This window comes from Hipposideros armiger, unplaced genomic scaffold (assembly GCF_001890085.2).
Source record: "Hipposideros armiger isolate ML-2016 unplaced genomic scaffold, ASM189008v1 scaffold_101, whole genome shotgun sequence".
Taxonomy (NCBI): domain Eukaryota; kingdom Metazoa; phylum Chordata; class Mammalia; order Chiroptera; family Hipposideridae; genus Hipposideros; species Hipposideros armiger.
In genome coordinates this window covers 655,241-727,329 of record NW_017731451.1, presented here as the reverse complement: position 1 = coordinate 727,329, position 72,089 = coordinate 655,241, and the positions used below count along the sequence as shown (strand labels likewise).

Here is a 72,089-nt window from a genome sequence, read left to right as displayed (position 1 = left end):
AATTAACCCCTAGCTGTTTTATGACCCTCAGTATTCTAGCTGTATAATAGATATCATAGAACTGTTAAGTGTAAAAGTCATGGGAATTTAGCCCATGTTGTTTAGTTGTCCCAATTTAGGCATCCTCATAAATATTTTCTAGCAAATGGGATTCCTGGTCATTCTTTGAATAACTCCCTTCTAGGCCATGGTCTCACTTGTAGGGTCTTCTCCTCTTTAACCTGCTATCCTTTCTGCTGCGAGTTGGGTTTTTCTAACATGTACACTTGACCATGTCATTCCTTGGCTTGAAAGAGCCCCAGTGATTCTCCAGTTCTTACTGAGTTAAATCGAAACCTCAGTGGTACATACACTCACTCTGCTTTAATCTCCCTGCTTTCCCAGTTTCATCTACTTGTTTTGCCCCTTGTGCCTTCATACTGCAGTCGATACAATTCTCCAAGTGTGCCTTCCCAGGGCCAAGGAATTGATTCTCTGGAAGAAACCACCAGCTGCTTAAAGGCATGTTTGTGAGCCAAACTGCTGTCAGTAAGGTAAACACCCAAATAAACACCCTTCTGAGAAGTCTTTTATATAAGCTACACATAACTTAAACATGGTCTTTAGATATCAGCAAAATGTTTTATTCACCACAACTTTCTGCTAACTTTTACTTCTCAAAATGTTGTTACATGTCACATTCTACACCCAGAGATCATTCTTTTTTACTGCAACAAAGTCCCTCTTTCTTTGCACTTCCTCCATTGTCATCAATGGCATTACTTTCCTCCCATTTTCCTGATTTGTTAATTTTGGGTTTCCCTTCAACCAAAGCATTTCTTTGCCTAATCTGTAGTTGCTCTCTCATACTATACTTTCAACCCTGCCCTTGCTACTGACCTGACTCCAGTCATGGCCCTTTGGCCTCCATTGTAGGTCCCTCAACCTGTGAGGCTGAATATCACAGATATTAAGGGCATACTAGGTTACAAAACATCTTTTATACTTAACACATTGAGCACGGGGCATTTAAATATATAGATGCAAATCTGCATCACTGGTCCACAATGTGTTAATAGTTTTATACTTTAGCTATGAAGGTCAGTTACCAGAGCCAAACTTGTTCTTAACAAGTAGAAGAAGTTTTATGTCCATTCAATCAGAGTCTCTTACATCTTTCTGGGCCTATTCATGTGCAGAGTAGAAACTGTAAACAGGTTCTTCATATTATGCATTTACATGTGATGTCCAATCTTTATATGCTGTCCAATTTCTTTCTTTCTTTTTTTTTTTTAAGATTTAATTGGGGGATTGGGGGAGGGGAACAGCATTGGGGAATCGGGGAAGGGGAACAGACAAGTTGCTGTCCTTTTTGTACTTCAATCTAGTTGTGGAGGACGTCGCTTCACTGGCCCGTGTTGGTATTATGATCATTGTGCTCTTTCCAGCTGAGGCAGTCAGTTGCTGGCCATTGGACAGCGGCTCACGGCGGCTCACAGCAGCTCAGGGCAGTTCTCGGTGGCTGCCAACCACTCACACTGGCTGCCAGCCACTCACGGTAGCTCATGGCAGCCTATGCCGTCGCCGGCGACGCATGGCAGCCTAGTTCCAGGTTGAGCTGTTGTTCATTATCTTAACTGTAGAAGACGCAGCATCACTGGCCCTCATGTGGGAACTGAACCGGCAGCCCTGCTGCTCAGAGTTTACGCTCCCAAGCCAACTGTTAACCAACTGAGCCACTCGGCCAGCCCTGTCCAATTTCTTTAAGATAAAAGGAGTGACTCGTAGCAGGGCCATGTAGATGAGGAAGTTCCATATGGAGAAGATCACATTTGCACATCTTCCATTTTATCTTATGGGGTCCAGCTTTCATGCAAGGCCCTTGATATGAAACATTGTGGTCTGCCTCACTAGGGTCAGCTGTTGTGCTTTGCTCTTCTCGGTTTCCAGATTCTCTTATAGAGACTAAAAATCCTCTTTCTCATGTCTTTTTTAAAAACATAATTCCTCCCTCAGAAACTTACCACCAGCTACCACTCAATCACTCCCCAAATTCAAATTGCTAATTTTCTACTGCTTTAAATTAGAGCTCCTAATCATGAGTTAAGGCGAGTTACCAACTGACCCTTCCATGGCATCCCTTCACCTAACTATATAGACTAGGCTCTCTGTTCTAGACATTAAATTCCACTTACTCCTCCTCGTCGCTTGACACCTATTCTTGCAATGTCAAGCCCTCTACTCCTCTCCAAACTCCCCCACCCTCTACCTCTCCTTTCCACCTGTCTGTCCTTCTGCTTCATCAAACTCTTCTCGTAAATCGCCTTTCTCATAAAGCTTTCCCAGGGTACAATCATTTCAGCAATCTTCTCAGCCCTTGTGTAAATACGAACCATTTGCAGACATCAGAAATCAGGCCTGCTCAATTTTAGAAAATGATGTACAACCAGTGTGAATTTAGTGGGAAATGAGCCAGAATTTCAATTCCCAAACACCTTTTATAGAATCGAACATGCAGGCCAGTATGACATTCCAGAACCTCATTTATAAGATTCAGGTACCAGTATACTAGATACAGGTCAAATTGAGTATTTATATCAAATAATAAAAACGTTTGTTTTTGTGCACTTTATATCTCCCTATAGAAAATAAGGAATCTATACACTTTCCTTTAGTCAGTTTTCAACTCCCTCCTGTTTTTGGCCTGAGATAAGGCCTGCTGATGATGATTTTACTTTAATTATGGGCTCAGGAGGGTATACCTGGAGAGAGGAAGAAGAGGGAGAGATGGTAGGTTCCAGACTTATCAATAAATGAGATCAGATAGCTAAGAGGAAATCCCACCAATTGCTTCTCCCAGCTCCTGGGTCTCCAGGTTTAAAACACTGGGGACCACTGCTCTCTCTGATATACAGGACACCATAGCTACTGCAAGGGTTAAAGTGAAGCTGACCAGAATGTTTGCTCCAAGGAAGATTTTCATTTTCTTGCATTTCAGGCTTTTGTTGTTATTCAAATCTGCCTAGAAATGATAGAGTCATAGTTACCTCTCTGCACAGCTGTTCTTTATATTTTTTTATTACCACCATAGATTCAATCACAAGGAAGAAGGAAGTTTACTATTTCAAATAGTTTCTTTCAAGCTGAAAAACCAGGAAATAAGCCTGCAGTCATACAAACATATAAATTCAATCGTAGCACCTCGATCAGGAAAAACATCAGGCCTCACAAGTCAGGCAAGCTTAGCCCCATTCCTGGCTCAAACATACCCGACCCCCTCTCCCAGCTGAAGGGCTGATAGTATCTACAATTTAAAACCAAGCTGAGCTGAGTCACTCACGTAGCTCTCGGAGAACAGGAATCAAGAGGAATTAGTAGTGGGCTGTGGAGAGTTTCAATGGAGAGGCAGGCTCCTTCTCAGATAGAAATCCCAGCAAGATGGCTGCAGAGGACCCTAGTTTTCAGACAAATATTCTATTTGAAATAAAAGAGCAAAAAGGCATTTTGGTTTCCAATACAACTGATTGATTTTAATAATAAAACTCTGTGTTTACATGCTTTTACAATAATATGAAATTCTCAGTGTAACTGACTTCAATTTCCTTCATATTAATGCTCTTAAGTGTAATTTTCTGGGTCATAGCCTCAGGAATAAGACAACACAGAGGTGCATATAATGGTGACAGCCACCTGTGGTTTTCCATCTCCATCAATCCTTTCTAGATCCCAATGCCATAGCACCCTTCTTGGCCTCTGGTCCACTGGCCAGGTCCCAGCATGGCACACCCATTCTCCTTGAGGCCTCCTGACACTAGCTGCGGTTGTTGCTGCTGCCGTGCCATTGTCAGTCCTTGTCCCCTGCTTGGCTGCCTTGTGGCCATCGTTGATATGGTCACAAGTTTGCCCTTAACCACCTGGGCTGTCCTTTACCTGCCTTGGGATTTTTCACCATACTGATATCACTTCCCAAGGATCTTTTTTGATGAACTCATAGATTTAAATATAGTTGATGTGCTTGAATTTCTTGCAGTTACTATTTTTATCAATCATCACATGGAAGCCCCTGCAAGTCGGTTCCTGACTCCTTTTGGGCACAATCATCGTGATTGTCAATAGTGCTCTTGTTTTCAGGTCTGACCGGGTGTTAAAGGTTTAGCTTGAGCATTTCTTTTTTTTTTTTTTTTAAGATTTTTTATTGGGGAATTGGGGGATGGGAACAGTGCTGGTGAATTGGGGAAAGGGGAACAGACAAGTTGCTATCCTTTTGTTCTTCAGTCTAGTTGTGGAGGACGTCGCTTCACTGACCCAAGTTGGCACCATCATTGTGATCTTCCTGGGTGAGGCAAATCAGTCACTGGCTTCTGGACGGCCACTCACACTGGCTGCTGGCTGCTGGCTACACACAGTAGCCCATGGCAACCCACTGCCACAGGGGCTGCAGCCTACGCTGTTGCCGGCAACTCACGACAGCCCAGCTCCAGGTTGAGAGCTGTTGTTCAGCATCTTAGCTGTGGAGGGCAGTGTCACTGCCCCTCATACATGGGATCCGAACTGGGGCCCTCTGGTGTCCCAAGCCAGCTCTCAACCAACGCGCCACTCAGCCGGCCCTAGCTTGAGCATTTCTTGATGCAGACCTGGATTCAGGTATTTTTCTCAGGAGCCCTGGTTCTTAGAAGATGGTAATCTGTCTGTTAGGAATATTCACCCCCAGTGGGTTGCTCATTGCTTCTAGGCCTCTTCAGGAACAAAGCAAGGAAATTAGAGATAGATGGATAGATACATAGATAGACAGGTGGATAGATAGATAGATAGATAGATAGATGATATAGATAAAGCACCACAAGTTTATACCAAGGTTTCCAATGCAAATTCTAGCTCAGGACTATAGGGCTTTTCTTTGATCTTGTCTGTCCTACATCTGCATCTCCTTTCATACCCCAAATCCTGATTCCCAACAACAGCTACATAGTTACTCATTTGTTTTATCCCACAAAACATATACAAAGTCTCAGAATAATGATATCTACATAATTGCTGAAAACATTTGAAGATTTTATTTTCAACAGTTCCTTTTGGTCTAAGGATATATCCCACTTGGGATCTATAGTCAATTCCCATGTTTTAAAGTCACTTGAAATATTTTCTCCCTGAGGAAGTGTGCCATCAGCTCACTATATAGTTAGGTTCACTTTTTCATTTTGTTTGTTTTAGTGACGATGTCTTAAAATTGAATTCATTAACAATATATCCTGGAGATCTTCTCGTAGGCGTATGTACGGATATTATTCTTCACTTCTTTTCATAGCTGTATAATATTCCATTGTGTGGATGTCACCATAGTTGATGGTCCCCTTTTGATTGATATTTGAGTTGTTTCTAATAAGTGAATGGTGCTCCAATGAATAGCCTTGTGCATACATCTTTTCATATTTGCCAGTGCATATTTGGGATAGATTATGTGGATGTAAAAAAAAAAAGGGTTCTGTGGAAAGTAACCTAACAAAGTGATCTGATCATAAATCCCTAACTGGGCAGGTCATGGTGGGTAATCATGCCCCAGGCTTATAACTTTTTTACTAAAAGTCTTAGCTTTGTGTTAAGCAAGCCCCATCCCTTGTTTCTGTGCATCTAGATTAACACACCTTTGAAATAAGCCAGAAGAAACGCATATTCTGGTTAACTATCCTGTAATCCAATCTCACCTTACTTTTTCCCACCTCCATGTAATCTTTCTTATGTTCCCTCCTTAATTTTAAATGCATAATAAGAACTGAAAAACTGTTAATCTTGGGAACATCTGAGATCTTGTTCCCCAACATATGTTGTCAGTTTGGCTCAAATATACTCATAAAAATTCTCTACAGGTTTGGATGTTTCTTACACCAACAATTAGAAACTGTAATATTAAGCCAAAAACAATCAATAGAATATTCTTTGACCTGCATAATCACAGAAGTACTCCTGAGCTTTATGGGTAGAACGATATGATTTTGTCCCCAAGCTCAGGAAGATGAGCCTTTGGCTCCCAATATAAGTCAACAATGGTCTCTCCCAGGATTCATTAAGCCCTCATGTTAGTGGAATTTCTGGAAGGACACACAAACCTGTCCTGCTGGAATGACATTCCTGTTACTAGCACTCAGAACAGGCCTGGGACATCACCATGCATCCAGGTGGAAACACATCCTACTCATGTATAATAGCAATTATAAACAGTCAAAGTTGATCATAAAATTCCTTTCAGAAGGCTGTATTGAAGACTACCATGCAATCTCTAAGTAAGTCAAATGAAGCTCTGTTTTCCTCTAGCATTAGAACATGTCACTGTGGGTTACGCACGAGGTGAGGAGTCAGTCACCTGTCCAAAGCTCAGTCCAGATCATGTGCCATTCAGAGGACTAGAAGGCACAAGTATCAGCCCTAACCTCTCTAATGGTTGAATTTGGATAGCTTAAATGCACATATTGTAAGATTTCAATGAAGTCAAATACAGTACAACCTTGGATTGCGAGTAACTTGGTTTGCGAGTGTTCTGCAAGATGAGCAAGCATTTCTAATACATTTTAACTTGGTAAACGAGCCATATCTTGCAATGCAAGTAGTTTGTTTCTGGAACAAATTATGCTCGCAAACCAAGGTATTACTGTATAGTCATTTGTTCTGTTGCGATGGTTATACTTAAATAATTACAACAGTAAATTCTTCACTTTTCAGTGTTTTGTGAGCCAGTCCCTGGGCAATAGTTACAACCTTCCTTCCTAGACTACTTTACGGTTCAAGTGCACAATCAAAATAGGAAGGTTGCGGGAGAGTAAAAGAAGTCTTTTATTATTACATTGGAGAGAGAAATGCAGCCACATTTGACACATTAAAACTGCAACCCTCTTATGCAGCTGTCTTAAACAGTTATGTAATATATATGTACTTAGATTTTATAAATAATAGATCTTAAATTGTCTTAAATTCCAACTGTAACTTCTAACACTTTGAAAAAATACTGCCTTGACCAACAGCTATGCAACGAAGTCTTCTACCACAAATAGTTCACTGAATCCCCCATGAATCATTTCAGGACACTCTAACAGACACATTTCTACCAGTGTAAGAATCCAGCTGTGTCTAGTGGCTCCCTAGTGATATCTGGACTAATCCTTGCCAGGTGATTGTTTCCAGAAAAGAAATTCAAGTTAGAGTATCAAGTGGAAAAAAAAAAAAAGTGTGAAGGAAAATGTTAAGACAGGCTGGCCCAAGCCTGGCCTCTCTGTGGAATGTGTAGGGAGCCTGCAGAGAAGTCATTGTGTCGCATCTTATTTAGACCCAGAAGCAGCCGTAAATTCCTTGGGATACAAAATTCCCTGTTTAACTTGGCCAGCTGCCCATTCCCTTTGCACTCCCTGTCCCAGGCCCATTGTTGTATAAAGGTGCTCCCACCATCCCTTCTAGGGCCACATGAGCGACACTTGAGCTGAATTGGGCTGGTGTGACTTGTCATGGCCCATGGAACAGAAAGTACCAGAGAAGGGAGTAGTTATCAGATGAGAGCATCTGAGTCCACTTAACAAGTCCTTAGAACAAGCTTAAAAAAAATAAAAATAAAAATCAGTGCATCTGACATCCCCCACACATACGCTTTTTGGTTAATGAATTCTGCTTACATTGGGGCTCTGGAAACCATGAACAGAATGAGTTAAGTCAAAAGAAATGTACCACCCAGGAGTCCCCATTTCTTGAAAGACTGTGAGCTGTGTACCTTTTTGGATTCTTGATCCATGCTATTGTTTCTTCTTTCTAATACCTAAACTCGATCTTTTGGTACTGAATAGCGTATGATAAGGCCAAGCTGATATTCTTCCACACCCTAAAGCACCTAAAATTGTCTCTAGAAAAGCCAGATGTTGAGCAAAACAGTCCATGAGAAAGTTCTGTTATCCGTATTTCAGCCAAAATAGTAACATGCAGACAGATAACTATTAAAGTTCATATAGTATATACAATGGAATATTACTCAGCAATAAAAACAGAATGAAATCTTGTCATTTGCAACAACATAGGTGGACCTAGAGAATATTAATGCTGAGTGAAATAAGTCAAACAGAGAAAGACAAATAAAGCATAATTTCACTTACGTGTGCAATTAATACAAATCAAAACAAATGAACAAACAAAACAGAAACAGACTCATAGAAACAAAGAACAAACTGATGGTTGCCAAATGGAACAGGGGTGGGGGGGATGGATGAAAAAGATGAAGGGGAATATAGTCAATAATATTGTGATAAGTTTGCACGGCGACAGATGGTTACTAGGCTTGGATGGCGATTACATCGTAGTTTATATAGATGCCTGTCGAGTCACTATCTTGTACACCTGAAATTAATATAACATTGTATGCCAACTATACTTTAATACAAAAATGAAAATAAAATAAAGTTCATAAAGTAGAAGTGGACTGAAGAAGTGACTTCAAAAACTCAGTAGAGTCTGTTCAGGGGATGGCATTTTCATAAAAGGGAAACTTCCTGAATACATCTAAGAATTTGCAAAGCTATTCTGAGCAGATGACAAAAGTTCTCTCTGGAACTGTCACCCCCCCACCCCCCCACCCCCGAGGCAGCTCCCCAGGAAGATACCTCGATGTTGACCTTGTGATAGGAGGGAGATTAATATTTAAGCTACCTGGACAGAATGCAATAAGGGCTGTGCCAGCCAGCCAAGGGCTCAGCGAGCTGGGAGAGTTCGCTTTGCAGCACACCGCAGGCAGGACGTCCCAGGGTCCTGGAAGGCTCTGACATAACCACATTCACACTGCTGCCCCTCCCTCCTCCTCCCTCTCTCTTCTCCAAAACAAACGACCTCGCTCAGATCCTGTTTGCATTTTACTTCCTGCTCTGAAGCAGTTTGCCCGTGAGCTTAGCTGCTGATCCCATTGGAGCCTCCTAGCTGGCGTTTCCTCCTCTTGCCCTTTTCTCTTGTGCATTTGTTTTCTCAGAGTGAGCCCTCCCTGGGGCCCTGGCTCTACTGACTGAATTACAGGAAACTGGCGAAGGCATTCTCTCTCTCTCTCTCTTTCTCTCTCTCTCTGTTCCTAGAGAGTCTGAAAGCCTGAGAATGGGCTTGGCATAAAGGTCTCTAGTACCCTCCACCTCGAAAACCTGCATCCGTTGCTCTCTGGGCACTTCAGATTCACCCGTGTCCCCCAGGCCAGAGGGCATCCTTGCCAGCTTTGTTTCAGAAAGAGGGACTAAAGGTTGTTGGAGAAGAGAATCAGGGGTCCCCGGCTCAGGTTTTCTCTTCCGCCTGCCCCTGCTTTGGCTCTGGCCTGCCAGCCCGCTCCACGGATTTTTTAGCTCTCCTTCCTGCCAGCGTCTTTGTTTATCTGAGGCGCCAAGTTCCCACTGGGAAGTCTGAAAGAGTGACCGGTGGCGGTGGCTGTCTCTGTTTTTCTCTAAGTGTCCTGTCTCTCAATGTCGTCTTCCTTCCTTCTCAAAGGCAACTGGATGTTGTTACTGATTTTCCTGGAATGAGGTCAGTGGATGTTGTTTACCCTAAGAATGTTCTGCTGTGCTACAGTCAGGGGCAGAAGGACAAAAAAAAATGAGTGCAGGTCCCATGTTGCTGTGTCCCTCCAAACTAGCTTTACCCAAACTTGCCACTACCATTTCCTTCCAGGCTTTTCACACTTAGGTGGCACATCTCAAGTCTAACCTTTAAGTGAGCTTTAAAGAACAAAAAACGTTTTAAAGGCAAACTAAAGGAAAGAACAGGGCACTGAGCACTTAGCCTAAGGCGGGAGTGAAAAAGCAGAACATCTACAATTATTTGATGGCTGTTCTGTATCCTACCTGCTTACAACTTGATACTTGCCCACCTCAAGTCCTAATCCAGCCTTCGATCTTGTTTTAAAAGAGTCATCAGGGCTACAAAACCCAGCTTGCTAGTGCCCCAACCAACTCCTGTGGCCCTCTGTTAAGCCTCAGGATTTAAACCTCTCTTTAGAGGGAGTAGACCAAAGAATTCCTAGCCCCCACTCCACATGACATCCAAATGATGCCAATAAATGAGTGATAATATAGTCAATATCCCACATGGACTAGTTTGGGCTTCCTTGCAACATGGAAGATTTAGGAAGTCAGGCTGGTGAAGATTTCAAGGACAAGTAATCTAGTAAGCAAGGCAGAAATACCACCGCTTTTTTGGCCTTGCCTTAGAAATTGCATAGCATCACCACTGATATACTCTATTGGACCAAACAGGAAATCTTGTTCAGTTTCAGGGAGAGGGAATATACAGCCCACCACTTGATAAGAAAAGTTTAAAAGTATTGGTGGAATAGTTAAACAATAATTGATTGACCACCCCTTTTGTCTTGTAATTAAGTTTTTGTCACAAGATCTTTTCCAATTCTTCTGATTGGTCTATTGTCCGCTATCTTCCACACCTCAAATAAAGGTGTTACCCATGTTGAAAATGTTAGCAGGTGAGGTAGATGGACTCCAAAGACGACCCACTGAGGAACCACACCTCCCAGTATTGTGCTCTTGTGCAGTACTGCCCCCTCCCACACTGCATCTGGGCTGGCACTGGAGAGGAAGTGACCCCATGTGATTTCCCAAGGTTAACTCCTAAGAAGCTTTGCCTCTTCTACCTGCGTTTTTGAAATGCTCATTCCTGGTAAAGTCAGTCACTATATAAGAAGTCTTGCCTGAGACCACCATGGCTTGAGGAAATCCAAGCTCGTCACATGGAGGAGCCATGTGCAGAGAGCAAAATGCTTGGCCAGCCCCCAGAGACTTCAGCCATCCTAGCCCGGGCAGCCAGGCATGTAAGTGAGGACGCCGTCTGGATGTCCAGCATGATTGAACATTCAGGAGACTCCAGCCCAGCCACTGTCTGACTGCAATTGTATTTGAGACTCTAAGCAAGAACCATCCAGCTGAGTCTAGCTGACTCCGAATCTTAAGAGATAATAATAAATTGTTACTTTAAGCCACTAAGTTTTGAGACAGCTTGTTATGTGGCAATAGATAACCAGAACACAGGCTTTATCAATTCTACCTCAGGATGTTTCCTAAATCTGTTTCTCTTCAGCAGGCCTTGAACATTATATATTTGCTGAGGCAAAGCTGACTGTCTGCTTTCTGAGCAAGGACTCTTCCCATAAGAAAGTACCTCCTGGAGGTGGTAGAAAACATACTCGCTAGCAAGTATAAAATCAAGGGCAGTACAGAAAAGTGCCACGAGAACTCAGAAAAGAGAGGGAGAAAATTATTCCAGCCAGAGCAGGTGGGCCTGTAAAGGAGGTAAAATTTAATTGGATCCTGGATACCACGTGGCTGTTTGTGGCTTTATTTTGTAGAAAGACAGCGCTATTAAAGGTTTCTGGGCAGAAAAGTGACGTGATCAAAAACGTGTTTCATGAAAATTCGTCTGAGAGCGATGTAAAGTCAATTGCATTTGGGAGACGCTAGAAAGAGTGGTCAGCAAAGGTGTAGAGACCAAAAGAAACTTATCATGACAACAGGGGAAAACAATGAACCCTTGAACCAGGCCCATGGCAGTGAAAATGGGGTAAAGAGAATACATTTCAGGGACATTGCAGAGGTTGATAAGACCCTGAAGCATTACTGGTTTCACATACAAGTAATGATAAAATTATGACACCAATTCTCCCATTCCTCTATTAATTGAAAACAAAATAAATAATTCCATAACTTTTTTTTGAAGGAATGTGGCTTTTCGAATAAAGTGACTTTAAAATATACTTTATGCTCTGGAAAAAAAAATCCCTAATTTTAAATATGTGTAAATTACTCTTTTGAACATTTCTAGCCAGTTCTAATATATTCACATTGATTTACAATTTTTGTCACTTATTCATCCCTCTGGAATGTTCATTGTGTAAAAAGCCTCCAAGAAAAACAAAAACAAAAACAAAAAAACCCTCCAAAATCTTTTTTCAGGACATTCATTAACTAATTTTGAAACCCACAGGGTCCATTTGTTGCAGCTGTGTGGTTGCTCCAAACATTTTTAAAGTATGCGCGCCCTCTAATGGCCAACAGTCTTTACCACTTGATCAAATCCGTGTCCTGCATTTATATTTAAATAATTTTAGTGAGTAAAGTTTAACTTTTTTAGAACTGAATTTGCACTTAAAAACTTTTTTGCTTTACATTTAATAGTCTCCATAATATTCACAGTAAGCTTCAACATCTATTATTGCTATAATTTGTAATTATCACTTTTCAATAATGTGTTTATTGAGTTTCACACCACACAAAAACACAATTATCATCTAATTAATGTATAAGCTAATTTACTATATGTTACAAGGTAGTGAAGTCATCATTTATTACTCTATAACATGCCTTCACTGATGATCCTATATATATCCTCTTAAAACTAGTTCAAGTTGAATGTACATTTCCCCTCTGAATCCTATCATTCCTTACAGAAAGGGTCACCCTCAGCAGATTCCACTGAAGTCACCTCTCTCACTATGGGACAGGGTCAGGCAAAGGCCCCTGAGAAGAGGGCATTGGCTGGGGTTGGGGGCAATGAAAAGAAAGACGAACATTGAGTGTTTACTATGTGTCAGGCATTAGGTTTTATGCTTTACATCTGCTATCTTATTTGAAGCCATAAAGAAATGTCATTCCATTCCTCTTATATGCAACAAAAAGTTTTCAAACTCTTACAAGTCATAATAAGAAGTAAAGTAGACATCATCTCTGCCTCCAAGGTGCTTAGAGCTGAGCAGAGGGAGCAACAAGGAATCAGATGAGTGTAGCTGACTGGGCAGGTGGGAGCTCACGCACTGGGAGAACCCTCAGCAGCAGCTCTTCACCGCAACTGCAGAGAAGAAGGGTGGTGTGCAGCAGGAAGACATACTTTCTCAGAGGAGGGGATCCTAAGCTGAATCTTGAAGAATGCTGAGAAGCTGGCCAGGCAGAGGGACAGTGTGTGAAAAGGCTTAGAGTCTTAAAAGAGCATTAGTTCAGGTTGGCTGGCCCTTAGGGAGGGGGATGAATGATTAATATCCCCATTTTCCCGATTAACTAACTGACATTCAGAAAAATTAATTAAGAATTCTACCTCCAAGACAAAAGTGGATCCTCAGTGATTGCATCACTGCCTACTGTTACCTCCCCCTTATGAAATGGAATGACAGCTGTGATCTAGCTGATGCAGGTAGTAGATGCCAATGTAAATCATTGAGGTCAACTCTGAAAATACGTGCATCTTTGAAGCTAAAAAGGGTGAGCTGTTTGTTTTAAGCAAAAGTGTGAACATCAGAAGTGGTTTGGTAGCCAGCTATGACGAAAATGAGCTTTGGGAGTAGGCAGAGTGGGAAGGTTTCCCACTCCAAGGCCATCCACCCTTAGATCCTAACCTAAGATCCAATCAAGCTGCCCTGTCCTGGCACCATTACGCATTGGAATTGCATCTTATAGCCATCTAAGACTTAACACGAATAGGAAAGCTAAAAATTGTGTGTAGTCAAAATTACTCTGGAAAATCCCTTCAGTGATCCATAAAATTATCCATATAAACAAGGTTTTGTATATACAACCTGGTACTATGAATCTTATAAACACTGAAGTGTAAGAACCATTGAGCTAAACTATGAGAAGCCCAAAATTCGAGCCTATATGATGCAGATGTATGGGTGTTCAATCCACTCTGCCTTTAAGATAGCTGTCAAATCCCTAACAGTTCATGGGGCAATCAGTCTCCACTGATTCTAAATATTCCTGCTTGCCTACAAAGTTTATTCCATTCTGTATTAACATGAACTTTTTTCAACTTAGCATGTTATTTTATTCAGTGTTCTAATTCAACACTTCTACTTTAGGACAGATGCATTGTAAGGATCAAACGAGATATTATATAGGACTATCACTTGCACAGTATTTATCACATAGTAGATTCTCAATAAATGTTTGCTTGATTTGAATCTGAAGTTTGTTTCATTATGCCCATATTTACACATTCTTTGAAAAGTTGTAGAAATTAATTTGGCCACCTTCTTCTTATCTTCCTAGTTGACATTTCATGGGTGGTTGGTTCCCCTGCATAGCTATCAATTTTATAATAGAGCATTGATTTTCTGTCTTCCTGAGTAAAGTTGGACATACTTGGGGTTTCTAAGGTCACCCTCAAGTTAAATGATGATGAACTTCTGTTGTAGCTCCATTTCTTTGAATTTTGAGGATAATCAGTTATATAGACTGATCAATGCTGATAAACATTATTGGGTTGTTGGAAAAGTCATGATGTATTTTTACTATGTTTTTCGTCGCAAAAATGCATCAGACTTTTCCAACAACCCAATAGATGACATAAAGAGTTGGAAATCTAATTCTCTAATAGGGCTTTAGCCTTACCTTTTCTAAAGGGAACAAAAAATATCATGGCACATCAAAATTCTATCCAACAGATATTTAAAAAATAGCTTCTTATGCCCCAAGTGCTCCCTGAAGCACAACAGCAGACAAAGAAATGAATAATATATGGTTCTTATCCTAAAGGAGAATTTTTGTTTTTACATTTTGTCCCTTTCAAACATAAAAAGTTATTTCTGGTAAGACACTCTCACAATGAAACCACAGTCTCTTTCTTCTCATTGAGTTAATTAGCTGGAAAAATACAAAAGTGTTTTCTATTATAATTCTTTTGAATTTAATTACCAGATTAAGGATATTCCTCTCCATATTCTAACTTCATGATCACTAACATTATTAATAAAAGTTGATATAATTTATCCAATGTTCTAACTTATCCATTCTAATTAAGAACATCTGACAACTCATTAATAAGGAAATCAGTCTGTAGTCATTTTTATATAAACACTTCAATACATTTTATATAATAATTTCAATACAGTTTTATTCCTATGTCAGGGAGAAAATTGAGAATCTATTTTTATTGAAAAGAAAGATATTAGGAAATAATTTTTTCTCTATATATAAATTGGAAAAAGATTCATACAGTACACACTTTCAAAATTTTGTCCAATAAAATGGGTGTAATTTGCGATTCTCAGGCTACCAATAAGATCTCTGTACTTTTCATATATTTATAAGCCATTTGATTTCTTCTTTTGTGAAGAGCTTATTCAGGCCTTCTGGCCATTTTGCTTATTGAGTTATACCAGTATTTAATATTCTGAATACTAGTCTTTTTTTCTTGTTTTAGTTACTTGTGTTCTAAATACTTCCTCCATTTTGTTTGGACGCACAGGTGGATGATGCCACAACCAGTGTTGTTGCTGTGATTATCGTTGTTGTGCTGTTATTACTATTAATAATACTATGATGATGATGAGTCTAGCCTCATCTTCCGCTTTAGTCTGTTAACAAATCTTTCAATATAAAATCTGATCCCTTCCTTGGCCCAGGTATTTGTCATCTTCATTGAAAATACATATACCTGTTGGTCTTCAGCCTCATTCTTTTGCATCTCAGACCTTTGACCAATTGTATATCAGTAGTAAATACACTTCTCATTTACATTATCCAACAGTGTGAGTATTCGTTTCCTAGAGGCCTGATATTGAAAACACATGGCATTGCTAAAGTGAATAAATAAATAAAGAGTTGACATAGCTACACTAAGCTGTGCTTTCTGAATTTACTGATAGAGATGAAAAATAATAGGCTGGCATAGATTTTGTTAAATTTTTGGGTCACACAAACCTAAATTCAAATAATGTGTTCAGATAAAAATATTGTTTCTTCCCATGAGGTTTCAGTTTTGCAGAGAAAAACACCACTATGAAGTTCATTACCTGACACAGTAAATGGTCTTGCATCCTGGAGGAGAAATTACACAAGAAGGTCAACACCACATTCTCCAGAAGTAAAGATTGTTTGGTGTTATGTCACAAACAAAGTGGGATCCCCAAACCATAGAACAAATGGCACCAGCAGTGCATCTAGCCTGAGTGGAGTGACACATGGTAGAGGGTATCTTTGTATGATCAGTGTGACTTCCTGTTGTGGCCAGGCCAACTGAGATGGGGTGGCAGGAAAGAAACCAGACCCACAATTAACAGATGGCTGGCCAAAGGTCAAGAGAGAAAGTAAATACCTCAGAAAATATTTGCCTAGGAGGCTCTTCCTTAGAAAGCTGTTGAGGGTTGTTAAATATATCTGATGTTAGGAAAATGAAAATTTTATGTTTCTCTTATTCAGAAAGAAAAACCAAGAAGAAAAGCAGTGACTTAAAAAGAGGTATAGTTTTATCAATTATAAAAGTAGAAAACACGCTTCTTTCCAACATTTCAGTTGAACTTCCTTCCTCATCCCAAGTGCAATCTTGTGGACTTAAAGTTGCACAAGTCCTTAGGATCACCTGCTCCCCCCCCACACTGCCATCCCCACCCCCACCCCTGAGCTAGGCAGGAAGATATTTGAAATCACATCTTGGTCTTCTTCATTTTTGTAGTGTAAAGGCCAGTGTCACACACTTTGTAGGTAACTCAATAGATACTGGTTGAATTAGTGTTTAATAAAATGAAATTATCAGCTCTGCTGTTATCATCACCCTTATTTCAATTCACAGACCTTTACACAGAGGCCAAGTACATTACTATCTCTATATTTTGTTAGAGCCATCTGTGTAAAGTTGGCAGAAATTGAAATTTTATAGTACAATAGTCTCCACATGTATTTTTTTTTTCAATACCAACTTAAAGCATTTTAGGAAGAAACACTATTGCATCTTTTCTTTTTAATGGAAAAAATAAAATAATCATGAAAAATGAACGCAATCTAAATAATAGTCAATAAAAAGTATGCCTGCTGTGGGAGAGCATTGCAAATTGGCATGGCAAGGGGTGTGGATATGGAGAAGGAAAAGTGGGTCAGGGGGAACTGGGCCAATGATGTAAACTATTATATCTTAGATGTCCACATATATGTTTATATTGTAGCAACCTTAGAGCACATACTATAGATATTTCTAATTTTACTTACCATGTAATCTTATTCTACGTTTTCAAATAGGATTCATAACTTTAAATTTCATTGGATGCATAATACACCATATTAAACCCACTCTTTTTATTAATTGGGGACACAGAGGAACAGAGTCAATTATAGAGGTTAGTGAGGAACTAGGATTAAGAAAATCAAATAAAAAATTTGCTTCTAAAAATCCGTCAATAAAATTCATACATAAATTAACCATTATAAACCATTATACAAGTTTAATTCAAATGGAAAGTTCATAACAGCACAGTATAATGTTTTGTATGCAGCAATTATTCAATATGTATTTGTTGACAGTCTATGTAAATTTATTTTGAATGTGAGAATTTTCGCTAAAGCAACACATGCAAAATGTGAGAAATCTCATTTGTTGCAAAGAAAAACAACAAATATATACAAAATACAGATGGCAGTATTAACTGTAAACTATTACAATTTGGTATCCACCATTAACTTTCTGATTAGAAACATGTGGAAGCATTTTATGGATCTGCTAAAACTTTTTGATTCACTTGGATGGAAGATTGGCTAAAATTTAGCTATCCTGCTAGCAAATTAACAACAAAACAAACAAACAAAAGCTACAATCCTATTTTTGCTCTACAAAAACACTTTTACATTTATGCAAAAGGAATGCAAGAAATTATCAGAGATTTTTGTTTTCTGAAGAGTGATAAGCCTCATTTTCCTGAGGATCAAAGGATGAGAAAACTTTATTGAAGTTTTTCTAAGAGAAAGTAACTCTTGGCTCCAAGTTCAATTTTCCAAATCAGGAAGTGGAAATTTTTTTTCTTAGGAAAGCATTGAACTTGAGAAGTAGAAAAAAATTTTTCCACTGGTTAATTATTTTTATAATTTGGTTCTAAAAACATTACCACTATATATATATTTTTTTTTTTCTAAAAAAGATTTTAGTGTCTAATGTAATCAGTAATGCAGTCACTTAAAAAGCATGTGGAAATTGCAGAGCTAAATAGTGGACAAGTATTTATTACACTTGGTACTGCCCATGCTCTAGGGATAGCTAAATGTGTGTATAGTACTCCTTTGTCTCCTCTAAGAAACTCCTCTAGAGCTCTGTTATGAATTATATTGTTTAAATATGTCCACATAGTTTTGGGAGAGTTATTCCCAAGTCATTTTCAAACTGAACATATGTTGCATCTGTTTTCTGTTTGTGAATCCTGAATGCTTGGCACTTTAATTGGGATATTTTTCTTTGGAATGAAATAATTTCAAATATTCACTTAATCAAAACATTGGTTTCCTTTTCCAGTTTCCATCATGGATTGTTGGTAGGCTTCCCGGACCTGATCTCCTGTAGAGAGGGACCCACTTCCCCTTGATGAGTAGGAGGGAACAGAGGGGAAAGCAGGCAATATCCAACCATTGACCTCCCGCTTCCACTTCCTGCGCCTCTCTAGAGCCTACCTGACTTGAAGGCTCATATTCAAGTACTCTTGAAGATTTTCACTGCCTCATCTTCTTCTGATAATTTATAATTTTTTTTCAAAATTTTAATAAGAGCAGAAAATTTTTCCCATAGGTGAAGTTCCGTGAAGACACTGGAACCTCACAGCTCCCTCCCCTGCCAGATTAGTCAGACGCTATTGGGGACCTTGATTTGAGGGATATATATGTTTAAGAGAAATTGACCTGGCAGCAGGGTAGTGTGTGGAGCAGGGTTGACCGAAGCAGAAAAAGATTAAAGAGAAGGAAGACAAACTAGGAGGCTATTGCTGTCATCCATGGGGAAATGAGGAAGGTCACTGCAGTAGAATTGAAAGACAATGGCATCTGTTGCTGGACTTCAGTCAGAAAGTACTGGGTTTGAATCAAAGCCCAATCACTTATGAGCTCTGTGACCAGAAGGGTACCCAATCTCTCTAAACTTGTTTCTCTCCTTAGAGAACAGATGTGAAATCAGTACACATAATTGTTATAAAGATTACATTATAGTTTTTTTAGATACTTTTACAGCATATAATAGCAGCTCAATGTTAATATGTGATTTTAAATGGACACATTTTGTCGCAGGGAGTCACTAGAGTGGGAAGAGTTGTGGTCACTAGGCTAATGTAGACTCTGGTTTGGTGCCTGAGCCTGGAACTCCAGTGCTGAACCTGGAACTACTCAGCAAAAGTCTCAGAGCACACCGAGGCCAGTTGCTACCTTCCTGGGGACCACGGACTCTGATATTGTATTGGCATTTAATTGATGGTGAGTGGATAGATAATAATTGTTTGGATTTTGGATTGTAGAGACATCTCTTCCTGGAAAATAGTGTATGTCTATTTCAGGTAGATCCTATAGAAATTAGAAATCCAGCCCATTTAAGAGAGTATTACTTCTAAAATACTGATGAGATTCAGGTCTCCCATTCTTGCACTTGAAGGGCTGTTATCTACCACTGGAGCACATGGAGGTGCCCTCGGTCTCACTTAGAATCTACTCAAAGGCAACACAAGTTCAAACTTTCCTGCTGGACTGCAGAATAAGGAGATTTTTGAAGTGCCTTTTTCTCATCTAAGGACATAGCGTAAGTGCAATTTAAAAAAGCAGGAGAAATTCTTGCCTCTTCAAATCATTCAGTTTACCGGTTGCCAGAACATAATCTTTTGTTGGTATTTGTTAAACAGAAACAATTTTGATAATGTTTTTACTTAGGAATTGCCTCACTATACTTGCTTGTTTATTGAAGTTTTACCTGTACATCAGCCTATTAAGTATATGCCACGTGACTGCAGGTCACCCTTAAAATGGTGGTTTCTGAAGAAACAAAAAAAAAATGGTAACCTGTTAGATTACATATGAGAAAAGCTAGAAGCTTCTGGTTTATCAATGGAACCAAAAATCACAGTCCAAAAAGAGATTAGGGTTATAGATTTCAAAAATAACTTTGTTCAACTCACTCGCAAACATACACTGCTGGTCACAAGGTGGGCCTTGCAATAGGTTTTACCTATTCAGGATTATACTATTAATTTCATTTTAGACATAATGAATTTATACATATTTCCACAACATAAACCTTAATAAAAAGAGCTAATAATAATTTAATCAAGGAATCTACTATCCCTCATAATTATTCCACCAGAAAAGAATTTATTAATAATCCTAACCATAGCTCTATAAAGTGTCATCATTTCAAAGATCAGAGGTTAGGTACTTAGTTTAGAAACAGAAGTTGTGCAACTAGAGCCAATCCCCTGCGTGTTAACTTCACTATGCTAAGCTACATTTCCTAAAAATAAATTTCAATTCTCCTTTTCTATTGTATATATTGATTCCACCCCCAGCCCAAATCGAAAATTATTCGGGTTCTAATATGAATTTCCATTCTAGTTTTGATTAGAAAAGTCACAAGTCACCATTTACTACCAGATACTCTATGTTGTTTTATGGATGTAAAGCTCAGAAATTATGTTTACTATAGTGTCATAATTGTTCTACTTAAAGAATATCCCAAATCAGTATACCAAATTGTAGTTTACTTCAAACAGTATTGCATCCAATATTGGATTCAAAAGAACCTGTTAATATGTGTTATTCAACTTGTGAAATGGACCAAATAACGACAGAAAATGGACAAATAGATAAAAATTTAAACAATGGAATATCTGCCATCTTGTGGTAAAGTGGAGAAATGCAGCAATTGTTGAGGAGCTCCTAAATATTTAAGTCTCCTGAGCATTATTTCTTCACATTAACATTGTCACTCATGTGAGTAGCGAGTAACAATGTCTCTTATTTTTTTACCTGATCAACTCACAACCATTTTGCTTGACAAATTATCCTCAAGTAGAATGCAGGGGCATTAAGATCCCCTAAATTTGTCAAGAGTTAATAACCTCCTTGCTAAAATTTGTTCTGAAGATTGCTTCTCTATCTCCCATGACCTAGTAGTTTTACATTAGTAGGCAACAAACTGCAACTGAAGGCTCAAATGCAATCCATTTGATGTCTAAAGAACACTTAAGATTTAAGATTTGCCCCCTGCACCATTTTGGTCCCACCTACCTCCGTTTACCTGACAAAGCAGCAGTGACAGCTAACACTTACTGAGCATTAACTATATAGTAACTCAATCCTCATAAAAATCCTATGAGGTAAGAACTATTACCATTTTCTTCATTTTAAATTAAGAAGCAACCGGGGCAACAGAATTTTGGTGAAGAAAAAGCGATCTTAAGCATTTAAACTTACTGCTTGCTGGCATTTAAACTTACTGCTTGCAGTAACATACAAATCGAAGTTTTCATTTAAAATCTTGAAAACCCATGTTATTTGTATCACAATAAAAATAAGAAATATGAATCCCAGGTATCAGAGAAGCTTCAACATTCTTACTGAAGCCATTACTTCAGTGTAATAATTTCAAAGAATCTATTGACAGAATGCTAGTAGCTTTGGTAGAACTGCTAAGATTAGTTTTATAGAACTAGCACTGACCATGACACAAGGAAATGAGGAAAAGTTAAGGCCAACAGAATGTCTTCATTAAATTAAAGGACTATCTTCTCCCAACCCCGAGTTGGGATCCTCATGTGCCATTAAAAAAAAAAAAAAAGGGAGGGCCCGAGTGGCTCAGTTGGTTAAGAGCTCGCTCAAGAATTTGAGCTCTGAGCAACAGCGCTTCAATTCCTGGCCCCAGCTGAGCTGCCAACAGGTGGCAGGATGGCTCAGCTTTAAAAAAAAAAAAAAATGATAGTAATAGTTGATAACTACTTTACCCAGATCAGGAACCACCACATGATTCTTTCACGAGTTCTATAATCTTATCTTTGGTATTGGGGCTTTTAGCCACATGGCACGTTTCCTTCTCCTTATAAGAAATGAAACTAAAATAGTCACTATTGTACCAACAACACTGACCTGCATATATCTGCATCATCTCAAGATATAATTTTAGAGGAGCTGTTTGTGTAAATTTCTATTCTCTTGACCAGAAATTATCTGCTTGTGTTTACTAAACTTTTTGTATAATATTCATATGGGCCAGCATTCAAATCCCTATGAAAGTAGTCAATGCTCCAGTAGTACCAGATTCATGATTTTTCCTAGATATTTGTTTAATCAAGTAATTTTTTTTACACAAATGTGTCCCACAATTTCCTTGCTTTTTTCACTTGATATATCAAGCCCTTTCCACATACTGTAATACAGTTCTTATACTTGTTATGGCTGTATTCTTTTGTAATTATTCAAACCATCCATCTTTTATTGGGCATTTGGGTTGTTTTAATCTTTTAAACAATGTTGCATGGTTTCTGAGTCACTCTGCACACTATATTTTCCAATGGAGTTTTGAATCAGAACTGTAATTTTGATATAGAATGTCAAATTAAGCTCATGAGGTTATACTGACTTCCATACCCTACTGCAATATGACAATTTCCTCTAACTCCTGCCAAGTTTTTAGTTTATGATAGGTTTACAAATTAGGTTAAAAAAGTACCTTCATAGCTTTTAATTTGCATTTCCTAAGGTTAAAAATATCCTTAAAAAACAATTTGTATTTTTCATAAACTGCTCACCACCTTCATGCTTTAAAAACCACTTTCTGTACTATCTTTAGAAATTGCTCTTTGAATTGTGAGTTCCAATTCTGCATAATCCCCATCCATTTCTCATTTTACTAACCAAGTTTTTTGTTAACCTACATAATTTTTTTAGGCAAAGGTATTCGATTTTGGGTTTAGTATCATACTTACGAAGGCCTCTCTTGTACCTATGGTTTTATTTTCCCTTTAATCTGATTCTTCTAGTGAAAGAACTTTTCCCCTCATTTGGCTACCCATTATCCCGATACCACCACTTAAATCATCTCTTTCCTCACCAATATATCATTTTTATCCAATATTAATTTCCCAGTGTAGTAAGGTATTTATCTTTAACATCTTATTGTTCTTTCTCATCGTACACCAGGACCATAACTTCTTTACATTTTTAGTTCTAGAAATTTGTTGCTGTTGTAAATGGTCCTTCTTCCATTATCTTCTGGCCTTTAGATATGCATATATTAACAGCTGTTGATTTCTGTATTAATGTTGTGCCAACTCACGTGGCTGAATTTACTTGATTCATATAATTCTCTTGAGGCTTTAGTTATATAAATGCTATTTTTAAATAGGAAAACAAAACAAACCTAATGTGGCCAAGGTTTACTACAGTACTGAAATGGATTCTTGGCATGTCCTTACAATGGACAATAATACGTAGCAGTTAAAATGAACTATACTTGTTCAACAGAGGGGAGATCACAATAGAAAACATAAAGCAAGTTTCAGAAGTGTTATGTACATAACACGTTTCACAAAAAATACATCCTTAACGAAGGACTACGTTCCACAATTCCTAATGTCATCAAGTCTGGCATGCTGACAGATACAGCAAGATTAAAAACATGGATAAGATGCAAATTTCAGAAGAGTGGTTACTTTTGAAGAGTGGGAGGGGAATTAAATGGCAAAGTGCATAAAAAGGGCTTCAACTTCTGCATAATTTAAAGAAAAAACTTGAATATGGCAAAAGTGAAACATCTGTTAAATCCAGGTGGCTGAATACCTGTTCGTTACAAAAGTCCCAGGTGATTTTGTGACTGAAATATTCATCAAACACAGGGCTTATGCAGAAACATTTCTGAATGATCTGTCTTCTAGCATCCTATAATCTTTATCTTAAAATAATCAATTTGGGCCTGGCAAAACGAGGTTTCATTAATTTTGGCAAATTCCTGAAATGTTATATTTTCTTAAGAAATTATCTCATTTGTCTGTTTTGTACCACTAAATATAGCTGTGGGAGCAGATATTTCCCCATTACGTTCAGTTGCATACCCAAAGCCTTCAAATGGGTACTCAACAAACTGAGTGATAAAACTACGTTTTAGTTATTTCCTTGGTTTGGAAACCTGGGTGTAACAGAACCTGGATGCCATGTAAATATAATGATAGAACCAGTTTTTATCTAATAACAGGTTTATTTTAGATGGACACAACCGTATAATTCCGTCTACTTGGTACATGAACACTAGTTTCCTTCTCCAATTATGGATTTCCTCCTTCAATCCAGAATTTCCATTTCCAGTTTTGAAGAAACTTTAGTTCAGCTCAAAGGTAATTTCTATATCTCAACTGTATAGCTTGTGCTATTAATTTCAGAAATAAATAATTATAATGAGATGTCAATCTTCACCTATATTGACTGGCTAACCTGTAGAGGACAAGATGGGAGAACTATTGCATTACAAAATAATAATTACTGTAAATATTCTTTCTTGAAGAAACAGTAAATTCATGTCTTTGAAGAGGTAATCAGTGTATTTCACCTCTTGAGTACTGTAATTCTACAGAAATGGTCATTAATCTCCAAAAAAAGATTTCATGTTATAAGAAACAGACAAAAGACAATCCAAGTACAATTTTTTAATAAAGATAATTACAAAAGATGGAAAAATCAGCTCCGAAAGGCCAATTACTTCTTTAATAGATCAGTTTTTTGACATAATAACTCACATCAATTTTAAATACTATCACATAAAGCATGGTGAAAATGAAATTTTGCTTCATAATTAGAAAACTCACAATAAAATTTGCCAAAACAAAAACAAGCCGTTTTGAAAATAAATACAGTCCATGCCAAAGTAGTATAAAATGAAGCCCGTCTTCAAAAAGAAAACATTTTCTTCCAAATATTTTCTCTCTCTTTTTTTTCCCCCTCAAATTGGTGAGACTCTCAAACTCAAATTCAAATTCAAGGGTTGCTGAGCTGTTCTGATTTGGCTCTGTAAAAAGCAACACAAAATATTAAAAATGGCACAATCTCAGTTTAAATGTACTGACCTATCGATCAAGTTCTGCAGGGTCATGCCAAGAAAACTGTAATCTGATGGACAACACCTTGAGTATTTTTGGAGTGCTGACTGCCTTATCTTTTGAAAGTTATCCTATAAAGGCTAGCACAAAACTATGTGTGGCCAAGAATTTAAATGCTTTCTGATAATAAAAACCTCAATTACATTTTTCAAAACTGTTATGCTAGTCCAGTGTTTCTTAAATTTACCCATCAAACAACAGTAAAAAATCATGTATGCAGAAATAAGAGCAACATGAAAGATCCTGAGTGCCTATATAAAAATAGCAAAAAAGGTCTCAGATAAATTATGTAAAAGAATGAGCTGATTTATATTCAGTTATAATATTAGTACTAGTTTTTGTGATTTTTTTAAGGCAAGTTACATAAATGACAGATAAATAGCCAAAAATAGATATATAAACTGATGGTTAAGATGGCATGTTTCTCATGCATCAAAACAGACTAAAATTCACAGCATCTCATACAATTTACTAACGTTCTCAGGTTCAGTCCAGCACTTCTCAAAAGAATACATACATCCCCCTCCAAAGTAAATGTGTTTATTTTTATAGTATATAAAAATTACTAGGTGAGGAATATAATTTACCCTTTGGTATCTGTTTTTTCACCACTATTATCCTTGGATTTGTCTTCTTCCTTCACATCTAATAACAAAAATTAGAAGAGATCAAAACCTATACATCTTGAAATATAAAATGAAATATATTTTATTTTAAAATGTACCTTACTTAAAATATAAAAAAGCTGTCATATATAACTTACCTATGTCATCTATAACTTACTTATGTCATATATAACTTATTTATGAATTCAGTAACAAAAAGCTTTATGTTACGTGCTGTGCTAAATGACAGAGGCTCACAATGTCAATGCAACAACAGTCTTTGTCTTTTTGGAAGTTTTGCTTCTGTGGGATCCCAGTATTACAGCTGGACTATATGTTGTGAAGTTAAGCCTACATAAGCATAGCACTGGGAGATCAGGAAAGGCTACCATGAAGAAGTGACATTTGAAAGGTGTCCTGAAGAATGAATAGCTTTTGGGAAGAAAAGGGGAGAAGTACCTTGAACAGAGAAAAAACTTACAAGGGCTTTGAGGCAAGAAGGAATTAGCAGGTTGGCAGGAAGAACTGAAAGATCAACGTGGCTGGAATATTGTAAGAAGAGGGGGAGAATTAGATTTAAGATGAGCCTAGAGACACAGCAGAGGATAAATCCTATTGCTTAGACCATTATTTTTAACCCTTGTTATAAATACTGAAACTTTATTATTTTAATAAAACTTAATGAAATAGGAGTAACACCATAAACTCAATATTGCTAGAACAAATGAGCCCAAATGCACTATTTTAAATAAGCAAATGAACCAAAGTTGTGAGGCAATGATCTAATAATAAAGATATAGTGAATTATAAATACTATAAATGCTGTTAAGCATTTTACATAGACATTTCAGGGGATGGGTCTGAGCTATAATACAAACATGAGGCAATATGGTTACTATGACATTTGTTTGGACTTTTGGCTTAATTTTGGATATGTAAACTTAACTCAAAGTATCAAAACAGGATTGGGGAAAGGAAGAAAAGAAATAGTCCTAACTTTAGGTTTTGAACTACAGATTTAAAATAAAGTTTTCTATGGTAATATTTTCATCTGTAGGCTGAGGTATTTTAACAATTGCAAGGCCTGTTAGAATATCACCAAACAAAAGCTTTTTAAACGTATCAATTAATATCAGCAATACAAGTACTGAGGAGCTAAAAACTGAGATTAATCCACCAGGACATTAAGCCAGATCAAAAGGTACTCTCATTTTTAGCTAAAATAGCAACGACAGACAAGCACCCTAGTATACCCACTTTCCCGTTCGGAAGAAAAGGCAAAGAAAAGATTGGAAAGTGAGAAGAAACACCAAAAAAAGGACAGAGAAGAACACATACTACTGACAGTGAGAAGAACAATACAAGAAAAATCCCACACCTAAAGCCTAAGTCCTCCTTACCCCATAGATAGAATTTCTGATGTCAATCAGTACACAAGAGCAGACTGAAGCCATCACTGTAATACACTGAGAAGTTAAATTCATAAAATGGTAGAGAACGGTAGCCGATAGAAGAGTGAATCCACGAGTAAAAGAACAGAACTAGATGTGTCAAGATATGTTATGGATTCCTAATGCTAGTAAAACAGAACCGAAGAGCCAGCTTACTCGCATAACTTCAATGTAATAGATACAAGAAAAGGATCCTGGACCAGTATGTCTGAATCAATTTTTCACATGCTACAGGGCCAAAATTAACAGGCCAACTAAACTCATGCTCATCAGGACTACTTGCAAATGATTATCAGGTATCCATCAGGAAATGCACCAAGTGCTCTTCAAGAACACAGATATTTAAGATACTGCATTCCCTGGTCATGAGCAGCTCAATAGAGCAGGGAGATACCGTATTTTCCCATGTATGAGATGCACCCTTTTCCGAAAAATTTGGGGTTTAAAAACTGGGTGCATCTTATACAGTGGTTGTAGTTTTTTTACTTGCATTTTCCGCAAGTGATGAGGAGCTGTACGAATTTTATGATGAATAAAACTTGAGTTCATAACTTTATGTAATATTTTTTTTTCAAATTTTGGGCCCCAAAATTAAGATGCGTCTAATACATGGGAGCGTTTTATACATGGGGAAATACGGTACATAAACTCCTATACAGAGGTGCTATATTATCATGTATTGAATAAAATGACTGAGGTATGTGTAAATGCTCCGGGAACTCAGGTAAAATATTCTTGCAGCAAATTCAATGTCCTATAAAGTTATCTATTTTCTCAATAGGTAAGCTGACATAGCATTTTTTAAGTTAAGACATCAGAAGTATTATCTCCTTCCCATGTCAGCTCCCAAATCCCTTCCTATATTTCCTCAGAGTTTTTCTGTTTTCTTCAAACAATTTCTGAAGAAAGTCTATTCTCTGAGCTTTTCCAAAATGGTTAAGTGGATCTAAGGACAATCTAACTCTTCTTTTGTGTTTTATTCTGAGGAAATAAACTTTAGGGAATTAAAAATTATCTTAAATTTCAGCTCTGCTCAGATTATATACGGACCTATAACCACTCTGTTTTCCCTTACCCAATCTGTATCACAGTGCAATATTCACTATGTTAAGCCCATGCCAATTAAGAGAAGGTAGTAAGTTTCCTATATTATAAAAGCAAGTGTGACTAATAACACTTAGGGAGCTCTAAATAAAAGACAGTTAAAAGCTAAGGACCACTTATATATAATAAAAGTCACCTATCTAGTACACCCACCCCTCCAATGCCTGTGTTAACTGACACCAGGATCTCATAAAAACAGCAGTGCAGTTCACTTTTAAAAACTTACAATTTCAAAACCATGTACCCAAAAAACAAATCTCACCTGCTTTTTTGTCCTCTGTTTCCTTTTTGTCTTCCTCAATTCTAGCTTTCTTTGCTCCTTTCTTATGATCAGCTACATTTCTACGACCTCCTTCTCCTTCATCCTCTGAATCTGAAAATTCTTCATCACAAGCTATCCGTTTGTCTGATGCTCGAACTGATACATAAAAGCACTCATAAGTTTTATAACTGTTATAGTGCACTTGTGTACAAATGCACTAACTAGCCACTACATTTAAAAGTGTAGAATAACAGATACTTAATAATTTTAAGATTATAAGTGAATGCATGGTTTACCAAATACTGAAAATTTAGCTTTGATCTAAGAATAATTTTTAAAAAACATTTGGGGATCTCATAAAAAATAACTTTGGAGGAAAAAAACTGTTTTTTCAATAGGAGATAGGGATGATATCTTTATCTAAAAGTAACCTTTTATTTCAGAGCTCAGAGGGGATGTAGACAAAATTAAAAATACCATCAATACCAATTATGTCAGAAATGTCTTTACCATAATAGAGTACCATATGCTATAAATCTAGAAAGCATAGTATGTGGAATGAGAAGCTGTAGAATCAAACAGAAGGTGCTTCAGGTTATTCAACTCACTCTATTTTAAATGGGGGTGTTCTTTTCCAATTTATGCCCAAATATACATAAATGGTTAATTTGTGGAAACCTTGCATCATATATGTAGTCATATAAACTGAAATCGCTGACACTCAAATTGGGCTTTGAGACATAAGGCTGTTAAATCTATGTGAGATTAAAAATGGAAAAAAAGAGACAAAAGTAACCGTGCTCATGAAACATGACACATAGTGAAGCTCTTGGAAAACTAAAACCTTCAGTTTGTAGTGTTACTTTAACCAGGAAAAAGTAACAGAATATGCATCAAGACATTATCTTACTAGAAATTCTTTTGTCCGGATCTTCTCCGTCTTCATCTCCACTGTCTTCATGAACAGCATCTTCTGGAATAGCTTGCATTTGGACGCCAGGTGCGTGAGGTAACATGCGTAAATTTTCAAATAAACGCTGTCTAAATTATATGTGCAGTTATTAGACAAAATGCATTTTCTTTGAAGTTCTTTTTAAACATAATAGGAAACATTAAGCAAAAAATTTCATCTTATCTAGCTTAATCTATGAATTCAAGTAATACATTTATTGAGCACTGATACTTTATGCATTATTAACCCATTTAATCCTCAACATTTAGAGTGTAGGTGCTATTTCAGCTGCTATATTTCACTGATAAAGAAATACAAGTACAAACATAAAAGGCAACTTAACTTGCCAAACGTCACAAAGCTAGTGTGTGGTAGAGGACACAAACTCAGGTCTGTGTACTAGAAGATCTCCCTAAACATTTCATTCTTAGAGAAAAAGCTTTATTAAATGTTTCAATGAAAATATATTTCACTTTCACATAAAGAAAGCGTAAAATTTATAGTGCCCCTTACAATTTAAAGACTGATTTTAACTGATAGAAAATGGGTATTTTTGAGCTATGAAGCTCACATATTTTCCATTATCAAAGAACTATAGAAATCAATAATCTTAAGTTTTCAAATTCTTTGGAAAGAGGCAAAGAAAATATATTCTGCATAAAGCTAAAATGACATACTGCACTTGGCCTTCTAACGGTTCCTAAAGCTGCATCAAGGCTAAATGTTTATCAAATCAATTCAATGATGTCTTACTTTATCTTTTCCATATATTCTGGAGTGTTCTGATTTGTCATGTTTGAAGGACTAATATGCAGTTTGAAGTCTGGTCCAAAATACTCAAAGTAATCATTATATGGCAATTCTATTAAAAACAACAAAAGAAAATTACATATTTAAAGCTCAGTTTTCACACAAATCCATACACAAAAATCCAGATTCAAGTTGAAAAATATTTCCAAAGAAAATGTTTAAAAGTGAACGCAAAGTGAATTCATTAATTGACTACGCTCCTATTTACACGGTTTTGGAAACTACTCTGATCATCCATCTATTTCTATATATTGACAGTTCATCTAATAAAGGTATCATAATAAGAGCACTTACCATTGGGAATTTCACAATCAAGGGCAACTGCAGTCTCATATGTCCAACACCGAGCAACATTACGGATTGTGTATCCACCTCCTCCAAGCATCAGTAATGGTAAATTGAAAGTTTTTACAACTTCTACACATTTAGCATGACCTAAGACAAAGAAGGTTTGAGTAACAAATCTGCATTGTAATAGTATGAAAAATGAATTTTAAAAAGACAAACACAAACAAAATTCTATTCAACCAAAATGGCTTCTCTGAATATTTTAAAAACAAATAATACTATGTAAAAATTTCCAGAAATTTCTAGTCTAAACTTTTTATCAAACACCTTTCACAGAACGATATACAAAACACATTAAACTGAAACTGGCTATTTTAATAAGTGTCCCTGATAGAAAAGTCAAATATACAACTATATTAAGATTAAAATATGATTAAAACACATTTTTATTAAGATAGGCAGATGTTATGTGATGTGAAGATGTTATTTTCATGTGAAGTTACATGGGGGGAAGGTAACAATATAATATGCACAATCTAAATTTATTTTTTTGTTACTGATTTTCCCTATAGACATGAATAGAAAAGTTATGGGAAGCTATACAACACAGTTTAACTGCAGGTTATCCTTAGGTAGTGGTATTATGGATAATTTTCTTAGTTTATAAAATTAATATTACTATTAAGAACTTCAACAAATTTCTACACGTAGAAATTTGAATATAAAGTCAACTTAATATAAAAAGAAAATATTTCTTTTGGATAAATGTCATAGTTCAATAATCAATTACAAGTTACCAATAATTTTTTAGAATATTATCTTTCATGCACAAGTCAATCTTTTAAAGAAAGAAAAAAAAAATCATTCAATTATAGAAGAAATCCATGCTTGTTGGAAGTGTATCTGGAAAAATAAAAAAAGTACAAAGAAAAAAACTACCAAAAACTCCACCCAAAGTTAGTTTTTTAAATATCCATTCCCTTCCAATTACCTCAGTTAATGTTTTACAGTTTAATGATCTGTTTTCTTCATATTACTATATATTGTGAGCCTTTTCATTAAGTATTTTTCAATAGTTGCATTATATACTTCACATCCCAATTATTATTACTGCTACTAGAGAAATATGGCCTTCTTACAATAGATAAAAACTGTTTGGGTATTTTAAAAGAAAAAATAAGAAGTTAACTTACAGACTTCCAAGTAAAGCTAGCTGGTTAAAAATAGGAATTTACTTTCCCTGTATCTCAAAACTTGATAAAAATGACTATAAAGGAATTTTTTAAAAGGCTAAAATCTATATAAATGAAGAATGATACAGAGCACAACAATAATATAAATGAAGGCAGGAAGGAAATGAACAAGAGGTAACTGACTTTAGTAGACCTGAGGAATCTGAATTAGAACATGGCAGTGAAGACAGTTTACAATCAAGTTTTATAATTACAAATATTTGTAACTTGGAATTACAAATATCCTTTTTTGCTTACATGACTACAATTCTGTCAGTTAAAATATAATGTAATTTATTATTGTAAGAGTAAAATGCTCCAGTTTAAGATTATGAAAGTTATTGCTTTAAGCATGAAAGCATTGAACTTTCAAAAAGTTAAGACAGGAAAACTGAGTTATTACATATCTTAAGAGTAATTAAATTAGGTAGATCATTTCTGGAAGATCATATCCATTTTGAGGCAACAGATGGTTATCAACACATAAGAAGTTCAACAATATAAAACCGCTGCTTGCTATTTGGCCATAGTTAAACTACTAAAAAAAGTGATAAGTAATATTTCATAGAAGCAAATGTAACATTAATCTTTAATATCTATGTTTAGTTATTTAATTCCATTTAAGCCAACAGTCCTTCTGGAAAAGGTTCTATTTGAGAATTCTTCACATCTACGGAAAAATTCAAAGCAGAATATTAACTTGTTACCTAAAAATTCACAAGAAAAACAATTCCAAAATTATGTGCAATACCCATGGTAAGTCACTACTGATCCACACATAATAAAATTTAAGAACTTATTAAATAAAATTTCAGATTTATTCTTATCCCCATAATGGTGAGTTTTCAGTCTGGTCTGGATTTCTATCATATGTTGATTTCAACACTTAATCAAATTTAAGTATTCAGTACAGCATTCTTCATCTCCCACACACCTTTTCTTAGGAAGCTACCTGAAACAGCAATAAGGAGAGCCAATACAACAAAGAAGCAAAGAATAGTTCTATGTTCTACCTGGTCAATAGAGGTCATGCATCCAAACAGGACCAGGTGAGAAGGCTGTTCTTCAAGGAGGTAAAATTGATAGAATACTTGATATACCTGAACATATGAAGCTATAAACACTGGTTGTTTAGTAATACATAAAGAAAAAACTAAGTAAATGAGAAAATTAGGAAGAAAAAGTTATGTAATAAAAACTGGATAAACTAAAACGCACTATAATGTTGTTGATAATGCTGTCAACACTGAATACCACAACCAAAATTCTGATATAAATACCAGATTTAAATTGTAAAAATAGAGATATTAGAAGGGTGTGTGCATGTATTGGGGATAAAGTGGTGAGAGAGAGAGCTATATCCCTCTTCCTTCATACTGGGAAGTGAATACACTGGGTTGTCGGAAAAGTCATGACGTATTTTGTCTATGTTTTTCAAAGGTCATTTATTTATATAAAGAACGAAGATCAATCAATTATATATTGCTCATTTTGTTCGATAACCTTTTGCCATCTTTCAGTGAGCTTCATAATTCCTCATTTATAGAAAGACCTGTCTTTATTTGCAAAAAATTGAACAAGGTGCTGATTTACAGCCTCATCTGAATTGAACGTTATACCACGCAAGGAGTTTTGAAGAGAGTGAAACAAGTGGAAGTCTGACGGCCCAAGGTCAGGAGAGTATGGTGGGTTTGGCAACACATCCCATCCAAGCTCCAATAATTTTTTATGGGTGATCAAACTTGTGTGTGGTCTCACTATGGAACGCAACTCCTTTACAATTAACAAGCTCTGGAGGTTTCTGGATGATGGATTCGTTCAAATTGTCCAGTTGTCAACAGTGCACATTCGAATTCATTGACTCATTCCTTGGTAGGAGCTCGAAAAACACGACACCTTTAAAATTCCACAGAGATCATTATCTTCCTCTGATGAATGCTTTCGATATCGTTTGAGGTAAATCATCACGTCGGAACCAAGACCGTTTGTGCACCACATTGTTGTCAACAATCCACTTCTCATCACCCACTATCAGTCGCTTCAAAAAAGGATCGTTTACCTCACGTTTAGTGAGCATTATTACAGATGTTTATATGTGCCATCAAATAAACTTCTTTGAGTTCATGCGGAACCCAAATATCAGCTTGATTAAGTATCCCGGCTTCTTCAGGTGGTCGTGAACGCTTGAATGATGGATGTTCAATGTTTCTGCAATCTCTCGTGTCATGTAATGTGAGTTTGACTCGATCAATGTCTTTATTTTGTCGTCATCAACCTCGGTGGGCCTCCCTGACCGAGGAGCGTCGTCGTTGAGATCAAAATCACCAGCACGGAATTTCGTGAACCATCGTTGGCACTGACATTCTTGTACAGCATTGTCACTGTAAACTTGATGCAACTTTTCACAAGCTTGACACGCGTTCTTCCCTTTATAGAAGTAAAACAGCAAAATATGGCAAAAATGCACATTTTGGTATCCCATCTTCAGCTTGTAAAATCTCTAAAACTCAACCATATCGCTCAGTTTTTTTTTTAGAATGAAGCTAGAACTGTCAGCTGTCAAATGACGTAGCAATAACATAGATGTGAATGATTCTAGTACTTCCAAAAATGAACTAGTGCCATTTGTTGCAAACATGTGTCATGACTTTTCCGACAACCCAATACAAGGCTAAAATGAAAAATTAAAAGTAACAAAGTTTTACCATATTTCCCCATGTGTAAGACACACTCTTTTTTCGAAAAATTGGGGTCTAAAACCTGGGTGCGTCTTATACAGTGGTTGTAGTTTTTTTACTTGCATTTCCCGCTTTTTCTGCGCTTGTTTTTGTGCTTTGTTGTAGATTTTTTTACTTGCATTTCCCGCTTTTTTACGCTTGTCGTCTTTGCACTCATTGTTTAGCACTTGTTACCAGTATATTACAGTAGGTTACGTTTTGCCCAGAAATGGCTCAGAAGAGATTTTCGTACAATGCTGAATTCAAGTTAAAAATGATCCAGTTCGCGAAAGTGAATGGAAATTGTGCTGCTGAACCTAAGTTTGGTCCTCCTCCAACTGAGAAAACAATCCGAGACTGGCTACGGGAAGAAGAAATCCTACTGAAAACGCCACGGCAGAAGAAGGCCATGAGAAGCAATATATGAAGACAGTGATTCGTCATCAGACACAGATGAGGACAAACTAATGGTTGGGAGTTTTCACAGTGATGAGGAGTTGTATGCATTTTATGATGAATAAAACTTGAGTTCAATGACTTTATGTAATACATTTGTTTTTCAAATTTCGGGCCCCAAAATTAAGGTGTGTCTTATACATGGAGAATTACGGTATGTTATTTGGAGAAAAACAAACCAAAAGAATCAATCAAAAACGCTGAAAATAGCTGCCCTGATTGGGACCACAACAAGCCTTATAAAACCATGTACAAATGTATACAGAAACATGACAAAATAAAGAAGACCTACACAAGACCTTACTGAAACAAGATTAACTGTAGTTATAAAAATCTATTCCAAATACATACAGTTCTGGGAATATCACCCTTTAAATCACTGCTTACCTTTGACTGTCAGATTGAAGCAACCAAGTCTATCACCAGATAGTGAGTCTGCACCACACTGTAACACGACAGCACTAGGTTGATACATCTCCATCACTTTTGAGATAATCTACATATAAGATAACAAGTGTTATTATCTCTAGAAAATTTTAGAATTAATTCAATTTTGAAAATAATACTTACAGGCTTAAATATCTGCCCATATGACTCATCATCTATACCATCTCTCATTGGAAAATTGACAGCATAGTATTTGCCTTTTCCTGCACCAATATCCTAAAATGGAGTTAAAAAGAGCTCAGAGAATATTTCATAATAGTTTGACATATTTATTAAAATGTTTTTAAAAGATTAAAAAACTAGTTAACAAGAACTAATTCTGTATTTGTCATGTAGGTTGAGAAAGGAAATAATACAGAGTAACTACATATTTTGACATTTATGGATTGTTTATAAAGCGGAAAAGAACCAATTCCAATTAATCTGTGATGATAATTTTAGGGAATTTAACATAAACAGTTAAAGGCAATATGAAGTTACATATTACATTAACCCAAGAAATTCATCATAAACAGAATATGTAAGACAATTTTACAAGTAAAACTGTAGAAAACATATACTCTGAGCCAAAGCAGAACAACTGTCTCTGTAATGCAGAAACCTTCTTGTGGCTCACATCTGGCATGAGTTTACTTATGATGAAAGAAAAGCCCAGACTTTCTGGAAGTTTTAATAACTTTAGGCTAAAGCATCAAAATTTGTTCTTTAATTAGGCTTGAGATAAATTTTGTTTCTACTTGTTGAATAAGTACCACTCTAGGCATTTAACACCTCCCAAAGAAGCAAAGGGGAGAGCCTGAGGGCTGGGTTCCAGACACATACATACACACACACACACACACACACACACACACTCTCAGTGTCTCTCTCTCTCACACACACACACTCTTTCTCTCAAAATATATATACATATATTACATGTACTTATTTTTGTTATGCATATGTGCTTCTATGTATCTGTGTGTGCATATGTGGATATATACACACATATATGTATATATTCCAAAAGAGATAGGAGACATTTCTACAAAACAATGCTTTAACTACAACACCAAAGGATTGGGGGTGACTGATTCTTATGTGTTTAAATTATGTCTCAATAAATATGAATCTTTAGGGTTATTAACATTTGTACAACTTCTTCCCTTATCTCTCATTGAACGATGTTAGCATGAATATTTTTTTTTAAATAAAGCTTACCTCTCAACATTTCGAGTTATTCTGATCCAATTTTTAATGAAGAAAAAGCAAGTGGAATTACAAAACCACCATAATTTTTCTTAAAAGATACCTAAATTTTTATATATAACTAAATACATACTATGCAAATGTGGATAAACTAAAGTATTGTGAATTTCTAAACTCCTGCACTAAAAGCACAGCTGGAATATACGCTGACACTAAGAACAGAAAGTTGGTCACACTTATCACTTTAGGCTGGCAACTCAGAGCTGCCGCCCTTACTGGACCAAGCTTCATCCTTTTAATTTCTTACCCCTTCTTAACTGCTACTTTATCACACCTTTGTCTTTTTTTTCCTTCCATCTAGACTACTGATCTAATAAGTGCAAGCAGGATTTTAACAATGATCTAAATTCAGCGAGTAACCTTTTCTGATTTAGAATGAAATGTCAGGTAGAAAAGGGAATATCTATTAAAATAACATCCAAAAATACACGAGTTTCACAACTAAAGTCCAAATACAACTACACATACAATGTAATGATTGATTTTAGTTTCTTTACAAAATTTTGGGGACACCTATATAATATCCAAAAATATTAGGAAGACATTTTATACACTGAGTATAAAATCTTAGTGAGGAAGACACTGAAAGTCATTCTAAATCTTTTTAAAACAAGCATTCTCCAGTATTTTCCAACAGCTTCAAACAACCGTAAGAATACTGTCAGAAATATAACAGAGACCTCCATTTGCCATCTCTGAGATTAATCAGGGTTATAAGACAAAGACATTATCCTTCCTCCAGCTTACAGCTGGGAAGGCTTTTGCTTAATTTCCAGTGGGATGCAATGCAATGACTATAGACAAATTCTACTGGTTTAGAGCAGTTCTCAAACTTTAGTGTGCAGAACAATCCAGTTTCTGGGCCTGAGAATACATGCTTCTAACAAGTTCCCAGCTGACGCCGATTTTGCTAGTTTAAGGATCATACTTTGAGAACCACTGGTTTTTAAGATAAGAGCAAGTGGGAAAAGGCATCGAAGGAGCTAACCAACAAAGAACTGAAAGTATCAATTTGCAATTTTAAAAGCCACATAATTTAAACTGAAATAAATTGACAGCCCACCCATTTATAAATAAAAATGAAGGTTTCACCATCACAACTATTACTGAAAAAAAACATTACCTTGTTGTCAATTAAAGAAATGTCACACATTTAAAGATTAAGGCCACTCTGAACTTTTGGATGCTAAATAAACTATATGACAGATTACAGATTTGTTTAAGAATGTATTTTACAACTAACGTTGAAGGCCATGCTAAGAGAAATCTCCCATATAATCCAGGCTGAATTAAAAACAGCCGTTTACATTTCTGAATAAACTTCAACTTCATGTGGTTTGGTTAAAACAAAACAAAACAAAACAAAAAAACACAACCCTCTAGTGAAGCAAAAATACTTCAAGAAGTTTTGAGAAACAGGATTTGATCAGTGGTTTTTACATTCACAAAATACAAGAGCACCAAATGAAAGAAGAAAACAGAAACAAATGCATTAATGTAATAGGCAGCATAAGCTATGGTATTCTTTCTCTCCCCAAAAAAGTATCTAATACAAACTTCTGAAGCCCGAGAGAAAGAGATTAAAATTAGACCTATTAAATCAAGACCAATCATAAAAAGGTAGTTCAAGAACCTGAAAAAGACTTAGTCAATTATTTTATTCCACCAATCTTTCTAATCAGTACAATGTAGGCTACCGTTAAGTAGATTGTGAAGATTCAAATGAACACCAAGAAAACTGCTCCACGCTTTCTGGATGTTCAAAAATATTTATTCAATCAAAGAAAACAGCTGAGCAAAAAGAAAGCCATGTAAGTTCTCATTAGATTTTTGCTTATAGTCAGTAAAAGTGAATTCTCGCAGATGTTATAGCACATAAAATGACTCATTTCTGCACATAAGCTTCAAATTAATGACTCAGGAAAAATGTTAGTTCAGGTACAGGATTACTAGCCTCCTCAGTTAACCTCATATTTATTTGGACAAAATTCAGTCTTACCCTCAAGTCTCCTGTTCCAGGGAAGTATTCCCCATATTTATGGAATGATACAGTCATTACACGATCTGTGGTATAAAAAGCTTCTTCAACACCATCACCGTGATGGATATCAATATCAATATATAAGACTCTCTGATGATACCTGCAAAGAAAGCCACAAATAAGGTTTTTAAAGGTTTTAAGATAGAAGAACCACCTGGAGTGAGGAAACCTATTTTTGAGTGCTTTCATTCCAGAATGCTTAATCCCCTTTACTTCCAACCTAGGAGACCATTCAAACATCTGAAGTTACAATTTGAGACTCGGACCTTTTTTAAAGATAAAATCATAAATAAAATCATATCTGTTTACTGAGTTACATTTTTTTCTCATGTTAATAAAGAACATTCCCAGCAACCGACAATATAACAAAAATATCCCCTAATATGGAATACAAATGATGTACTAAGTAAAACAAGTTCAAATAACCTGTTAAACAATATATGGACTACAAATAATTTCATCCTGTTTCATTTGGGCCAAAGCAGATTTATTAGCTGCAAGCTCAAATAAAGTGATCTCAAAAGAGTTATGTCAGTAAAAACACTGCCTCTCAACAGGTCAAAAGTGACTTGACTTTACAAAATATTTTGAGGATTTAAAAGATTAAATGTCCTGAAAGGGACAACAACCCAGTGCTTTTTGCAAACACAGTTGTTGGTTAAAGCCCTTGAGAAAAGAAGAGTTCTGGAATAGGAATTAGTTGTAGAAGAGACAATGGTTATAAAGTATTAGGAAATTTTTAGAATCTTATTAATCTGCTAATAGCTGACTTGTTTCTAAACATGTGCTTCATTACCGTAAGTTACGACCTTTTTTCCAGGTCCTAGGCACAGAGCAATGGACACAGCATGACCCACAAGTCCCTACTCTCATGGTCCTTACAATCTAGGGGATGAAGAAGACAAACAGACAACAAGGCAGTAAAACAGACTGACAAGAGAGTGACAAATGTAATGGGGAAAGGAGGCATTGCTTTAGCTTTGGTGATTAGAAAAAAATCTCTATTGAGGAAACTACTGGAGCCAAGATCCAATGATGGGAAGTCCACCATGTGAAGGTCTCAGGGTAGAGCCTTCTTAGCAGAGGGCATGACAAGTGCAAAAAACAACAAAGTAACAATCTCAGCATGTTCATATTAGTTAAAAAAAAAAAAGAAAGTCCTCATTAATACCAAAGATGATACCAAAGAACTATCGATTTTGTATCAGGTTTGATAATAGCATTATGACTGTGTATAACAATTTTCATATTGCATTGTACGTATACATATATGTATGTATGTGAAAGTACTATAAATGTCACGGGTTTCTTTAAAATATGTCAGCAAAGGAAGGAGAATTAAAAAAAGGATGAGGCAAATGTATAAAAATTCTTGAATTTGGAAGATGGGTAAATGGAAGGTGATGAACTACTCTCTAGTTTTTATTAAGTTTGAAAAAAAAATTTTTTTGGTAGTTATATACCTCACAAAGTGATCACACCACTGAGTCTATTACCCATGTGACAGTGTTGTTTTTATAATATTAACAACTACATTCCCCATACTGTACTTTACATCCCCGTGACTATTTTGTAACTACCAATTTGTGCTTGTTAATCCCTTTACCTTTTTCACCCAGCCCCCCAATGCACCTCCCATCTGGTAAACATGTTTGTTCTCTGTTATCTGTGAGTCTGTTTTTGTTGTTTGTTCATTAGTTTTGTCCTTTATATTCCCACATAAGTGAGATCATATGGTACTTGTCTTTCTCAGTCTGACTTATTTCTTTTTAAGGTCCATCCATGTTGTCGTAAATGGTTAAGATTTCATTCTTTTTCATGGCAGAATAATATTCCATTGTGTATACATCTTATCCAATCGACTATTGATGGGCATTTCAGTTACATCCCTGTCTTGGCTATTGTAAATAGCACGGCAGTGAATCTAGGGGTGGGTGTATTGTACCTTTTCAATTTATAAAGTTTTGGATTTCTTCAGATAAAATACCCAGAACTAGAACTGCTGGGTCATAAAATGTTCTATTTTTAATTTTTTGAGGAACCTCCAAACTGTTTTCCATAGTGGCTGCATCAATTTGCAATCCCACCAATAGTGCATGAGGGTTCCCTTTTCTTCACATCCTTCCCAAAACTTGTTTCTTGATTTATTCATGATAGCCACTCTGACATGTGTGAAGTGGTATCTCGTAATGGTTTTAATTTGCATTTCTCTGATGATTAGTGATGCTGAGCATCTTTTCATGTCTACTGGATATTTTTATGTCCTCTTTGGAGAAATGTCATTGCAGGTCCTTTGCCCATTTTTAAAACGGGTTGTTTGTACTTTTGGTGTCGAGTTGTATGAGCTTGGATATTAACCCTCATCAGATGTATCACTGGGGAGTATCTTCTCCCATTCAGTAGGATGTCTTTTCGATTTGTTCGTTTCCTTTGCTGTGCAAAAACTTTTTAAGTTCAATGTAGTCTCATTTATTTTTTCTTTTGTTTCCCTTGTCTGAGACGATATATCAGAAAAAAATATTACCAAGGGTAATGTTGGAGAGTTTTCTTCTAAGAGTTTTATGGTTTCAAGTCTTAAATTTAAGTCTTAAATCCATTTTATTCTTGTATATGGAATAAGAAGATGCAGTTTTCCCAGCATCATTTATTGAACAGACTCTCTTTACCCCATTGTATATTTTTGCTTCCTTTGTCATAGATTAAATGACCATATAGGCATGGGTTTATTTCTGAGCTATTATGGATTTCTGTTCCACTGATCTATGTGTTTTTTTTTGCAATATCATGCTGTTTTGATTATTATGGACTTGTAGTCTAGTTTGAAATCAGGTAGCCTGAAACCTCCAACTTTGTTCTCTTTTCAAGATTGCTATGGTTATTCAGGGTCTTTTATGGTTCCATATAAATTTTAGGATTATTTGCTCTAGCTCTGTGAAGAATCGCATTGGTATTTTGATAGGGATTGCATTCAATCTATAGGCTGCTTTGGGTAGTATGGACATTTTAATTATATTAATTCTTCCTATTGATAAGCATGGTATATGCTTCCATTTATTTATTTTCTTCAATTTTTCTCATAGTGTCTTAATTTTTGGAGTACAGGTCTTTTACTTTTTGGTTAAATTTATTCCTAGACATTCTATTTTTTTTAATGCAATTGTAAATGAGATTTTAATATCTCTTTCTGATAGTTCATTATTGGGGTATGAAAATGCAACCGATTTCTAAATATTAAATATCCTGCTACTTGACTAAATTCACTTACCAGTTCTCATCGTTTTTTGTGGTATGTCCTTGGGGTTCTCACTACATATTATGTCATCTGCAAATAAGTTTTATTTTTTTCCCAATGTGGATGCCTTCTATTTATTTTTCTTGTCGGATTCCGGTACAATGTTGAATAAAATTAGTGAAAGTGGGAATCCTTGTCTTGTTCCTGATATTAAGAATACTTTTAGCTTTTTCCCATTGAGTATGATGTTAGCTGTTGATTTGTCACATATGGCCTTTATTATGCTGAGATATGTTCCCTCTATTCCCACTTTGCTGAGTTTTTATCATAAATGGATGCTGGATTTTGTCAAATGCTTTTTCGGCACCTATTGCTATGTTCATATGATTTTTATCTTTCATCTTATTTGTGGTGTTATCACATTAATTGATTTGCAGATACTGAAACAACCTTGCATCCCAGGAATAAATCCTACTTTATCATGGAATATGATCTTTTTAATGTATTGCTGAATTCGGTTTGCTAATATTTTGTTGAGGCATTCATGTTCATCAGGAATATTGGCCTATATTATTTTTTTGTAATGTCTTTGTTTGGGTTTGGACTCAGGGTAATGATGGTCTTATAAAATAAGCTTGGGAGCCTTCAGTCCTGCTGAAGTTTTTGGAATAGTTTGAGAAGAATAGGTGTTAACTTTTCTTTGAATGTCTGGAAAAATACACCTGTGAAGCCATCTGGTCCAGGATTTTTTTTGTTGGGAGTTTGTTGATTACTAATTCGATTTTATTAGTAGTCATCAGTGAGTTCAGATTGTTTCTTCTTGATTCAGCCTTGGAAGCTTGTATGCTTCTAGAAATTTATCCGTTTCTTTCAGATTGTCCAATTTGTTGGTGTAATTGCTTGTATTTTCTTAAAATTTTTGTATTTCTTTGATGTCCACTGTCACTTCTTTTTTCATTTGATCTTATTTGGGTCCTCTCTTTATTCTTTATGAGTTTTCAATTTTATCTTTTCAGAGAACCAGCTCTTGGTTTCATTGATCTTTTGTACTGTTTTTTTTTTTAAAGACTATTTTGTTTATTTCCACTCTAATCTTTATTTCCTTCCTTCTACTAACTTTGTTTGGGTTTTGTTTGTTGTTGTTCTTCTAGTTCAAGTGTAAGGTTAGGTTGTTGATTTTTCTTGTTTCTTAAGGTAGGCCTGTATTGCTATGAATTTCCCTCTTAGGACTGCTTTCACTGTGTCCACAGATGTTTGGGTTGTTGTGTTTTCATTTGTCTCAAGGTATCTTGATTTCTTCCTTGATCTCACTGTTAACCCACTCATTGTTTAGCAACATGTGTTTATTTAGCCTCCAAGTGTTTGTGTGGTTTTTAAGTTATTTGCAATTGACTTCTACTTTCATATTTTTATGGTCAGAGAGGACTCTTGATATGATTTCAGTCTTGAATTATATTGAGACTTGTTTTGTGGCCTTAATATGTTGTCTATCTTGGAAAATGTTCCATGTGCATTTGAAAAGAAAGTATATTCTGCTTCTTTGGTGTAGAATGCTCAGAAATACCAATTAAATCCATCTGGTCTAGTGAATCATTTAAAGCTGCTGTTTCCATGTTGATTTTCTGTCTGGAAGATCTGTCCATTGGTGTCAATGGGGTGTTCAGGTCCCATACTATGATTGTATTACTGTCGATCTCTTTATGTCAGTCAATATTTGCTTTATATATTTAGGGGCTCCTATGTTGGGTACATAGATGTTTACTAGGTCATTTCCTCTTGTTGGATTGATCCCTTTATTATGCAATGTCCTTCTTTGTCTGTTATTATAGTCTTTGTTTTAAAGTCTACTTTGTCTGATATAAGTATTGCTACCCCAGCTTTTTTTGTTTCCATTTACATGAAATGTTTTTTTCCATTCCTTTACTTTCAGTCTATGTGTATCTTTTGATCTAAGATGGGTCACTTGTAGACAGCACATGTATGGGTCTTGTATTCAGCTACCCTATGTCTTTTGATTGGAGTATTTAATCCATTTACATTTAAAGTGATTACTGATAGGTACATAGGTATTGCCATTTTATTACTCATATTTTTGACCCCCCCCCCATCCCTCCTTCTTCTTAAACAAGTCCCTTTAACATTTCTTGTAATACTGGCTTGGCGGTAATGAATAGCTATAGCCTTTTTTGTCTGGGAAGCTCTTTATCTCTCCTTCCATTTTTAAATGATAGCCTTGTTGGGTAGTCTTGGTTGTAGGTCCCTGCTTTTCATCACTTTGAATATTTCATGCCGCTCCCTTCTGTCCTGCAAAGTTTCCGTAGAGAAATCAGCTGATAATCTTATGGGAGCTCCCTTGTAAGTAACTAGTTATCTTTCTCTTGCTGCTTTTAGGATTCTCTTTGTCTTTAACTTTTGCCATTGTACTTATGTGTCTTGGTGTGAGTCTCCTTGGGTTTATCTTGTTTGGGACCCTCTGCACTTCCTGGGATTGTATGTCTATTTCCTTTGCCAGGTTAGGGAAGTTTTCAGTCATTATTTCTTCAAATAAGTTCTCAATCCCTTGCTCCCTCTCTTGTCCTTCTGGTATTCCTATGATGTGAATCTTGTTACACTTTATGTTGTCCCAGAGGTCTTTTAAACTATCTTTTATTTTTTAATTCTTTTTTCTTTTTGCTTTTCTGATTGGATGTTTTCTGCTACCTTGTCTTCTTAATCACTGATTCGATCCTATGCTTCATCTAATCTGTTGTTGATTCCTTCTAATGTATTCTTCATTTCACTTATTTTAGTCTTTATATCTGACTGGTTCTTTTTTAAGGTTTTGATGTCCTTTATGCTTACTATCTCTTTGTTGAAGTTTTCACTAAGTTCCTTAACCCTCCATTGGGCACAACTGATCTCACAGATTCACTGCACACAAAGATGCCGCTATGAAATACATCTTTACTGTACTAAGTCACAGACATGACTGGTGATAGGTTACAATACAGGGGGAAGATACAGAAGCGATGAGTCATGATACTTAACTGTTAACTGTTTAGATATTTGAAAATTTGTGTGCATGAATCTGTGAGATCAGTTGCACCCAACGGAGAGTTAAGCATTCTTATAACCAGTGTTTTGAAGTCTGTCTATAGTAGGTTGGTTATCTCCATTTCATTTAGGTCCTTCTCTGGAGTTTTCTCCTGTGATTTTATTTGGGACATGTTTGTTTCCTAATTTTGGCTGCCTCTCTGTGTTTGTTTCTGTGTATTAGGTAGATCTTCTGTCTCTCAATCTTTGCCAGGTGGCATTATGTAGTAAGTGTCCTGTGTGGTTCAGTAGTGCAGTCTCCCTGATCACCTGTGTATGTTTTGTGTATTCTCTTGTTAGAGTTGAGCCTTAATTGCTTTTGGCACCTCAGTGGGTGAGACTGACTCACAGGCTGACTGGCTGCAAGGATTGGCTATGCCCACAGTGTATGCACTGCTATGTGGGGCATGACCCCTCAGAGAAGGGATTCACCCCAGCAGGCTCTTTTGCCTTCTGAGACCAGCCTTTGGGTGTGTTGCCTGTGGGGCTAACTGGGTGTTGATGTTATGGTCTGAAGCCTGCTTCTGGGTATGTTGCTTCTGGTGTCTCTTGGGAAGACCCCTCTGCAGGCCGAGTTCAGCCATTGCCTACGACCAGCCCATGGCTACCTGGTAGAGGAGTTACAAAGCAATATGTGGTAGGATGCTGTCTGTGATGGATCTGGAGGCATATGGGGACAGTCTCACTGTGAACTGAGGCCAAGTTGCCACCAGTATCAGGCCTGGGGCAGCTTAGCAAAAGGCCCAGAGCCCCCGTAGGCCTGTTGCCATCTGCCAGCTACCCATAAGGCTCAGCTGCACTGAAAGCGTCTCCTCAGGTGTGCTGAGCCGGGCTGGCTGTGCTGTTGCTGACAGTGCCCCTGTTGATGCCCCCAAGTTGCATGGGGTGGGATCCCACGGAGTGACTGGGGTGGGGTGGGTGGTGTTCACAACGTTAATGCAGATTCGGATGTTCCAGTGCCAAGCCTGTGGCCACTCTGCAAAATATCCAGAGAACACTGAGACCAGCTGCCACTTACCTAGGCCCATAGAGCCCAGAGAGCCACCCAAGAAAGGCTGCAGTGTGAGCTGGGGCTGCCCACCTGCTCCCAGGAGGCCGGGCAGCTGCTAAGGAGAATTGAGGCTCAGACCTTTAAATTTTCCTTTTAGGCCCAATTTAGATGGGAAAAATGTACTTACAAGCTCTGTGAAATCTCCTATGAGCTTAAAAACATAATACATGTTTCTATATATTAACAACTGAAGATTATACCATATTGAAAAGTGATACTTTAAAACTTCTCTCTAGTAAATCTTCATATAAAATACTGTTTGGCAATCTATGCTCCATAGACCCAATTGGCCAATGGCCTCTTTTTGTAAAACCTTTAAGAATAGATTTTACATTTTCAAATAGCTGAAAAAAATCAAAACAAGATTATCTCGTGATAGATAACATTCAAATGAAATTAAACTTTCAATGTCTATAAAGTATTTTTGAAGCATAGCCATGCACATTTGTTTATGTACTGTCTATGGCTTCCTTTGGGCTTCAACTGCAAATGTAGAGTTGAGCTGTCGAGATGCCAAGAGTACATGTTGTACTGTTATCAATTCATTGTTGCTTGGAACACTATAAATTGCAGTAACCATTGTAACTCTAAAGCATTTTAAGAATCACATGTATCACAAACCATGACAGCTATTACCAGTGCATACCCATGTCAAAATAAGAAAAAAGGAAACTTCAAATGTCACCTTTTTAAGGCACAGTGAAGTGAGGATTGTTACTGAATTAGATAGCAGAGCACTGTGTTTATTTTACAAGGATACCACAACAGTTAAAAGAATACAAACTGACACTGCCAGACTAAGCACTCATAAGAATATTATCAACTCACAGGAAAGCAACATCCAGAAACCTTGGGAAATAAAAAACAAAATGTCTCATCATAGCAGAATTTCTTCATAAAAATAAAGCTGTGAGCCAAAAGTTTGAGTGGCTCATAAGCTGATTAACCAACAGTCAATTAAATCATGTTTAATCACACCAGTTGAACAAATGTGTCCAGAGAAATTAAACTTGTTTAAGACAAGCATGTGGGCAAGAATTGTTGCTCAGGGATGAAGACACAGGAACCAACATCAATAGCAAATTAAAAACAAAGCAGAAGATTTTAAGTGGTTTTCCTTGGCTCTTGATTAGTCAACAGACACAGGATAGTTATTTATTTGAGGAGTCAATATCAGGTTTTAAGTGACTGAAATCCAGTCTCTATATAAATAGTATTCATGGAGTAACTGCAGGCAAGAACACTTCAAAGGTGAGAAAATGCTAATTCAGTAGAATCAAATGGAATCTGCTAAGACCTGTTAGTTTGATGATGGTAAAAAAAGATTTAACTTTGTAACTCTCCAAATTCACAACTACCTCTTATAGATCTCTCTCTCAAGCTGCAGTCAAGGATAACTTTAACTCTTTTAGCAACTTAAGAGATAATAATATCTATTTTTAGAGAATAGAGAGCCTCATTTTACATGGAAGCTAGGCAGTTATCTACATTTAATTCAATAGGTAACCAAATTTTGTTTAACCCAAGGTTCAAGTGTTTGCCTTCAAAAGTTAAAATTTACAAAATGTTATTAGAACATAAACTTCCAGGGTTGTGTCATTTTTCATTAGTTGAAACTGTAATTCAAACGTAAATTGCCAAACTACTACTACTATTTTTAAGAGGGGTACCTAATGGGAATTGTAGACATTTATACGCATTTCCCATTCTTAACAATTCAAGGATTAGGCCTGTTATCTTTACAATGGTTTGTAATGAATCCATAGAGGATTCACCATTAACTATTTTCAACCTACCGTTAACCTGATGTTTTTCAAAAAAGACAAATTTTATTGCTTTAATTATAATATTTTTTCATAGGAAAAATATCAATACAAATTAACTTACTTTAGTAATTCAAGGATGGCAAGCACAATATCATTAACATAACAGAATCCTGATGCTTCTGATTTCTTAGCATGATGTAATCCTCCAGCCCAATTAACAGCCATATCAGTCTGTTGTCGGTTTAACTTCACAGCTCCAGCTAAGAAACAGGATGGGATAGACTTTAAAAATGTTTAAAATTAAAGTTAGTGTAACTAGATAAAAGTCCTATAGGAAAAAGTATGCCATAAAAGGCAAGGATCTTTTTCTAGGACTCTAACAGTTAGCAGTTTCTCCTTAGATAAAGATTTTCCTAAGCTGTGATCTGACTAAATAAGAGTACACGTATATGGAAAGTGGTAACAATGGTAGCTAGAAGACAGGGAGGAAAAAGAAGTCTCTTAGTGAAAATACAATGGAAGAAGAAACTAAAAGTAAAAAATGTTGGAGTCAAAGATAATTGAATTCTACTATAAACATACTGACTACTTTTTATTATGAAAATCCACCAGCATTAACATTTTTGCTTTAAAGAAATAACCTCTAAAAGCCACATACCAAGTTTAAGTAAATTTTTAAGTCAGACTGAATCAGGACACTTACCAACTGAGCCACCAGTTGACAGCTGACAAAACTCAAAGAGTCCATCAAACACTGGACAATCTTCTCCAACATTAACTATGAAAGATGGATTTCATAATTTCAACACATTCTGTGAATAAAAGCTGTTTCTTACAAAAAACATTTCCTACAAATACTTTTTGTTTGATAGAACCATAAAACATACACATCATAGAAGTAATCTAGTTTACAATTTAAAAATATAATTTATCATTTTATCCAGGGTAATTAAAGAGTGTTATGCGTGAAACACCACCACCAAATCTTACCAGGGTTATTTGTGGACTCTGCTCTATTAATAAGAAATCAATAATTATCAAAATATAAAAGGTATTTCCCCTTATTACATTAAAACATGGACTTAAAATTTCTAGGCATTTCTCAAATATATGACAATAAATTAATCAAGATTTTAAAAAGTTTAAGTAACTTCATATGCTTTGTGATTTACTTTTTAAATACTCCTTAAGTACACAGAACATCCACAACCTTAAAATGTATTTTAGTGAATACTAAAAAGATACAACAGCTGGTTGCCTATGCCCATGGTTAACCTTGATCTTGAACCATGGTAAGAATTAACTAGATTCATGACAGCCACGATATAGGAAGAAGGGGTACTTAAGGCACAAGGAAACAAAACTGTATGTATACAGATACATGACACATCACAAAATATCTAGTTCCTTAGTGCAGAGAGAATAAAAGGGACTTAGATGTATACACATAACTCATTCTTAGGTCTCCCCACACCCCAAGTTATAACCTCTTTAATAAGGATCATGATTTTATAATAGCTTCATACACCCTTAATTTATTAGCACTATAATGAATAAATTTTAGTATCTCAGATATGTTCATAATCTTACACAACTATTACGTAAATTTTAAATCAATTTTTTAATTCATTTGCCCCAGATCTACCCATGACTTTTTAATCTAAGCCTGACTTGAATGTCCATTAAAAACAGATAAATATCTATTTTATTATAGTATTTTATTTAATAGAATGAAATAACATACGGTAGCAATGTACACGAAGTTCTACGAATATGAAACTTACAGCAACTACACTTAATTTAGTACTATTGAAACTCTCTTTTAAAAAAAAATCACCACAGAAGTTCATTAATAAAAACAATGATGAAAATGAAATCCAATATCAAACTTTAAAAGACATTGTTCCAATTATTTTAGGATGACATTTTCTATTCCACCTTCAAGCCAACTAATCTGTAATAAGATAAAGGAGAACATTATGTAGAAAAAAATGAAAAGCTTCATTAATATTACAATAAAGGGAAGTAGCAGAGTACATGTATTACAGTCCAGATTAACTAAAGCATACAAATAGGGGGCAAGAGGAATACACACCAGGCCAAGGCCAATCAAAGTATAATTATTATTATTATTTTTTAAAGTAGGTCTACCTACTAATATTCATTATTCCAAAGTTAGCATGGAATCAAAACAAAGAGCAGAGGAATATCCAAACAGCTCTTTGGTAGTTCAGCAGACCAAGAGACTTCAGTAGGTTTTTTTTTTTTTTTTAAAACTAGCTGTAGTATTTTTGCATTGTCTTTTCAAGTCAATAAATAATTAAAACTACTTTATTTTAGATCAGGAAAAATAACCTAGATTTGGATAACTCTAACTATATGCTTCTAAAAATAGTTATTTATACTTATCAATACTAACATATATATATAAAATATACATTCAACATAGAAACGTACATCTCTGCATCTGCTTACTATACTCAGACATGTTATCTGGTCTTATTGAACGTAGAAATTTGATGTACTCATCACTGTGGTATTTTGTCATTTCTTCAGCGGTGGCTTTATGGGGCCTCTGGGAAGAAAAATTGTGGAATTACAACTGGTTATATCAGAGTTATCAAACACAAAGTAAACAATCTCCCCTAACAGTCCTCTCAAAAGTAGGTCTTCCAAGACAAAAGAGATAAATTCCAAAGCTAATCCAAATGTATACATGTGTGTTTTAGGAAACAAAAGTCAATTCCAAAGCTAATTTATATTCTTTTAAAAATATTTGACAAGTCTAACACCAAATATGAATTAATCACTCATTTTATTTTAGTGGAAATGGAGCAACCCTTATGAAGTCAAATACATGTTCATAAACTTGACTTTCTCTTTTTCCATCATAAACTTTCTGCTCTATATTCATTGATTTCAATGACCTCCCTCAAGAATGAGACTCATTCTCCATTTTAAGTTTTTGTTCACAATCTCTTTTCCTTTGCCTAGCCTAATCATCCTTGTTTGAAGAGCTCCATTTCATTTACTACACACTTCTTCCAAAAGGTTTTCCAACTCTGCCTCTTCTTTAAATGTCTATATCCAAAGAAAATAACTCACATATATATACCCCAACACTGTTAACTGCTTCAAATCTTTCTTTTCTCCCCAGATAAGAGTTGTTGTGTCTTGTATCTGTTTATATATACTCCCATCTTTATCTACAAAACATTTAAGGCAGTTGTATTTTATGTTGTTTTGTATTCTGTGTGCCCAACAGAGTGTTCCATATGCCAATAAATATTTGTAGGATTAATTTTCTGTATAAGCTTTTTGTAATAGTCCCAAATCAACTCTTCATAAGCATACTGGTCAATAATTATTGTAACAAAAGTATTCAGTATGCCAAACAGTGTTGTTCTCTAGAAATGTAAAAACCTGGAGTAGGGTAAACTTTAAAAGGGTTGAAAGAAGAGAGAAAAAAGAGGCTACAGCTCCCACATTCTGTTTTCTTTGAAGAATAAAACAAAAACAGGAGTTTCTGTTTTCTTCCAGACCTTTTCATCTGCTAAATGCCCTCCACAGGGGGGAATAATAAACAAAGTTTCAAAGTAGTAATTAAAAAAAAAAAAAATCTGTGCTGAGTATTTACCAAAAGGTATACTCACGTATATTTCCATTTTTCTATATAAGCCATAATTTAGCAGCAGGTTATGGGTCATGCGAATTCTATGAGGTTTCATGGGATGGCCCTGTCCATAATAATAATTTCCAATATCACCTAAAATAGAAAAGAGACAAACTGAACAATACAGACAAGGGAATCTTCATGATCTAAATTTATGTATGTTCACCATTAAGAAGGCATTTACAACCTAAATAAAATTTATTTAAAATCTTAAATGACTTTAGATTTTGCTACTTTCAAACTGTATTAGAAAACCAAAATACATTTATATACACTTTTACATGCTGATGACTCCTTTAATACATCATGTTTATTTATAGATTAAGGCAAGCAAGTTGCTTTGATTTACAGCTTACCTAAATTTCTTATTTAGGATTAGCCCAAATGAAACACTTTACTCACTTCCACATATAGCTTTTGTTCCTTAAAGTGATATCTGCTTTTAGCATTTGCTGGAAAATTCAGATGCTTAAAGTAAATTCTCTGAGTTTCACGTGTATGATTTAAAAATTTTACAGCAAATACTGCTTCTTGGACACTTCATTGGCATCCCAGAGATCCTTTATAGTTGGTATAATGGGGGATAAAACGTTCTATGTCCATATCAATCTATAAAGGAAATTTTGGTAACTGAAATTTGGATCCTAAATAAAAGTTTTGCTCTGATGACATGCTCATGACATTTTTCAAGGCAGTAATTTTGTCTCATTCTTCACCATTCAAGTTATAATTCCTAGCCTATCTTTTTAAACATCTTCTACCCCAATGTCTTAAAACTTACACATAGGATCATAAAATTAAGACCAAAGTCACATATTTTCATCTACAAATTTCAATAAAATCAGTATTTTCAGGTAAAGTCCCAATGTTTCTGTAATAAAATGTTAAGGAAGTCCCTTAAATACATCTATTTTTCTAATATAACAGGAACTTTTTACAATAGCCTTTATTAAATTAGAAATTAGCAATGCTTTTAGTACTAATTCTAGTTTTAAATAAGCAATTCCAAAATTCTGTTAGGACAGCCAAGCTGATTTTAATGGCTGGAAGTCATTCAACATTGGTTTATATTGTATAATAAAAGCTAGGGATAAAGAACACTATTTTCTCACCTTCAGGGTCAAAATATTTTTCAAAACGCAGGCATAAATACATAACCTTTTTTGTTTGTTTAGTGAAAACTGAGAACTCAAAAACTTGTTTTTCTTTTCCATATATTTGATAATAGTACAAGATGAATGTTCACCTGTTCCTAATACTGTTTCTAATAATATAACTACTTGATTTTGTTGGTATCACATCTGTAATTTAACCCTTCATTTTCAACACAAGCTCTCTTCTGAAAACCATATATAAACTGTCATAAGGAAAGCCACCTTTCTTAATGCAGGTGCTAACAGTTACAAAGCTAAGAAAATATAGGCAGGTAGCGAAGCAGAGCTGTGGGGATATGTGACATTCCTTTTCATATATCACAATTCAGAGGCTCTAAATGTAGGAAACAAATTACTTTATGAGGAAGGATCTGCTATAAAGCTCTGCCCTACATGGTGGCAGTACATACAGTTCCCTGAAAGCAGCCTGGTCTCAATCAATTTTTAGATATGGAAAGTCCATTAGAGTTACAAAGCATCATGTACCCAAGTTAATGCAAGGAAGGTATTTCTAAATTATCACTACCAAAGGAAAACAAAGAAACTCTACTCTTCACATAACTTCCATCCACCCCTGCGTAAGAATTACCAAGATGAAATGTCTAAGCAGCATTCTATAATTAAACTTTAATGTTTCCGCAGCAAAAATGTGTGAATGTTCACAATAAGTGGAATAAAGATCATGAATATTAATTCAGGTTAAGCTTTTGATTCCAAGTGAGTTACAATACCCCCCCCAATTTTCAGATCATTTTGGATGTCAGGAGTGTGAAATGTACCTTTACCTCTAAAGATAAGCTGACTAAAAAATGGTTCAGGAAAAAACAAAGAAAGCTACCGTATTATTTTTGTCTTCCACAGACTAGTCCACTAGCAGCAGCTTTAACAAACTGGTACTCTTCTCCTTGAAACGCTGAGCGTTCTGACTTCCATAGTACCACTTTCCTGAATTCTACTCCTACCCATAGCCACTCCAATAACCTTTAAACATCAGGATTTCTCAAGTTCATTCATTCATGTAACAAATCAAGAGCCTACCATGTGCCAGGCACTGTTCAGGGCACTTGGGTAAGTCAGTGAACAAGAGTGCTGCCCTAAATCCTCCTCTCTCAGGAATGAGTCACTTAGTGCTCAATCCAGAAAACTTCAGTTATCCTTTATTCTGTACCACCATTACCCAGTTCCCACTCCATTTCCGTTCCACCAACAAGTTTCATTGGTTTTACTTCCAAAACCTCCCTTAAATGTGCCCATGTCTATCATTTGCAACCATTACATTTTATGTGGACCAACATGCATTTATAATAATGCTTGCTCTCAGTCAGTCTTACATTCTGTCACTCCACCATCCTTTCTCCAAATGTAAGAGTTCTACTTAAAAACCTTCAATGGCTTTCCGAATCTCTTAACACAGTCTTGTGTAGTCTGGCCCTTCACTACCTAGTCCGGCACATTTCCACAGTTCCCCCATGTCCTCCTCTTGGCTTCCTTAGGTTAAGTGTGCCAGGTTCTTTTTAACTACCTGGCCATTGCAGGTTTCAACATCTTATGTAGAAAAACTCTTTTATAGTTGGCTCATTCTCTTCCTTCAGGCCTTGCCTTGTCTGATTACCTGACAAAGATATCCTCTCCTATTTAATATAGTCTTTTATTTCCTTCTTAAGACTAAAATAATCTTTTATCTACCTGACATGTAATAGACTTCAAGCCTATTTGATCTTTCTGAACTCAAAACTGACATGATGAAAAAGTATAAGCTGACTGCTATTGAAATAGCGAGGAATACGACTTCTTAACCAGTAAAACAAACATCCTTGTACTTCAACTTTTAAATCAAGCCTCATTCATGTTTCAGTACTATTATGATTGCTACCTCTTCCCAATTCCAACTGCTGCCTTTAAGGATCTGTCAATAGGAGCATTTAAAGTTTCTGTTAAAGGGAAAGAAATAATTACTAATACATTTTTTTTTTGGTAGCAGTGAAAAATAGATCCACTCTTATGCCATCAAAGGTGTGTGTGTCTTTAGGTGTTGACCTCTCCTTAGATATTAAAACTAAACAATGTAGAAAATCATAAGGGGTGGACTAAGGACAGAACAGGGATATCCATCTATTTTCATTGTAAAATAGACAAAATGCCACTCATCTTACCTGCCTGTAACTCAGTGATTGTAACAAAGTGATTGTAAAAATGAGAAAGAAATGAACATACTGTATCTACTATAAAGCTATAAGGTATTAATTATTTATCAACAATTCAAAACCCCTTTAAATTTTTTAAAAATTTAGATGGTGGAGATGCAGACATAAGCAAAACGAACTCTCTGACCTCATGAAGCTTATATTCTAGTGGGAAGAAACACAAAAGTTAGGTGGTACAAGTGAGAGGGAGAAAAGCAGCAATGGGGATTAAGGTAATCGTGGGAAAGCCTCTCTGATTAAGATGAAATTTGAACAGAGTGAGGAAGAATATCTGGGGGAAGAGGATCCACGTATAGGAAAATCTCAAGTCTTTATTCTACTATGTTTAAATAGTTATGTGTACTTAAGACCATTGGTATTTATGAACTGCTGCTGTAATTCATTCAGTACTCTGATTTGCCCCCAAAGAAATGATTACCTATTTTATGGATAATATTTATATTACAGTTAAGAACCCAAACTGTTGTATTAAAGGCTATTTAGCAAAAGAAACTGGCACCAATGTTGTAAATAAAAGTCCAAGAAAATTTGCCTCTAGTTGGATCCAAGTAGAATTCTTATAATCTGCCAGAGCAAACTAGGAATATACTGGAAGGTATGAACTTTTACATTCTATCCCTGTATACTGCTGAGTGCTTTTCTCTGAACCACTTGTCTCCAAGTGCCCTATCAGGGGAATAAAGAAATTGAGCAGAGAGCAATATGTATATAATTATATAAATTATGTATACAGTTGGCTCTTGAATAATGTGGAGGTTAGAGACACCCACCCCCATGCAGTTGAAAATCTACATATGACTTAACTATACTTTTCCCTCGGTGTCTGCAGGTGATTGGTTCCAGGAAAATACTCTGCCCCTCCCTGCAGATACTACAAACCTCCAGGTGGCTCAAGTCCCTTATATAAAATAGCATAGAACAATACATACAGTAGGGCCTTCGCATCTGTCATCGACTGAATCCACAGATGCAAAACTGGGGATATGGAGTGCTGACTATATATTTATTGAAAACAAATCTGTGTATAAGCGGACCTGTGTATTTCAAACCCACGTTGTTCAAGGATTAACTATAAATACAACCCTATTATATTATATACAGGCAGTAAATGTAATTGGTTTCAAGTTCAAGTCAAAACAAAGAATAGTTAACATTTCTAGGTAAAGAATTAAAAATACACCGAGTATTGTAATCATGGCCAAACACAGCCTGGTTTGCTAATTACATTTAAGTACAGAAATCACATCATTTTAAAGCCAGAAGGGATCTCAGTGACTAGCTATATCATTTTACAGATTATTGATAATGTTGCAATATATACAACAAGATGACCAAGTTTTAAAAATATGTTTTTGGAAACTTTAGAGGCATGAGTCAATATCTATAGTAAGAAATAACTCCTCTTCCTTTTCAAAGGTTTAAGGATACCTCCTTCATAATGTCTGGAGGCTCACTTGGAACCGGCATTCCAACGATCTAAATAAAGGGTGCAATACTGAAGACTAAAGTGTCCAGAAAAAAAATACATATGTCTTTAGATGTCCCTTTCACTTGGGCGACATTTTCTTTGTCACCTAGAGTGTGCCTAATGGTCCCTCCAGTAAACCTAAAGGTAGAATTCCCATGATTACAGAATCTGTCACTCCACTCCTTTTTATCTTTCTTCCTTCTACCTCCTTTACCAACAAATTAAAACTCGTTAATTAAGGCTAGCAAATTATCTGGGCCCTATTACTACTGATACTACCCACTCCCAATCTAATTCATGTTGTATACCTTCGAGTCTTAGAATTCTCTGGTGCAGAAGCTGCTTTACTTGCATCCTCCTCTTTCTTTACAATTAAAAAAAGAGACTACTTTATACATAAACTGATTAGGTTTTTTTTGGTAATAAAAATATAAACTTTTGGAATTAACTGTGCAGAGCTTATCATACTATCACGTATTAATAATTAACATGATACCTATTCAATTTAATAATCTCTGCAAAACATTTTATTAGTCCTCCCAACAACCCAAATATTCCAAATGTAAGCAACTACCAACTCCATTCTACAAATGAGCCAAGGAAGAACCATAGACTGAAGACAGTAAACCGAACTATATATTTCCAAACATTCAGTTATACACCTGCTGTTGGCCATCAGGTAAAGCAGTTGAATGGTCTACAAATAAAGTATTAAGTCACAATCACCAGGCTTAAATTATTTCCATTCTACCTATCAATCCTGCATCCTGCCCTTGGGACCAGTGCTTGCTCCCATTCCTTCAACAAAAGCACATCATAAATGTGTCCAGGAACCAACAGCTGTTCAAAAAACTGCTACTTAAGTGTATCTCCTGGTTCTACAGTTCAAGTCTGAAGTCTGTGACAAGAAGTTACAAACAGCTTACTTCATCAGAGCCTATCACAGTCAACAGCAACTAGCAGCTTCAGGGAGAGTCTTAGCACTAGTTACCCCAAACTTTTAAAACTTTCTCCTTTACCCCAAGCTCCAACAAGAACCAATCTTTAAATCTTTGAAACAATAGTTTTAAAAATTAACTCACACACCTGGTTACTTTCTGATTTGATCAAGGAATTCAAGGCCAGGGTTTTGCTAGTGACCCAAAATATGCACGAGGTATTAAAGAATGCATTATAAGAAACTTTAGTAATCAATGTTAAAATTAAAATGTAATCCCATTTCCACTCCTTGACGATGACATAATTTCAAACCAATCTGTATTACACATAAATGGGGTCCTCTCAAAAAAGATTTTAAAAACATGGCTGTTACTATTTTGTACTAGCTACCAAAAATCAGACAGTTTAGATTTCTTATATGATTTTAGATTTTTCCACAAATGATACAGATTTTACAAAAAACAGGCATTAAAAGATTCATTTAAAAGATTGCTAACTGAATTGATCTAGTATGGCCATTTTTAAACTAAAGTCAAATTTATTCTGATTTAGTCCTCTAAGTTCTTTCCACCTGTCTAAGATGGGTGATTTATAATACACCTAATGTAGGAAACAGCTTACAAATTTTGTATTGCTTCAGACAAATCAGACAGGACCTTCAGGTTGTTAAGCCTAGCTTCTTTGTTAAATGTTAGAATTCCTTCTCTGGAGAGTAACCTACTACAAACTACTCACCATGTTAATGTCTTTGTGAAATCTGTAAAACAGGTGACTACTCCATTTAGTCTAATTTAGGCTGGCTCAGGAAACAGGGTCCAGAGATTTAACGTTCCTGCTCAAAATCCAAATTAGAACTCCTAAAATTAAAATCTAACTTTTATTACTTACTATATGCACCGTGAGCTCAAGCTTAGCCGATTATTGAGTACTTCTGCACTATTCAAAGTTTTCCTACGCCAGGACTTCCACCACCCAGAAACAGTTTTCACAACCAAGATGCCAATGCTCTCCTACCTCCAAAGCAGGGTGGTTATTTCCTGATCGAACAAAGAGTAACAAAGAAGTGGGTGGTAACCACCTTTCAAGAGGCAAGCCAAGACCCAGCGAGTCTGATCTCCATACACCACCAGCAGAAAACAGCTCCACCTTTCCCTACCAACGTCATGTTTCCCGCGTAGACTGCCTCAAACTCGAAAACCCTAATTTTTACTGAGGAAGTGAAGCCTTTTCATTTGAATGCTGAGAAAGTGGCGCTCAAAGAGCCCAGCGAACAAAGGCGAGGAATGGAGCCCATACAAAAGAGCGGTGTGCGCGCTGAGCCGGAGGTGGGCCACCACCCTCAGTAACTGCTTCGCAGCACTGACCCGGGTCCAGGGGTCCCGAGCGAGGCCGGAGGCGGAGAAAGGAGAAGGCGCTCGGACTAGCGAGACTCGGAGGGGAGGGGAGCCAGCGCGGATGGGGGGAGCGAGGGGACTGGAGGGGCGGAGCTCTCGTGGCCGCCGGGCTTTGTGTGGAGCCGGGGCCGGGGTAGATATTTCGACCTGGGGGGAGGGGTCGGGTGCAGGAGGCCGGAGCAGGGCACCCTCAAACCTCCTCTCCCAAGAGTGGCGGGGGCGAGAGATGCCAGGGAGGGCCGTCCCCTTCGCCACCACCATGAAGCCGGGGTAGGCCGGCGCCGTGGCAGAGGCGGCGGACTGCTCTGCTCGAGAGGGGCAGGAGGAAAAAGTGGGGCGTCCACCTGGCTACCGCGGAGTCCCCCGGGGCCGCTAGCGGCGGAAGGGCTCCCACTAACGACGTCGGGTCGGGAACGGGTTAAGATGCGGCCAAATATCGGTCCCTCCTCCTTCCCACCCCTCACCACCGGCGCCCACTCGCGACGGCGGCCTCAGAGCCCGGCGTGGCTCTGGGCCTGCCGCCCCAGCCCTGCCCGCCCACCCTCCCGCCGGCCCGGCCTCTCACCATCGTAGTAGTAGCAGACTTTCTTCTTGCCGCCTCCCTGACTGTACGCCATGGGCTCCCCGGCCACCGCCGCCTCCGGGCTCCGGCTCCTCCTGCTGCTGCCGCCGCGGCTCGGCGGGGAGAGAAAAGGGCTGGGGCGAAGGTGGGGGGGTGGCAGTCCCGCAAGGAAGTGCAGGCCGCAGGGAGGAGACAAGGGGGCGCCGGGAGGGCTCGGTACCGCCCGGCCCAGAGGCCGAGAGCGCAGAGCAAGGGGTGGCAGCGGCGCCAACTCGCGACACCGGGGAGGGGGAGAGGGAAGCCAAACCACCTCCGGACGCCGAGGGGAGGGGGACGCGTCCACTGTGGCCTCCACGGCGGGGAGGAAGGGGCAAAACTAGGGACAGAACACTCTTCAGTCTTTGGATAAAAGACCTTCTACTGATGAACAATTTTCAAAGGATGGGGGCAAATACAGTCGTAAAATGAGAAAAAAGGGAAGGCTTTCGCTCAATAAAAGGAGATTGGAGCGGGTGAACGCTCCCTCCTTCAGATCTTCGCACAGTGGTTGCGCCCATCCTGAGCTTGCGCAGTCGGTGCCTCCCCAACCGAAGCCTCGGCCGCCCAGACCCCCTTCGAGTTGTCTCTTGCCGCACCCTTCCCCCACTGTCGCGAAGCTCCCGCCCTTGCCAACCACGTGCCGCAAGCTGGGCGTGTAGAGACCACTTTGGCACCCCTTCCGGAATCCACGAACCTGCCCGTCTGCCCCCGACGGCCGTTCTGTACTGGGTCGCCTCGGTTTTCTCTTTATTCGTGTAATTTTTTTTTTTGTACCAATAATTGTACTGAGGTTCTGACCTGTTAAGGGGACCTATCACAGACGTTAAGGAGTATGGTATACTGCCTGGGTTTGAATGAGCACTCTCACTTATGTGTTAGCCACGGGTTCTAAGCATTGCATTTATAATATATTTCATTGATTCCTATTTATAATAGATAACCTGTTAAATCATTTAGGACTTCCAACAATGCAGAGATGTATTTCTCTTCCTTCTTCATACATGGGGATTAAGGAACTTGGTCCTCTCAACTGTTGATGATCTGGAGTTTTAAGTCCGTTTTTCTCCCAAATCAACACACTATCTAGCTACTCCACTATACTGCTGCTGCTGGCTCGACACTGGAAGTCTGAAGCAGAAAGCTAGGAGAAAAGATTGGAAGTTATGAATACCTGTGTCCCTGTGTTCAATAAGTCAACATTTATCAAGCAGCTACTCTAAGCCTTCCACCTTGCAGATAAGGAGTGGGGGGCTGACAGTCTGCCCTGTAAGCACTCTTATCCCAACTTTATCATTTACAATTTTCTCCGAATACACACTCTCTCAAACACCCTCATTAAAAGAACAAAGGCCTTATTGAAGTGGGAACCATTTGGAACCACTACCCAAAATACCCCTTTATTTTACTGTTTGACTTCAAAATCCCCAAAGTAGTCATACTTAAAACAGCAATTTTCCTGGACCTCACCCCCAAGAAATTTAGGGAAAATAAATCCTAGGTAATCCCCTCTCCCCAATTCTGTATTTTTAAACAGCATCCCAGGTAACCGATGCAGTTGGTACAGTTAGCACAGTGTGAGGGGCATTGCCTGAGAGGTAGAGTTAATTACATGGTATTGACTTTTAAAGTTTTGCTCTATCAAGTCCAAGATCAACTTGGTATATTCCAAGAACAGAATAAGCTAATTTAATAGAAACTAATGTTCTTCTCAGAGCCAGTATAGTGAAGTCTGAAATGAGACTCGATTTCAGGAAACTTCCCTGACTTTACTCCTCCCCCTAAGTCTGTTTTCTGTGCCCCTAACACTGTGGTTGTGACTTGTACCCCTCTACCTCAACCCTTACCATGTTGTAGTTGCCCACAACTTCTCTTAATATTCTCATTAGAAGAGTTTCGGAAGAGGAGGGAGCATATCTGCCTTGCACATAATTTTATCTCTAGTGTCCATGACTAGGGGCAAGTCACTTTAGCTATTTTATTGTTATTATTGTTTTTGTCTGAATTGCCTTAGCTGTGACATAGGGCAGTATTACTTGGAGAATGATTTATCTTATGCATATTCAATAGCTTAAGTAAGAAAATAAAAATGGAATAGCTTTTAAGAAATAAAGAACTATGAATATAAGAGATTATTGTGATTACTATAATAATAATGGTGATAATAATTGTTTGCATCCACAGCACCTAACCTTGAACTTGTGAGAGGAACCTGGGCATATATTTTGATTGGGCGAGGAACTTATTATATTGTTTATTATTTAATAATTTTAAATCAACAGAAGCATTTTACCATGGGAAACTGGCATTGGAGGAGTTTAAAACAGTGATAAGAGCAGGCCATGAACGTTATGTCCCTGAACATCTATAATGAGCTTTAGGTCATCAAAGGTAAACGTAGAATCAGCTATTGAAACCTATTGACAAGCTCCAAACTTCATTTACCATTTTCAAACTCATCTCTATTATACCTTTTTACCATTAGAAAAAAGGGAGTTTTAGACAATATACAGAAGAAAACATGGTGATAGCATGGTTCATTCATAGAATGCATAATTGAGGATTGTCTTCTTTCTTAAACTATTTTTCTTTAGTTTTTGCTCTGCCTACATGAACTTATTTTCCCAACCTTGAAGATGTTTAATGCTTTCAGGTTATTCAGTGAAATGATCCATTAAACATAAATGGATTATATAGAAATAGGACTATAGTCATGCACCACTTAGCAATGGGGATATGGCCTGACAAATGCACTGTTAGGTGATTTCGTGGTGTGGGAGCATCCTAGAGTGCACTTACACACACCTAGATGGGGTGGCTGACTACACACCTCGGCTATATGGTATAGCCTATTGCTCCTAGGATACAAGCCTGTACAGCATGTTATTGTATAAAACAACAGGAGATTAAATCAAGCACAAGAGAAAATGATGCAATCGAGGCGTGGTGAACATGAGATGGATGAAAACTACTGCCAGCATAACTTGGCATATTGTTTTATAACAATTTTTTTTTATAAGTAGAAAGAGTACACTCTAAAATAATGATTAAAAGTATACTGCAGTAAACACAAAAACCAGTAACAGTCATTTATTATCATTACCAAGCATTAGGGACTACATAATCGTATATGCTATACTTTTAGGTGATTGGCAGCGCAATAGGTTTGTTTACACCAGCATCACTACAAAAAACATGAGTAATGCATTTCACTACAACACCACTAGGCAATAGGAATTTCTCTGCTCCATTATAATCTTATGGGACTACCATCGTATACATGGCCCTTCGTTGACCAAAACATTGTTACGGGGCGCATGACTGTATTTAGAAACGGATCATCTCAGCTTATGCTAAAAATTGAACCCTGCTATCAACTGCAGCAGATAGTTCAATTTTTAGTTGCCATAAAAGAATTATAAGCTTCTTTCTACTCTAGAGAAATTTTGATTTCTTGGTGTTAAATTCTATGTAGCAATTCTATATGGTAATACATAAGGTAGAGAAGTATAGTAACTAACAGTACAGTGTTGTCACAAACTACAACAACCTCGAGCTGAATTCTGATCTCAGAAGTATTGTGCCTATTTTTGCACAGTATTTATTACAAGCTGTAACTCATAAATCTGGATAGTAGCACCAAACAATGAAAGATTCTAGTGCTATTTTTAACTGTGCATTTGTGTTATAGAATTAAAAATCATCCATTTTCATTAAAAAATATTTTTGAATCATAGCGCATCTACTAAATTTCTTATTTACATTGAACTTTTCAAGTTGCCCCTGTTGGCTCGTTAATTGATAAATGCTTTGCCCATGATCCTTAAAACATAGTATTACTTTGATCCAATCCATCTACTTGCACACATTTTTTAGTAAAATTCTGTACCCACACTGTGCCTGGGAAAATGTACTTGCTAGTGTTTCCTAATCAACCCATATATGTATCTTAATATTTCTTCTTTCTTATCTCAATGTTTAAACTTTCCTTCAAATCTGATAATCATTCCTCTCCACTGAGCACCAGAACTGTGCAAATGGAGGTGGAGTATGTATGTTGGAACCATCAACTGGAAAGCGAAATAATGAGGATGGTAGAATGGGAGGATAGGGACCTGGGTCCTTGAAGACCTCCTTTATATCTGTACCAGACCTGGACTTCTGTCTACCTCTGGACTTCTGGTTATATTCAGGGAACAAACAAACAAAACAAACAGTACATTTGGTCAAACCGCTGTAGTCAGGATTTTTTTATATGCAGCTGAATACAATTCTATCTTATGTAGAGTATGAATTAGAAGTTAGTGGCTTCTGATAATGTTTACTAAGAAACTACAGGGTTTTGGGGGTACACAACTCTCCATGGGTTTCTGAATTTCTTGAGAGCAGAACCACAATGCCTTTTGTTCCAAACAATCTCATCAAAGATGTTTGTAGAGTGAACAGCTTTGGAAGATAGAGAAAATGACTCCCGGTGAAACAAAGGGCAGGCATGCTTGCCACCCATTATAAAAGATTCAGTTTCCCCAAATTCAGGGTTCCTCTCTTGTTATGCAATCCATTGCAAGTATAGATTTCATCTGACACTCTTCTTCTTAGCCTGCAGGAATTGGGACTCGGCAGCAGCACAAAATATAATACTGATACTCTGATTACTGCTATTGCTGTGAGTAATAAATTATCCTTTGTCTTTAAAACAGGAGCCTTATGTCTTATACTAGCCACTATGAAACTATGGCTGGTTAGCTTGTTAGCTTGCACATAGGGTACAATCTCAGCCCCTTCACATTTCTTGATAGTTGTTGCTGAGACTAGGATGCTGAGAGGGACTCAGCTTTCTGAAAAAGTAAAGATGAGGGCCTTATCGACCAACTTACTGAATTTGAGGCAAGTTCGTGGAAATTCATAGCAAGCGTATTGACCAAATTGTATGGTCAACCGGGAATTAAGTGACCCTCCACTTTATTGCCTGTTAATGAGGAGGGATTTGCAGGCTAAGTACCATGAAATAAGTTTATAGACAGATACCTGAACAATGTACTGGTTGTTGTAATTTTCCTCCAAGTAGGGAGACTTCTTCACTTGGAGGCACTGCCAACCTGTGTTCTCAGAATTAGGTTTGCATCACTAGGAAGCCCCAACAGTTTTAATAAACATTTTCTAGGGAAACACTGTTCATGCCCAGGATGCACTTATTGTGTGGAAATCAGACATTAATTTCTCCACTTCTAAGATCACAGTAACTTGCATACTCGGTGTGGTCATAAGAGACTTTCAAGTGTTTAAGGAACCACCAATAGGTCACAGATGACTGTGGAGATCGCTCTGAAATGGGGTCACCTTTAGTTACTTGGAGGAACTCCCCAGAGGGATAACTAACTCTTTTTATGTGCACTCTGAAAAAGTGGTAAGAAATTTGTCCCTGAGTTTAGCTAAAGCAGTCAGTCACACCACCTGAGCCTTGGAAGGCAGTCAGGTCCACCTCTACTCACTGATCAGCGTTGTTAGAGATGACAGAATTGCCCTGGATGGCAGATTCTGAACCATCCCTAATACATCCAGCTGTGCTTGGATTAATGTCTCAAACCAAGTAGAAAGGTCAAATCAAAGTCTTAAGGAGAAAGCAAGGGCTTTTTAAGATAGACCCTGATAGATGATGGGATTTCAGGAACCTGGGGGGCATGATTAAAGTCAATACTTCAGGTTGACTTCATCNAGGGGCAGGAGAAAAAAGTGGGGCGTCCACCTGGCTACCGCGGAGTCCCCCGGGGCCGCTAGCGGCGGAAGGGCTCCCACTAACGACGTCGGGTCGGGAACGGGTTAAGATGCGGCCAAATATCGGTCCCTCCTCCTTCCCACCCCTCACCACCGGCGCCCACTCGCGACGGCGGCCTCAGAGCCCGGCGTGGCTCTGGGCCTGCCGCCCCAGCCCTGCCCGCCCACCCTCCCGCCGGCCCGGCCTCTCACCATCGTAGTAGTAGCAGACTTTCTTCTTGCCGCCTCCCTGACTGTACGCCATGGGCTCCCCGGCCACCGCCGCCTCCGGGCTCCGGCTCCTCCTGCTGCTGCCGCCGCGGCTCGGCGGGGAGAGAAAAGGGCTGGGGCGAAGGTGGGGGGGTGGCAGTCCCGCAAGGAAGTGCAGGCCGCAGGGAGGAGACAAGGGGGCGCCGGGAGGGCTCGGTACCGCCCGGCCCAGAGGCCGAGAGCGCAGAGCAAGGGGTGGCAGCGGCGCCAACTCGCGACACCGGGGAGGGGGAGAGGGAAGCCAAACCACCTCCGGACGCCGAGGGGAGGGGGACGCGTCCACTGTGGCCTCCACGGCGGGGAGGAAGGGGCAAAACTAGGGACAGAACACTCTTCAGTCTTTGGATAAAAGACCTTCTACTGATGAACAATTTTCAAAGGATGGGGGCAAATACAGTCGTAAAATGAGAAAAAAGGGAAGGCTTTCGCTCAATAAAAGGAGATTGGAGCGGGTGAACGCTCCCTCCTTCAGATCTTCGCACAGTGGTTGCGCCCATCCTGAGCTTGCGCAGTCGGTGCCTCCCCAACCGAAGCCTCGGCCGCCCAGACCCCCTTCGAGTTGTCTCTTGCCGCACCCTTCCCCCACTGTCGCGAAGCTCCCGCCCTTGCCAACCACGTGCCGCAAGCTGGGCGTGTAGAGACCACTTTGGCACCCCTTCCGGAATCCACGAACCTGCCCGTCTGCCCCCGACGGCCGTTCTGTACTGGGTCGCCTCGGTTTTCTCTTTATTCGTGTAATTTTTTTTTTTGTACCAATAATTGTACTGAGGTTCTGACCTGTTAAGGGGACCTATCACAGACGTTAAGGAGTATGGTATACTGCCTGGGTTTGAATGAGCACTCTCACTTATGTGTTAGCCACGGGTTCTAAGCATTGCATTTATAATATATTTCATTGATTCCTATTTATAATAGATAACCTGTTAAATCATTTAGGACTTCCAACAATGCAGAGATGTATTTCTCTTCCTTCTTCATACATGGGGATTAAGGAACTTGGTCCTCTCAACTGTTGATGATCTGGAGTTTTAAGTCCGTTTTTCTCCCAAATCAACACACTATCTAGCTACTCCACTATACTGCTGCTGCTGGCTCGACACTGGAAGTCTGAAGCAGAAAGCTAGGAGAAAAGATTGGAAGTTATGAATACCTGTGTCCCTGTGTTCAATAAGTCAACATTTATCAAGCAGCTACTCTAAGCCTTCCACCTTGCAGATAAGGAGTGGGGGGCTGACAGTCTGCCCTGTAAGCACTCTTATCCCAACTTTATCATTTACAATTTTCTCCGAATACACACTCTCTCAAACACCCTCATTAAAAGAACAAAGGCCTTATTGAAGTGGGAACCATTTGGAACCACTACCCAAAATACCCCTTTATTTTACTGTTTGACTTCAAAATCCCCAAAGTAGTCATACTTAAAACAGCAATTTTCCTGGACCTCACCCCCAAGAAATTTAGGGAAAATAAATCCTAGGTAATCCCCTCTCCCCAATTCTGTATTTTTAAACAGCATCCCAGGTAACCGATGCAGTTGGTACAGTTAGCACAGTGTGAGGGGCATTGCCTGAGAGGTAGAGTTAATTACATGGTATTGACTTTTAAAGTTTTGCTCTATCAAGTCCAAGATCAACTTGGTATATTCCAAGAACAGAATAAGCTAATTTAATAGAAACTAATGTTCTTCTCAGAGCCAGTATAGTGAAGTCTGAAATGAGACTCGATTTCAGGAAACTTCCCTGACTTTACTCCTCCCCCTAAGTCTGTTTTCTGTGCCCCTAACACTGTGGTTGTGACTTGTACCCCTCTACCTCAACCCTTACCATGTTGTAGTTGCCCACAACTTCTCTTAATATTCTCATTAGAAGAGTTTCGGAAGAGGAGGGAGCATATCTGCCTTGCACATAATTTTATCTCTAGTGTCCATGACTAGGGGCAAGTCACTTTAGCTATTTTATTGTTATTATTGTTTTTGTCTGAATTGCCTTAGCTGTGACATAGGGCAGTATTACTTGGAGAATGATTTATCTTATGCATATTCAATAGCTTAAGTAAGAAAATAAAAATGGAATAGCTTTTAAGAAATAAAGAACTATGAATATAAGAGATTATTGTGATTACTATAATAATAATGGTGATAATAATTGTTTGCATCCACAGCACCTAACCTTGAACTTGTGAGAGGAACCTGGGCATATATTTTGATTGGGCGAGGAACTTATTATATTGTTTATTATTTAATAATTTTAAATCAACAGAAGCATTTTACCATGGGAAACTGGCATTGGAGGAGTTTAAAACAGTGATAAGAGCAGGCCATGAACGTTATGTCCCTGAACATCTATAATGAGCTTTAGGTCATCAAAGGTAAACGTAGAATCAGCTATTGAAACCTATTGACAAGCTCCAAACTTCATTTACCATTTTCAAACTCATCTCTATTATACCTTTTTACCATTAGAAAAAAGGGAGTTTTAGACAATATACAGAAGAAAACATGGTGATAGCATGGTTCATTCATAGAATGCATAATTGAGGATTGTCTTCTTTCTTAAACTATTTTTCTTTAGTTTTTGCTCTGCCTACATGAACTTATTTTCCCAACCTTGAAGATGTTTAATGCTTTCAGGTTATTCAGTGAAATGATCCATTAAACATAAATGGATTATATAGAAATAGGACTATAGTCATGCACCACTTAGCAATGGGGATATGGCCTGACAAATGCACTGTTAGGTGATTTCGTGGTGTGGGAGCATCCTAGAGTGCACTTACACACACCTAGATGGGGTGGCTGACTACACACCTCGGCTATATGGTATAGCCTATTGCTCCTAGGATACAAGCCTGTACAGCATGTTATTGTATAAAACAACAGGAGATTAAATCAAGCACAAGAGAAAATGATGCAATCGAGGCGTGGTGAACATGAGATGGATGAAAACTACTGCCAGCATAACTTGGCATATTGTTTTATAACAATTTTTTTTTATAAGTAGAAAGAGTACACTCTAAAATAATGATTAAAAGTATACTGCAGTAAACACAAAAACCAGTAACAGTCATTTATTATCATTACCAAGCATTAGGGACTACATAATCGTATATGCTATACTTTTAGGTGATTGGCAGCGCAATAGGTTTGTTTACACCAGCATCACTACAAAAAACATGAGTAATGCATTTCACTACAACACCACTAGGCAATAGGAATTTCTCTGCTCCATTATAATCTTATGGGACTACCATCGTATACATGGCCCTTCGTTGACCAAAACATTGTTACGGGGCGCATGACTGTATTTAGAAACGGATCATCTCAGCTTATGCTAAAAATTGAACCCTGCTATCAACTGCAGCAGATAGTTCAATTTTTAGTTGACATAAAAGAATTATAAGCTTCTTTCTACTCTAGAGAAATTTTGATTTCTTGGTGTTAAATTCTATGTAGCAATTCTATATGGTAATACATAAGGTAGAGAAGTATAGTAACTAACAGTACAGTGTTGTCACAAACTACAACAACCTCGAGCTGAATTCTGATCTCAGAAGTATTGTGCCTACTTTTGCACAGTATTTATTACAAGCTGTAACTCATAAATCTGGATAGTAGCACCAAACAATGAAAGATTCTAGTGCTATTTTTAACTGTGCATTTGTGTTATAGAATTAAAAATCATCCATTTTCATTAAAAAATATTTTTGAATCATAGCGCATCTACTAAATTTCTTATTTACATTGAACTTTTCAAGTTGCCCCTGTTGGCTCGTTAATTGATAAATGCTTTGCCCATGATCCTTAAAACATAGTATTACTTTGATCCAATCCATCTACTTGCACACATTTTTTAGTAAAATTCTGTACCCACACTGTGCCTGGGAAAATGTACTTGCTAGTGTTTCCTAATCAACCCATATATGTATCTTAATATTTCTTCTTTCTTATCTCAATGTTTAAACTTTCCTTCAAATCTGATAATCATTCCTCTCCACTGAGCACCGGAACTGTGCAAATGGAGGTGGAGTATGTATGTTGGAACCATCAACTGGAAAGCGAAATAATGAGGATGGTAGAATGGGAGGATAGGGACCTGGGTCCTTGAAGACCTCCTTTATATCTGTACCAGACCTGGACTTCTGTCTACCTCTGGACTTCTGGTTATATTCAGGGAACAAACAAACAAAACAAACAGTACATTTGGTCAAACTGCTGTAGTCAGGATTTTTTTATATGCAGCTGAATACAATTCTATCTTATGTAGAGTATAAATTAGAAGTTAGTGGCTTCTGATAATGTTTACTAAGAAACTGCAGGGTTTTGGGGGTACACAACTCTCCATGGGTTTCTGAATTTCTTGAGAGCAGAACCACAATGCCTTTTGTTCCAAACAATCTCATCAAAGATGTTTGTAGAGTGAACAGCTTTGGAAGATAGAGAAAATGACTCCCGGTGAAACAAAGGGCAGGCATGCTTGCCACCCATTATAAAAGATTCAGTTTCCCCAAATTCAGGGTTCCTCTCTTGTTATGCAATCCATTGCAAGTATAGATTTCATCTGACACTCTTCTTCTTAGCCTGCAGGAATTGGGACTCGGCAGCAGCACAAAATATAATACTGATACTCTGATTACTGCTATTGCCGTGAGTAATCAATTATCCTTTGTCTTTAAAACAGGAGCCTTATGTCTTATACTAGCCACTATGAAACTATGGCTGGTTAGCTTGTTAGCTTGCACATAGGGTACAATCTCAGCCCCTTCACATTTCTTGATAGTTGTTGCTGAGACTAGGATGCTGAGAGGGACTCAGCTTTCTGAAAAAGTAAAGATGAGGGCCTTATCGACCAACTTACTGAATTTGAGGCAAGTTCGTGGAAATTCATAGCAAGCGTATTGACCAAATTGTATGGTCAACCGGGAATTAAGTGACCCTCCACTTTATTGCCTGTTAATGAGGAGGGATTTGCAGGCTAAGTACCATGAAATAAGTTTATAGACAGATACCTGAACAATGTACTGGTTGTTGTAATTTTCCTCCAAGTAGGGAGACTTCTTCACTTGGAGGCACTGCCAACCTGTGTTCTCAGAATTAGGTTTGCATCACTAGGAAGCCCCAACAATTTTAATAAACATTTTCTAGGGAAACACTGTTCATGCCCAGGATGTACTTATTGTGTGGAAATCAGACATTAATTTCTCCACTTCTAAGATCACAGTAACTTGCATACTCGGTGTGGTCATAAGAGACTTTCAAGTGTTTAAGGAACCACCAATAGGTCACAGATGACTGTGGAGATCTCTCTGAAATGGGGTCACCTTTAGTTACTTGGAGGAACTCCCCAGAGGGATAACTAACTCTTTTTATGTGCACTCTGAAAAAGTGGTAAGAAATTTGTCCCTGAGTTTAGCTAAAGCAGTCAGTCACACCACCTGAGCCTTGGAAGGCAGTCAGGCCCACCTCTACTCACTGATCAGCGTTGTTAGAGATGACAGAATTGCCCTGGATGGCAGATTCTGAACCATCCCTAATACATCCAGCTGTGCCTGGATTAATGTCTCAAACCAAGTAGAAAGGTCAAATCAAAGTCTTAAGGAGAAAGCAAGGGCTTTTTAAGATAGACCCTGATAGATGATGGGATTTCAGGAACCTGGGGGGCATGATTAAAGTCAATACTTCAGGTTGACTTCATCTTGCTGCTTGGCTATTGTTGACAGTGTCTTAATTAAATGCCACATGAGACAAATGGAATGAAGCTCTGTTACTGGGCTGTCAGAAAAGTCATGACACATTTTTGCAATGAAAAACATAGAAAAAATATGTCATGACTTTTCCGACAACCCAATAGATCAATCAGAGTGGTCAATGGAGTCATATATTCACATGAAAATTTGAGTTTTGCAAAGAACGTGTGGAGTGGATTGTTCAAAGAGGCAGGTCTGGCATTGCCCTGAGTGTCCCTGCACATTCCTGCTGAGTATGGCAGATTTCTATGTCTCCTGAGACTGAGCAGTTTCTGTAGTTAGTCACGTAGACAACTAAATAGGTCAAGGTGATCATATCATGACTGTCATGTAACTGCCTGCTCTCAAGGTAAGGGAGGCTGGCTTGTTAATTGCTTGCTCAAGAAGTGTGGACCCTCGGTCCTGGATTTCTCTTTTGCAATGCAACCCACTCTGTGTGCAGGTGTCCATTACATATTCCCCATAGGACTTGGGAGCAAGAAGAACTGACACAAATATGTTGACGTTTATGTCTCTTGTTGTGCTATGCGCAGTAAACTAGCTTTTCTCTCACCCAGGAGTCTCCGGACTTCAGCTAGAGTCCATGGAAACTGTAGCAGGTTAACTTAATAGCTTGAAAAAAGGGATAAAATCTGAAATGCTTCACAGTTCATGATAATACAATGCCAAAGCTTTGTCAGCAATGAGAGATTTTTCCTTGTACTGTGAACCTACAGACGTTTTATTTCCAAATCAGGGTAAATCTTAGATTTCTCTTCCTGATTATAGGGGAAAACTGCAAAAATTCCTAGGAAACTACATTAGCTTTGGATAGGTTTATTTGTAAAACTCCGTCAGATGAGTAGTTAGCAGAGAAAAATTGATATGCTCTTATCCCATTTGTGTTAAAGTTAATACAAAGAAGTTGTGGTATTAATGAAAAACATTTGAATAGAATCAGAAATTATTGAAGATTCAATAGCTTTTCCATATGAATATGGACAGGGGATGCTGGTAATCCAGAACATGTTTTTCGGTAGCAGTGGAGGTTAGATTTTGCCAACTCTTCACCTTCTCTTTGTCTTTTCTAACTGACCTTGTTTCATTTTTTTCCAGTTTTAATGAGGTATAACTGACATCTTTTTTCCTTTTCATCCAAATTTTCCATTGTGCCCCAAGCAATGGCCACACCTTCCTTACTATAACAATAACTTCCACCTGAGTGTGTCCAATCATAGAAACTGTGTTCTTTGGTGCTGCTCCCTTTTTCTGCAGTAAAATTTTCACATTTTCTAAAGCATTAAACTTCTCACTGTAAACTCGGGTCTTC

At 37.4% G+C, this 72,089-nt stretch overlaps 1 protein-coding gene and 1 pseudogene across 2 annotated transcripts; both read right to left on the bottom strand.

The window, feature by feature from the left end:
- LOC109384739 (mitochondrial import receptor subunit TOM5 homolog pseudogene) overlaps positions 1–1,875 on the bottom strand; it is a 3,999-nt pseudogene extending 2,124 nt beyond the window's left edge.
- Positions 1,876–24,385: 22,510 nt separating this feature from the next.
- HDAC2 (histone deacetylase 2) lies at positions 24,386–59,317 on the bottom strand. Of its 2 annotated transcripts, none has more exons than XM_019646362.1 (14): positions 58,982–59,317; positions 51,238–51,350; positions 50,042–50,159; positions 48,288–48,362; positions 47,706–47,844; positions 38,422–38,563; positions 35,298–35,390; positions 35,115–35,223; positions 30,329–30,469; positions 29,978–30,086; positions 29,183–29,313; positions 28,273–28,428; positions 25,438–25,495; positions 24,386–24,759 (listed from the first exon to the last, which is right to left on the bottom strand). In XM_019646362.1, the coding sequence occupies exons 1-14, from the start codon at positions 59,031–59,033 to the stop codon at positions 24,729–24,731; spliced, it is 1,467 nt and encodes a 488-aa protein (XP_019501907.1). In that variant the 5' UTR covers positions 59,034–59,317; the 3' UTR covers positions 24,386–24,728. The 2 variants fall into 2 exon arrangements, with proteins under 2 accessions (XP_019501907.1, XP_019501908.1); XM_019646363.1 differs by lacking the exon at positions 24,386–24,759 and adding an exon at positions 25,937–25,997 and having other exon boundaries at positions 25,464–25,495; positions 58,982–59,296.
- Between the last annotated feature and the right edge of the window lie 12,772 nt (positions 59,318–72,089).

Excerpts from the sequence above, each read along its gene's own strand:
- HDAC2 (XM_019646362.1), bottom strand. The coding sequence starts at position 59,033 with ATGGCGTACAGTCAGGGAGGCGGCAAGAAGAAAGTCTGCTACTACTAC. Across the intron at positions 51,351-58,981 it reads AGTCTGCTACTACTACGATG|GTGATATTGGAAATTATTAT; the intron begins GTGAGAGGCCGG and ends TTTCTATTTTAG. Across the intron at positions 29,314-29,977 it reads GAATATATGGAAAAGATAAA|ACAGCGTTTATTTGAAAATT; the intron begins GTAAGACATCAT and ends CATATAATTTAG.